Source organism: Apium graveolens, chromosome 4 (assembly GCF_009905375.1).
Source record: "Apium graveolens cultivar Ventura chromosome 4, ASM990537v1, whole genome shotgun sequence".
NCBI classification, from domain to species: Eukaryota; Viridiplantae; Streptophyta; class Magnoliopsida; order Apiales; family Apiaceae; genus Apium; species Apium graveolens.
The window spans coordinates 118,187,935-118,260,023 of NC_133650.1; the positions used below are offsets into that span (position 1 = coordinate 118,187,935).

General features: G+C 34.0%; 2 protein-coding genes across 7 annotated transcripts; both read left to right on the top strand.

Annotated features, from left to right (window-relative positions):
- Positions 1 to 15,753: 15,753 nt before the first annotated feature.
- On the top strand, positions 15,754 to 21,956 carry LOC141719259 (protein IN CHLOROPLAST ATPASE BIOGENESIS, chloroplastic-like). 2 transcript variants are annotated; one of them, XM_074521631.1, is made up of 11 exons: positions 15,757 to 15,916; positions 16,621 to 16,731; positions 18,844 to 18,918; positions 20,354 to 20,396; positions 20,473 to 20,530; positions 20,684 to 20,851; positions 20,921 to 20,983; positions 21,073 to 21,167; positions 21,257 to 21,338; positions 21,468 to 21,578; positions 21,689 to 21,956. In XM_074521631.1, exons 1-11 carry the CDS (start codon positions 15,814 to 15,816, stop codon positions 21,827 to 21,829), a joined length of 1,050 nt encoding a protein of 349 aa, XP_074377732.1. In that variant the 5' UTR covers positions 15,757 to 15,813; the 3' UTR covers positions 21,830 to 21,956. The 2 variants fall into 2 exon arrangements, with proteins under 2 accessions (XP_074377733.1, XP_074377732.1); XM_074521632.1 differs by lacking the exon at positions 21,689 to 21,956 and having other exon boundaries at positions 15,754 to 15,916; positions 21,257 to 21,351; positions 21,468 to 21,572.
- Positions 21,957 to 22,507: 551 nt separating this feature from the next.
- On the top strand, positions 22,508 to 42,801 carry LOC141719261 (OVARIAN TUMOR DOMAIN-containing deubiquitinating enzyme 7). 5 transcript variants are annotated; one of them, XR_012574060.1, is made up of 13 exons: positions 22,508 to 22,647; positions 22,743 to 22,849; positions 22,949 to 23,024; positions 38,303 to 38,452; positions 38,637 to 38,698; positions 39,033 to 39,117; positions 39,335 to 39,487; positions 39,635 to 39,755; positions 40,161 to 40,288; positions 40,399 to 40,499; positions 40,625 to 40,767; positions 41,989 to 42,231; positions 42,422 to 42,801. XR_012574060.1 is itself a non-coding variant. In XM_074521634.1 (12 exons), the coding sequence occupies exons 1-11, from the start codon at positions 22,600 to 22,602 to the stop codon at positions 40,752 to 40,754; spliced, it is 1,161 nt and encodes a 386-aa protein (XP_074377735.1). In that variant the 5' UTR covers positions 22,508 to 22,599; the 3' UTR covers positions 40,755 to 40,767; positions 41,989 to 42,801. The 5 variants fall into 5 exon arrangements, 3 of the variants coding, with proteins under 3 accessions (XP_074377735.1, XP_074377736.1, XP_074377737.1); XR_012574058.1 differs by having other exon boundaries at positions 41,989 to 42,227; XM_074521634.1 differs by having other exon boundaries at positions 41,989 to 42,801.
- The last annotated feature ends 29,288 nt before the right edge of the window (positions 42,802 to 72,089 follow it).

Below are 72,089 nucleotides of genomic sequence, written 5' to 3' on the forward strand. Positions count from 1 at the left end.
AATTGGAAAAGAACAGGTTTTTAAGCCAACCTTTGACCGCATTGGGTATATAGAAAAGACTCAAGAAAATCAGCAAGCTCAAATATCTGATTTTTAAAGAATCAAGCTGCTCAACAAGATCAACTCAATGAAATCCAAAACTCTGTAGAATTGCTTCTCTCTCTCCTATTACCTGATGATGCCAAAAAGGGGAGAAAGTGATAAAGTCCAAATGCAAAATTGATCAACCACTGAAGGGTAAGGATGATGATAATGAAGACCAGGGAAACTCTGAAAGGGGTAGAGGTCATGGTCAAGGCAAATGTTTTTTATCCAGGAAAGCGTGAACTTCTACACAGAGATCAAGTTCTGATGTTAATAGAAGAAAAAGTTCTGATAAGCAAGTTCTGACTAAGCCTGATGTTCTGATACAGGGTGAGAGTCAAGAATCACAGAAGTTTATGCAGACACTGAAGCTTAAGGGGAAGGAAACATCAGTCTACTATCAAGACCCCAAGTTACAAAAGCTGGATGAAGAAATTTCAAAAAGACTATTTCTCAAAGACAATCCAGGAATGGACTTTGAAAGTCTGAAGGAAGAAGAAGCCAGACTTAAAGCAGAAAATGTCAAGTCAAAGTCAAAAGCTCAAGTCATTGCAAAGAAACCACCTAAGCCTAAGGGTATTGTGATCAAAGAGAGGACAGAAACTGAGGCATTTAAGGCCAAGTCCAAATCATATGTGGAAGTTGATCCTAGATCCAAAGGCAAAGCAAAAGTTGATGAACCTGTAAAGATATATATGCCAATCATGGATCTGGAAGCAAAATCTGATGAAGATACTAGTCTGATTTTGAAAAAGAAGAATATTCAAACAACCTCTGACATAGCTCATGTTGTTCAAGATCAGGACTTTGTAAATTCTGATATTACAATGAAGCAAGCAACCTCTGACAGAGCTCAAGTTGGCTTGATATCAGAATATAAAGAAAAGGAAACCTCTAACATTGCTCATGTTAAACCTTCAAAAATTCTACTACCTGGGTTTATTAAAGCTCAACAATCTACTCAACCTTTGAAGACTACATCAAGTGGTTTTGAAGCAAAAGTTATTCGAGGAAAGGAAGCTAGAGACAAATCAGGATTGGGTAGTTCTAAAGAAAACAGAGTAAATAATACTACCTCTAATCCAACCTCTTTGAGTGAACCAGGAGTAGGAACAACTCCTGAAAGATTGAATCAACTGGAGTCTGTACAAATGGTCTACCATTCTGTATTGAAAGAAGATATCATGCTATATTTCATGACAGATGGGAGGGTATTCCAGATTAGAAAGAATGTTATTCGTTTGAAGTACTTTGAAGAATTGCAACATGTGTTATTTCTACTTCAAGTGAAAAATAGATCAACAGATGGTGCTGCCAGTTTCTTAAAATCTGATATTCAAAGGCAGAAGAAACTTTACTCTGTAAAGTCTAACAAACCATACTATCCTAAGTACAGAGCTCACAATGGTGATATAGTTGAGATGAAGCCTAATACCGCCAAAATCACTACATTTCTTGGTATTAAGGGTCTTGAATTCAATCTAGAGTCTGATAAAGCCTATGTCATCAGACTGGATCAGGATATAAGGAAAGCAAAAATAAATGATCTCAGGGCTGCTATCTTTCAGACGGGTGAAGATATAGTTGAACTTAAAGATGCAAAAAGGAGGATGCAGAATGAACTTGAATATGCTGAGAGAAGTCTGTTGAAGAACTATCTCATAACAACTCCTGACATTAAAGTGATCACACACTGAAGCCAAGTCAAGAACTACAGCTGATAAATTTTGATGTATATACTGGCTAAAGCTGATATCAGACTTTAAGGATGGTAAAAGCTACAAGGACTGTGAGTTGTAGTTACTTAGTCAAATTCTCATATGCATTTGTACTTAATGTTTTTGACATCATTAAATATCTATTAAACTTGTATACTATGCTAATTTACAAGTTGGGGGAGATTGTTAGATATATTTGTGGTGTCATGTCTAATAATGATTTGTGTTTAATTTTCATATCTTGAATAACAGGGCAAATCAGGACTTAACTGGAAATCAGTACTTATACTGAAGTCAGAACTTAAGATATCAGAACTTAAGTTATCAGAACTTAAGATATCAGAAGATAATATCAGGACTTAAGAAGACGTTCAGATAAGGAAGGCGGCTGATTGAAGGAAAGAAGATTATCAGGAGATAATATCAGGACTTAAGAAGACGTTCAGATAAGGAAGGCGGCTGCTTGAATGAAAGAAGATTAAGGCAAACATAAGAAGAGATATGCATGGAGAAGAATTCTATGAAAAATAGAATACTTGGAGGAAAAGATAACTAGTTGATATATTTTCGGATGCAGACTTATGTTCGATATCAATTAGAAGTTTATCTTATAACTGTGTGTCTATATAAACACAACATAGGGTTTACACTATATGTGTTATCTTAATCGAGAATATTATTCATTGTAACCCTAGCAGCTCTCATGATATTTGTTCATCACTGAGAGAGAACAGTTTCATTGTAATATTATTTTATTAATAAGATTATTCTGTGTTTCATACTTTTGTTCTTAATTCAATTTGATTGTAGTATACAATGTATTCAACCCTCTTCTACAGTGTGTGTGACCTAACAATGTTTCTCCCCCTCACTTGAGCCTTTATCCCCCTTTTTGTTATCATCAAGTTATGTGGGAGGGAGTTGAGCAGCCACCAACTGTTGGAGTAGTGCAGTCTGAGCTTCTTGATTGTTAAGTATCATGGCCATTGACTTCTCTACAGCAGATAGTCTTGAGTCCATGGCCTCAACTTTCCTATTGAGATCAGCCTCCTTCCTTAGCTTTTGAGCAATTTTAATCATGGTGGTTGCAGGGAGTCTAGCATCCATCCGTTCTATAACATCTTGCTTGACTTCAGAAATTTCTTGCTTGATTGCATCCAAACTGACTGTGTTGGATGGATTGAATTTTATGCAGCTGAAGTGCTTCAAGATGTGCTGTGAGAAGCTTCTTTGTGCTAGCATTGGAAGATGCATGAATGGCTGCTTGGGTGTCATGAATTAGCTTGAATAGTGTTGATTGGAGATGTGAGTATGAGCATTCTTTTGTTAGCATCTAGGCAGGAACATCTGCATCTCCCCTATGTCCATGCTATCTTCCTCATCATCCCCATCAGCATCCCCAAAAGAAGTTTCATCCAGTTCAAAATCACTGCCAATGTTGGAAGGCATAACAGTGATTGCATCTTTTGCTCTCTATAAAGATTGTGTTGTATGCACCAAGTTCAACAATCTTTCCGCCTCCTCATTGCCCTGTACAGCTAGAGTTTGATAAGCTATAACAGGGTGAGTAAATGTCTCAGCATCTAGGGAAATAGAATCTATGCCAGCTTGATATTCTTGCTGAAATAGCCTTTTCCTTTCTGCATCACTGACATTCATTGACTCACTTGCAATGGTTTCCATCCTTATCACTCTTGCACCTGCATTTCTCTCATGATCTCTCTTTTGTTGCCTCAAGGTCTCACCTTGACTCCCCACCCTCACACCCTCACCTTCACCATCTAAGGTGGGACTCCTCACACTCACTTTTGCCAGTCCTGAAGAAATGGACTGCATTGGTTCACTCTTTTCCTCTCCTTTTTCCTGGGAGCAAATCAGACTCTCACTCATTTCACTCCATTCCCTCAATCCTAGGAGTGATTGCACTACTACTAAGTCTTCTGCACTTGTAATAGTTGATGAAATTTGAAGCTGTGCAGAGACACTCGACAGATAAGGAATATCCGTCGGGTTAGAAGTTTGACTATCCGACGGATAACTGCTGTTAAGCTTATCTGTCGGGATACAATCACTACTCGACGGATGAACAATATCCATCGAGTGAGTAGAAATGAATGAGTTTGGAGTCGAAACTATTGTGGACTCTGTGCAAATTGATGAAAATTTTGGCACAGATGTCTCAACAGTTTCAGAAAGAAATGGCAAGTGAGCCAACAAATCATCCAGAAGATGATGCCCACTTGCTTGGATTTTTGGCTTCTCCAAGAGAGTTAAAGATGGAGAATTTGAAAGTGATGTGTTTATCATGTCAACATCCAAAGAGTGTGTGGGAGAATTTGGTGTTTCAAGTGCTTCTATTATTAAAGATTTTGGCTGTGACTCCACATTTATTGGAGCCACATCAACCTGACTTTGAGAAGGTGCAGTGACTGTGTCTTTAGCACCAGTTTGCATAGTGTGTGAACCCTGTGCATCCCCAAGGGTCTTTGATTTTTTCTTTCTAGTATAATTTTGGGGTGAGCTTGTGTCCCTTACCCTTTTGGCCTGTGCTCTTGGCTGAGAGCTATGTTCAATAGTCACATCCTTTTGGGAGGATGTAACTAGTAATGAGCTTATATCCTTATTAAGCACTACAGTTTGTTGGGAAACTGCAGTGTGGCTAGGCTAGGAAACACTCACCTCTCCAACCTTATCCTTAGGGTTTTTTTGATGTTCACCCTGTCCCTCACCTTTCTTACCCACCTTCACACTCCCCTCTTTAGGTTTGGTGGATTTTGCAACTGGCATTTTTTGAGAGTCACCAGAGGGGGCTTTCTTTGTCTTTGTTTTTGAAATTTTGGATTTGGTAGCTCGGGTAGGCAACTGTTGGGTCAATGACACAGTTTCCATAGCTACACTAGAAAGCAAAGAAGTTTGTGAGGTTGGAAGAGTAGAGAAAGTTGAAATTACCTCACTTACTTGAGGTGCCTCCATAACTGGAAAATAGAAGAGTGGCACCTCTTTGTGATGGTTTGCCCTGTTCAAATCTGCAATGATTCTTCTTTCTTGAACCCAACAATCTAATATATTGGTTGGGTTCTCAATCACAATATCCTCAGAGAGGTGGTTAGCAAGCATAATTAAAAATCTAGCATTGTAAACATTTTTACCCCTCTTATTTATCTCTCCTAACTTAAATCCCAACTCAAATATGACAAGGTCACTAAAGTTAAAAAATTATCAGTTACTAGCATGTAAAGCATGTTTAACATAGAGATATTAACTTAATCAAAATTGCTAATTTTACCAAAAAATACCTTAGTAATTACATCACATAGATAACTTCATTCCTTCCTAAGACCCAACCTCCTAATTTGACTTAATTTAGAAGTAGAGAGTGCATAGCCCATGGAATTAAGCATATTAATAAAGTCAGTGTCTGTGTGTGGAGAAGTTACAGTATTATCAGGAATTTTGAAACATGCTTTAACAATATCACTATTAACACAGAATTCCTTACCTTTAATAGTAAAAGTGATAGTCTTGTCAGTTGAGTTATATGTTGCAGTCGTCCACATTTCTTCAACAACCTCACAGTAAATGGTGGGTGATTCCAGCATGGCATAGTTGAGTTTGCAGTTCTTCACAAAATCCATCATTTTGTGGTAGTCGCCAGACTGCTGAATCCCCTTGTTCACTAAAGTCGTGAAGTTGTTCTTCTCATAGATAAATCCAGTTTGAGACATGATCTTGACGACTGGTGTCATTGTTAGAGAGTGAAAATTGCAGAGAGAGAGATGATAATTGCTTTTGAGAAAGAGAGAGTTAGAGCAGATGATTTGAGAATGATAAAAGAAAAGTAATGAAAATGAATTATGCTTTTATACTATCTCAAAAATAATTGTCAAAAATAATAAAGTAAAATAAAGTAACCAATAAGAATTGCCCATAATAGCCGTTTAAAAATAAACTGTAAAAATTCCATCAATTATTCTTCGTGTTATGCTTACAAACTGTAAGTATACTCGATGGATAATGTTCAGAGAATCAACGGCTAAGAATAAGACAATTCGACGGATGAGGATAAATCAGTTATCCGTCGAGACATAAAATATTCCAGAAAAATAATTGATTTTATTAACAAATTGTATACCGACGGATGATCAAACTCGATGGATAATGATCATCCGTCGAGATGTAAATTTTGACTTAGCCAAAATTTCATCCAAGACTGAAAAATCAATTAAATTTCTGGCTGCATTACAACTTGCAAATTTTCAGTAAAGATTCAAGAGTAATTAAGCATAACTAACTCACTTACCAACCTTGAAAAGTTGGATTCATCCAGTGGCTTGGTAAATATATTTGCAAGCTGCTTTTCACTTGGAACAAAATGTAGGTCCACAGTACCATTCATTACATGTTCCCTTATAAAGTGGTACTTGATGTCTATGTGCTTTATTCTTGAATGCTGTACTGGATTTTTAGCGATGGAAATTGCACTTGTGTTATCACAGAAAATAGGAATTCTTTCCACTTGCAGACCATAGTCTAGCAATTGGTTTTTCATCCATAAAATCTATGCACAACAACTGCCAGCAACAATATATTCAGCTTCAGCTGTAGAAGTAGAAACTGAATTTTGCTTTTTACGGAACCAGGACACATGCTTGTTTCTTAGGAATTGATAGGTTCCTGTTGTACTTTTCCTATCAATTCTACAACCTGCATAATCTGCATCCGAATAACCAGTTAGATCAAAACCAGAATCTCTAGGGTACCAAATGCCAAGTTTTGGTGTTCCCTTGAGATATCTGAAAATCCTCTTAATAGCTACTAAGTGAGATTCTTTAGGATCAGCCTGAAATCTAGCACAAAGACAAGTAGCAAATATTATGTCTGGCCTACTAGCTGTTAAGTTCAGAAGTGAGCCAACCATGCCCCTATAACTTGAAATATCCACAGACTTTTCAGTAGTTTTTAATTCAAGCTTAGTTGCAGTGGTCATGGGAGTTTTTGCAGATGTGCAATCCATTAGATCAAACTTCTTTAAAAGATCATAAATGTATTTAGTTTGACTAATGAATATTCCATCACTAACTTGCAAACCAAGAAAGTAAGTTAGTTCTCCCATCATGCTCATTTCATACTTACTTTGCATCAATTTGGCAAACTTTTTGCAAAGTTTCTCATCTGTAGAGCCAAAAATAATGTCATCTACATAAATTTGAACAAGTATACTAGAACCATTAACATTTCTAAAGAATAAAGTTTTGTCAACAGTACCTCTTGTGAAATGATTTTCTATGAGAAACTTTGATAAAGTGTCATACCAGGCTCTAGGTGTTTGCTTCAGTCCATATAGTGCTTTCAAAAGATAGTAGACATATTCTGGAAAATTTGGATCTTCAAAGCCAGGAGGCTGACTGACATAGACTTTCTCCTCCAAATCTCCATTCAGAAAGGCACTTTTGACATCCATTTGATAGACCTTGAAATTTGTATGGGCTGCATAGGCTAAGAAGATTCTGATGGCTTCAAGTCTTGCAACAGGAGCAAAGGTTTTATCAAAATCTATTCCTTCTTGTTGAGAGTATCCCTTAGCAACCAATCTAGCTTTGTTCCTGACTACTATACCATTTTCATCCATCCTGTTTCTGAATACCCATTTGGTGTCTATTGGACCCTTTCCTTTAGGCTTGGGCACTAGCATCCATACTTTGTTCCTTTCAAATTGGTCTAGCTCCTCCTGCATAGCTAAAATCTAATCAGGATCTAACAAAGCTTCTTCTACCTTCTTTGGTTCTTCCTTAGAGAGGAAGCTGCTATATAGATATTCTTCTTGAGTTTCTCTCCTTGTTTGAACTCTAGAAGATACATCACCAATGATGAGCTCAAAGGGGTGATCCTTTGTCCATTTCCTTTGTTGAGGTAGATTAGATCTAAATGAAGAGGCCTCATTGTTGTCTTGATGTGTGATTGAGTTTTGATTATTAGAAACTACCCCTGAGTTTATGGATCTTTGATTTGAGAAAGGGGAACTTTCTATAAGTGATATATTCTGACTTTCAGCTTCTTTTGATAACCCGATGGATGGTGAATTTTGAGTACCGATGGATGAAGCTGGTTGTCTCCCGACGGATAAAGCAGATTGTCTCCCGACGGATGAAGCATTTTGCAGCTCGACATATGTTGAATTATGTGCTTCATTGATAGTAGATTTTTCTGCATTATCCTTTGATACTGTTTCTTGATCACTTTTATCATCACTGTCATCACTAATCATCTCCACATTGTCAAATTTGAGGCTTTCATGGTAATCTCCATCTTGTAGTCCTTCAATCTTTTTATCATCAAACACAACATGTATTGATTCCACAACAATGTTGGTTCTCAGATTGTAGACTCTGTATGCTTTACCAACAACATATCCAACAAAAATTCCTTCATCTACTTTAGCATCAAACTTCCCATTCTGATCAGTTTGATTTCTCAAGATATAACATTTGCAGCCAAAGACATGAAGAAAATTTAGAGTTGGCTTCTTGTTCTTGAACAATTGGTAGGGAGTCATGCATTTTTCTTGATTTATCAAAGAAATATTCTGAGTATAGCATGCAGTATTTACAACTTCAGCCCAGAAATATGTTGTTAACTTTGATTCTTCAAGCATTGTCCTTGCAGCCTCAATAAGTGATCTGTTCTTTCTTTCTATAACTCCATTTTGTTGTAGAGTTCTTGTTGCTGAAAATTCATGCATAATCCCATTCTCTTCACAAAATGCTCTCATGATAGAATTCTTGAACTCAGTTCCATTGTCACTCCTGATTCTTCTAACTTTAAAATCAGGATGATTGTTGACTTGCCTTATGTGATTGATGATGATTTCACTAGCCTCATCTTTAGACTTAAGGAAATATGTCCAAGAGAACTTTGAGAAATCATCTACAATTACTAGGCAAAATCTTTTCCTTGAGATGGACAACACATTGAATGGTCCAAACAAATCCATGTGTAGCAGTTGCAAAGGTTCTTTAATTGTTGAATCAAGCTTCTTCCTGAATGATGCTTTAATTTGCTTTCCCTTTTGGCAAGCATCACACAGTCCATCCTTAGAGAACTCCACTTGAGGAATGCCTCTAACCAGTTCTTTCTTTACAAATTCATTCATGGTCTTGAAGTTTAGATGGGATAGCTTCTTGTGCCATAGCCAACTTTCATCTTGACTTGCTTTACTGAGAAGACAAGTAACATATTCTGCATTTGATGAGTTGAAGTCAGCTAAGTACACATTTTCTTTTCTCACTCCAGTGAGAACCACTTTGTTGCTCCTTTTGTTTGTCACAACATAGGCTTCTGATATGAAGGTCACTGAATTGCCTTTATCACAAAGCTGGCTGATACTCAACAAATTGTGCTTAAGACCATCCACTAAGGCAACATCCTCAATAATGACATTCTCTTTTGAAATCAAGCCATAACCCACAGTATAACCCTTGTTGTCATCTCCAAAAGTAATACTTGGGGCAGCTCTCTCCTTGAACTCTGTGAGCAGGGTAGAATCTCCAGTCATGTGTCTTGAACAACCATTATCCAAGTACCATAGATTCTTTCTGTTTCCCTGTACACATTAAAATCAAATCAAGTTGATTTTGGTACCCAAGTTTCCTTGGATCCTGCCTTGTTAGCTTTCTTCTTCTGATTCTTAGGTTTGATCTCATTTGACTTGGGGATATCAGATTCATCCTTAGTCATTTGAGTTGGACCTTTGAAACCATTCATTAAAACAGAATTATCATGCATATTTTGAGTAACAGGAAATGGCATGCTATTAGTAAACATGTTATTCTAGTACAGCATGCTAAATGGCATTTGAGGCATAATAAATGTCGCATAATAAGGATTAGGTGCAAATGACATATTAGCAAATTGTGCATTCATATTCTGTGTAGACATAGCATTCATAGGCATAGAAGGCATGACATTCATGTTGGGAAAATGAGGTGGCACATATATGGAAGTAGGCATGGCAGTTTTGCAATTAACAAACAGATGATTTACACTACCACACTTAACACAGATTTTTCTTGGAGCATACTTATCAGGTGTGTAGTTGTTATGTTTGTTAATCCCTACTTTACCATTTATATTGTTTTTTCTTTTAGCCTCTGTTTTAACCTCAATCTTTTATAGTCTGTCATTCAATTGCTTGATAGACAGATGACCAACAATCACTTTCTTCTCCCTCCTCACTTGACTAGATTCTCCTGAAATAAAGTTTTTGGAAACTGATCCATATTTTTCATTTAACTTGGCAAGTTTGGCTTTACTCACAGGTTTGCTCACAGCCGACGGATGAGGGTTTATATCACTCGACGGATAATCCTTTTGATTATCCGACGAATGGCTCTCATCATCCGTCGAGTCCACATCTGTTAGCAATCCTTCAACCAAATTGGATTCCAGTCTCTCCTTATTCTTCTTCCAGGCTGCATCACAAAAGGACTCAATACCTTGAACTTTGGTGATTTGAGCATGAACATCTCTAGATGTTTTCCATGCCTTAATCAGCTCATGTCCTTGTTCAAGCTGCTTCTTCAAAATCTCTTCTTTCTTCAAGGACTCAGTTAATTCATCCTTAGCAATCTTACACTCAATTCTCAGTTTTTCAAATTCAATAAACTGAGACTCTAGCACATTATTTCTCTCACTTAAAAACAAGTTGTTTTCTTTGATTTTAGCATTTTCCTTAGCGAGGGACTTAAGTATAACACGCAAATGATATAATTCTGTAGACATGTCATTTATTGCATCATTACACTCAGCTTTAGATAAATATGCAAGGTTAGTGGTGATTACCTGATTACTTGAAGAATTTGTCTCTGTTTCATCAGACTTGGCCATTAGGGCTAGATTGACATAGCTAACATCCTCATCCTCATCCAGACCATCTGCTGCCCAGTCATTTTCTTGTGTAATGAAAGCCCTTTCCTTTTGTTTGAGCAACTCAAAATATTTTTGTTTATAATCCACAGGCTCAAACTTCTTCTTGCTGGAATCTGACTTTCTACACTCACTGGCAAAGTGCCCTGCCAAGCCACATTTGAAACATTTGAATTTTGATTTATCCACTATGTTTCTATTTGACTTATCTGCTCCAAAGTTCTTCTTGAACTTGAGCTTGGTAAATCTTCTGGAAAAAAATGCTAGATGTTCATCAATATCATCCATATCATCTTGGCTCAAAGAATCTTCATTTTCTGCTACCAGCCCCTTGCCCTTGTTTTCACAGACATTTGAAGTAGACTCAACAACTTCTATCTTCATCTCCTTCTATTTCTCTAACTCAGCAACCAGTGCAATGGACCCTCCTTTCTTTCTCCCTTTCTCCATTCTTTCATCTTGCTCTATTTCAATCTCATAAGTCTTTAGAATGCCATACAGTCTCTCTAGTGTAAACTCCTTGTAATCTTGTGACTTGTTCAGTGCCATCACAAATAATCTGAATTGTATCCCAAACTTCCTTGGCAGTTTTGCAATTGATGATGTTGTCAAACATATCACCATCAACTCCATTGAACAGGATATTCATGGCCTTCTTGTCTTTCCTGGCTTGTTCAATATCAGGATCTGACCATTCATGCCTTGGCTTGGGAACTGATGGCTCATTTCCAGTTGCAGCTCTCATTGGTACATGAGGACCTCTCTCTATGCAATCCACATAGGCCTCATCTTGAGAAAGTAAATGGAAATGCATCTTTACCTTCCAGTGATGGTAATTATCTTTATCCAGAAAAGGAATCTTGACTCCAACATCCTTCTTGTTCATCTTGTTGTTTGTTGTGATCTTTAAACTCTTTGTTCTTCAAGAGCTTGCTCTAATACCAATTGTTAGTCCCTAACAATACAACAAGAATTACAGAATGGGGGTTGAATGGAATTCTTGAAACTTTTTCTCAATTATAAAATGTTCTAACTTAAAATATATATGTCAGTGTTTTGATTTGCAAAGTGTGGAATGACAAGTTAAATATGAATCAAAACACAAAGTAATAAAAACACAAGTCTTTAAAACTTTCTGGTGGATTAGAATGTATCCACCATATATATATATATCAAGAGAACTCTGTGAATCTTGAATAGCTCACAACTGCTTGCAAATAAGAACAACTAAACTTACAGAGAAATGCTAAGTATACAGTTTATAATTGTTTCTCTGAGAGAATACTTGCTTAGTCTTGTTATAGTTGTATTTGCTACTCTTGGTTTGTATATCACCAAGATTACACAATAATAAGACAAGATAATAAAATAAAATATATCAAGTCTAATACTATGTTGCTTCACTACTCTATTCCAGCATCTTTGAATATCTTCATAATAGCATGGAAATGGCAATGCTTCTTTGTTATCAAAAATCCAGTTGAATAGGCTTCCACATTCCTTTTGCATACACTCGACGCATGTGACTGTGTTGTCACTGACAGATGTTTGAATTGATTATCCGTCGGGTACATGATCATCCGTCGGGTTGCCTTGTTGATCATCCGTCGAGTAGCTTTGTTGATCATCCGTCGGGTAGTTATTTGGTACTTGACTTCATTTCATTTATGCAGAATTACAAGACATCATCTATGTATAATTAATCAACCTATTCTGCATATCTAATTAAAGTCAACATGACTTATATGCTACTACAGAATCTAAACAAAGGTGTTTACATAGATGTGCTACATGACTTATTGTTACATAAGCTACTCACTCGATGGATGTCAAATCATCATCCGTCGGGACTATATTCAGTCATTCGTCAGGACTATATTTGCTTATCTGTCGAGTGTTACATATTTCACTAAGTTAAATCTACTAAGGGGTTTAATGAAATCATCAAGTTCACAATATATTCACAACAATACCAATACCAATTTCAAGTAATGTATTTCTCTCAATTTAGAATTGTGGAAAAAAACTTTGTGGTGTGTGATTATCAACTAATTAACCTAATAAACAAATAAAATTATTTAACAAATGTGAGAGAAAATAATCCAAGAATTAGAATTCGTTAATGACTATCATGAATGTCCAATTTGTGTTCTTGTTTATTAAAACAATTCATTCTAATGTTTACAAAATCCTCTCCCAAGGTAAATTATAGTGTCTACAACTACTCTGAACGCCACTCCCATGGTAATACAAAGTACAATTATAGACTATGAAGAACCAAGGATTATTAGTCTCACAATTCACATATCAATCTCCCGATCTAATACTTAAATTGTGTCTATCATATCGTGTACTAGAATTACAACTCCTCTTCCGATTCGTTATAACTCATAAAGATTCAATTAGAAGTTAGTTACTTCTCTAATTTTATAAAGGGTTCAATAACAGATTAACAATCACAAGAAAATCATTATACAACTAAACAATGGAACATGCCAAAGAATACTACCAAACTCTTGTATAAATAAATTAGCTACTCATGATATAATAAATCAAACATGTATTAATACCATAAACCATGAATTAAGAATTTAAGTACAAAGAATATAACTTAAAAAGTTCCTTTAAAATTCGGACGGATCGCTTCGCTCTTTTTCTCAATCTCGCTCTCTAGCTGCCTCACTCCCTTCTTTCTCAAGAATACAATTATCTCTATTCTAATCTACAATATTATGTTATATTTTTCTGTATACAATATTTTAAAGAGAAAAAGGGAAGTCGGATAAACCTGATATAAGAAGTTTGTTAGATCAAGTCCAATGCAAGATGCAAAATAGTTATAGCTATTGCTATAATTTGGCACCAAAAAGTATCTTTTATATTAAAATAAAACTTCAACTCCAATGCTAGATGCATCTTGAAACCAAATATTTCCTAATTCACCTAAATTTTGTAACCTTCACCTAAGTTTCAACATTCATCTCATTTGTAGTAGTTTGATGATGTGGCTAGATGTATAAATGCATCCTTGGTTTTAAATTTAGAACCAAGGATGCATATAAACATATTTGCATCCAAGCATAAAACTCATTTGGAGTTGAAATTTTTAACATTTGGTTTGAAATTATAGAAATGGCATCACTTATAGTATTGCATTAGACTTACTCTTAGGTAAGGTGAAACGAGGATGGGATGCATGTGTCATTTGTATAAATGACAACTTGTATTCACATGCGATCCACTATCTAAAGTACATGTTTAGTTATATAATGAGTCATTGGGCTCTTTATTCTTCTGAATTACATGTGCTCTTACCTCTTGTAAGTTGTAAGAGCAATTCCAAGAATTTAGCTATTTGAAATCTTAAAATACAATATAAGGAATATGAGGAAAAAATTTACTGCAACATTATCGTAGTGATTCCTTAAATCACTAAAATTCACTAACATTTTCTTCCAATTCCTTATCTTTAACTAATCTCTCTTATTTTCTATTTTTTTATAATATATATTTGAAAGAAGCATTTTCTCTTTATTTTTTATTTTTTCACTTTTTGTAATAATAATATTTTTTTAATGATAAAACATTATATAAGTAATGGATATAAAGAATGTTGTTGGAGATAGTAGTTATTAATTACTAGGATCCAATATGTAATATTAAACTTAAGTAATGAAAATGGTTGGCTGAGTTGGTTAAAGAGGGGATATCTATCCTATTGGTCACAGGTTTGATCCGTACGGGAGGAGAATTTATGATTATGCCTCCTGAATCAGAGCATGTCGCTTAATTGCGGTTTACCTTCGTCTCGCTTAATTGCGGTTTTAGTTTACTTTAGTTCACGTGGTTTGTAGGCTATTGCGTGAGCTCAAGTGAAAGGGTTGGCTCAGTTGGTTAAAGAGGGGATAACTATCTTATTGGTAACAGGTTCGAATCCCCATAAGAGGAGAATTTATGATTATGGCTCATGAGTCAGAGCATATCGCTTAATTGCAGTTTACCTTAGTTCACGTGATTTGCAGGCTATTGCGTGAGCTCACTCGAAGTGTAGCGGTTGCGGGTTAACTACGATAAAAAAAATTATTAGAAATCCTCTATAAATTATAGATAATATGCAATAAAATTGAAAGGAGAAGTGACGAGATAGTGGTTAACACATTAATTCGATTTACATTAGATGTCAATGTATAAGAAGCCGTTTAGGCTGATATAAGGGTGGTACTAAATACAGTAAATTTTTGCTCCATGCAGTAATCTGAATTTACTTAAACATCCTTTTATGTATTAAATGTGATTGAACTTATTTAATACACTCGTTCAACTTACACGGATTACATTATATATAGGTATTAAGCCTCTTTATCATGATTTTATTTCTTTGACTAATTCACTTTAAAATGATAAACAAGGGTTTTTTTTAGGAAACTATAAACATGTTATCTATTGTATTTCTACATTACAATAAACAATTATATTACATATATATTCTTTATTTTTAAATTTTAATTGAAAATTTTATATAAAAAATAATTTAGTTGCTAAATCAAGTCAATCGATTATATATATTTTAAAAAAATCGAGTCAAACAAATATAAAATAGATAAATCAAACAATTTGTTAAAATCGATATATATGGTATATATATTTACCCACTTGATCATATCTAATTTGAGTTATCCACCATAAATACAATTTCATCATTTATCCATTTCGTCACATCTAGTGTGAGTTATGTCCTTATAGGCCATAAGATATAAAGGAAACAAATATAAAATGATTTAAAAAAAAGGGAGATGTACTACAAGTCTACAACATTAAAATTCCTGAAAGCTTTTTACTAGGTAAAAAACGTAAGGGGTAAAACTGTATTTGCATATTACTGCACGGAGTAAAAAATTACTGCATTTAGCAATAATGGATATAAGTGCAGTAGTTATATGAGGTTAATATTTGGGCCTTGCGGATAAATATTAAGGCCCATCCTGCATACGGGTCCCCCCTTAAATTCCAATTCAATATTTTTGAATTTATTCAGGATTATAACAAACACAAGCACACTTGTGGGGGCAGTAGTGTGATAGGAAAGGATATGAAAATCGGCGGTGGAGCTGTGTTTGGTGTTCCCCGCGCCGCCGTTTGTCCCGGAAGCCGGCGGTTTATTTTCCGTTGTCACTCTTCTTCATCTGTCGCTCGTAAGTGCCTATTTTATAATTAATTTAATGTTCCCAAACACCATTTCATCATTCGAAATGAATCTCATGTTCCCCAATATCACCTTAATTATTTTAATTAGGAATTTATCACAGGTACACATTATTTTGAGCTAGTTTTAGTAGATTAAATTACGTGAGTTGATTGATTACTTGATTGTAAATGAATGTTGTAAAGGTGAAATTGTCAACTGCTTTTAGAAATTGAGCAAGTTTCAGTAATCGTATTCAAGTCACTGATTTATAACTACTTGCTTCGTAAATCCGTTTGGATGAAAGGAATGGAATAAGGTTCCATAAATCCGTTAGTAGGAAGGAGGAATGAGAGTATCAGTTACAAAATTTATAAGATTGAGCTCTAGTTTATATCTTTATGAGTGGAATAGGGAAGTTTTGGAATAGAATTTATAAACATATTTTCAAAAAAATTCAAATTTATGCTTTCCCCTTTCATTCCTTTCCGACCAAACAAAGGGTTATAAGTTATGAACGGACGGCTACAACTATATCAATGTTAAATTAGCATGTTCTTCTAATGCATTCATTGTTTTTTCTATCTTTTCTACTTGGCAAACACTTTGTACATGCTTTCTCTTTTAAATCATATGGATGTGTTTGTGTGTTGTTGGGTTTATTACTAGTGGATTTTCTTTTGTCTTTTAATTGTGTTCTCCTAATTTCTTAAGTACCAAGTGAAGACGCCAAGGTTGCAGACCACTTGTCATTTATTAAAGACGTAGCTGCGGCAAGGCCTCCGGAGAACCTGCAACATCTTTTGAGAATGCTACAGGTTAAAGGTAAATTGCTTACTACATTCTGGATCATTTGCATTGTTTGATAAAATCTTTGATTTAGAATGAAAATCAAGCTGAACTAACTACCAAGTCTTCTTCTTTAATTATTCCCCATGTGGCTGTATGTCTATGTTCATTTCTCACTGCTCAAAAGAGCATCTCCAACAGTCTCGTAGTTCACTCTTAAAAAAAATGTAAATTACTAGGGCTCGTAGTTCACTCTTAAAAATAATGTAAATTATTTGGCTCTTAAAGCATGTCCAATAGTCTCGTAATTGGCTCCTGAATATAATATAAATAATGTGACTCCTAGCAAGTTATTACAATGATTTTCATGTCAACTCCAACAATACTCTATATTTTTCCTTCTTAGTTATATTATATTCTTATTCGAATTTCACTATAACAAAAATTTGAAATGAAACACGTGCAAGTGAGTATTTAATTAAATTAAAAATTGTGACTCTTAAAATAGAGGAGAGAGAAAAGCGAGCTGTTGATTTTTAAGAGCCACTATTGGAGCTCCATTTTTTCTTATGCTCTTTATTTTGATTTAAGAGCTTGTATAGGGAGTCTCTTAAAGATGCTCTTTAGCAACTCCAAAACCCTTCATGCACCTTCTCTATAAATAATATAATAAAATTGCCTCTTAAATATTTAGGAGATAAAATTTAATATTTTCTCCAACAATCCTCCTTAATCTCACTCCCTATTCATTTTATAATAGTTTACTATATATAATAATTACTAAAGTCATCAAAGTTGAATGCATGGGGAAAAAAGAAATAATATAATAATGACTTAGGAGGGATGGTTTCCTCCTCAACAATGAGGAGGCATTTGAAGTTTCTAACTTAATAGAGAGTCACACGGAGCCTCTTGAAGACCAATTTTAGCTTTATTTCTTCAAAATTTGACTTAGGAGTCAATTTAATGATAGTGTTGGAGTTGCTCTTAGTTAGTTATTTCTTTGTTTAACGTGCCAACTCTAACAATGATCTCAGTAGTAGCTCTTTATTAATATTTATTCATATTTCAGTTCCACTATAACAAAGATTTAAATTCAAACATTTGCAAGTTAGGGAAGAATTGAGGGGAATGAATACAATATTGATAAAATAAGTTTAAGAGTAATATAGAGGCTCTTAAAAAGAGGGAGGGGGTTCTTTAGATTATAAAGAGTCTCTTGGAGCTCTATTTTGTCAGCACTTTTTAATTTTTCACTTAAGAGCTCTTATAAAGAGCCTCTTGGAGATGCTCTAATTTATAAGGATTTTGTTGGTCGAAGATTATAGACTTGATTCAAGTCTTGTTTTCTGTTTTTCACCCTTACTACCCCCCAGCTATACATATTAAACAACCGCGTACCTACTGGTCTTTTACTTTTTATATTTTTTCCCTGGCAGCGTTTTTCTATGGATCTGCGCGATTGTAAAATTCGTAAGAAAAGAATTCAGAGACAATCATTCACATATTTAGATGCCGGAGTTGGTCGTATTTAAATCAGGAAATTTTACGAAATTAGTGTTAAAATATTTACATATTTTCTTTACTTTTTGAAATTTGTTTTATAATCAGTATATTTAATCACATGGACATGACTTGAACACCTGTAATATTTTGCATGAAGGGTTCAGCACTCTAAACTGTGTCATTACTTTTTAAGCACTCGGATTTCCATTTGATTTCAAGCAACTAGATCCCTGTCTATATGCTACAAGCCATGCTATGCCTAATACTTTCAACCCATTACTCGGTAGTGGAATCCATGTAACACTATATGTCAGCGCACATTATTCTTGGCTATCGTGTAAGTCTCGGTATGTCTGCTTTCATGTTGCATAGATATTGGAGGGCTTTAACTACATTGATTTTCAATTTGGCTCATGCAAAATACTCCATCTTTCATGCTTTCCACTTGCATTTATCTTACAGGAGTCTTTTGGTTCCTGTACTGCTTCTTGTATGCTTCTGTTTTGTGCGAAGCATCAACTCATAATTTGTTGATCGTAATTTATTTCTTGTCAGTGCACGAAGTTTGCTTGTATGGCCCATCAATAGCTTGTGTAAATTCACATTATTTTTCGTTCCATATTAATTATGATCTTTTAACAGGCGAGCCGATAATTTCTCCTGCAGCCAAGCAAGGATTGATGCCTCTTACAATTCCTCTATCCAGAAATACCTCAGGTTTTTATAGTGTTCTAATTTTAATATTAAGTTCTTCATTATTATTATTATTATTACTAATGCAAAATGGAGCTGCATCTGAGCGCAGTTCTTGTTAGCACTGAGCTTGAAATGTCGTTATTTCGTACATATAATAATAATGATAAATAAAAAACACTTATTTGATTTGTCTGAGAGAAGTTAGGAGTCAAAATAATAACAAAGGAGTTCATAGATGTTAAAATTGTCTTCTTTCTCCACCTCTAGCACCCTTTCTTGATGCATTACCTCCAAATCATCATTTCACCATTTACTTCATTCCAGATCCTTCTATTTTCGTGTACATGCATATTTTGTGTATAGGAGTGTGCAAATTGTGTGTTTAAACAAAATCTGAATAAAAAGCGAACCAAAATAACTGAACCAAAGTGAAATTTAACAGAAATAGCATCCAAATAACCAATATGTTTATGATTTTCTCTTCGGTTATAGAACCAAAAAATTCCAGTTCAGTATTTGGTTGATTGTTTACATGAATTTAATTTGGTTATTTATGTCAGTAGAGCTGAAAACCCGAGAACTAGTTGTATTGTTATTATTGACAAAATGTTTCGTACTATTTACCTACCTAAGTCTTGTTATCTTACTTGATCTTACTCTTCCATATATTTGGCCCTTCGAGTGGATTTCACAATTCGTACCACAACTGTTAACATCACACCGTACGTTCTTCATCTGCTAGGTTATGTCTTATGATCTAGTATAAGTCGAAGAGGTCCCATCCCTATCTCATTTTCTCTCTTTATTTCCAGAACCTGCTCTATCACTCTTGCCATTTTCATTTTTGCCACATCCTTATACCCCTGGTCCTTCCTCCAATGGCCGTCTCAGCCACATCCCACATTCACCACTCTTACAGGAATACGATTTGCTACAATTTCCAATATCCAATATATATTTTTTTATTCATCTACCAAATCTGTCCAAATTCAATGACAGTGTCCCACTTCTTGTAGGTGACACAACAATATTTTTTATTGTGGTTTCCGATAGTGACCAAACTATTAGGTTAGTCCGGTAGGAAAGCTGAAATTAATTCGGCTCAGTATTTGGTAGCCGCAGTTCGGTTAGTTAGAACCGGTTACACACCCCTAGTCGTGCATGCTCATAACTTTATAAGTTTCATTAATATATTTATTATAACTATAATTGTATATATAAGCTCAAGTGTTTGTGTTTTAGGAGATATGAATTTTGAAGGTTAGGCTGTTCGGATTTTGAAAAAGGTGGTAAAGAATAGAACCAAATATTTGGAACTGGTCTTTTTTCCTGTAGCAAACAACCTCATTCTAAGGGTAGTGCATGTAACAAGATGTGAAAATCTATAAAGGGAATTACCATCATTGTTAATTTTGCTTTTACGTTTATCTTAAATCATGATTTAATTGCTTTATAGGATTTGTGACTGCACTGCTGCGATGGCCAACAGCTCCATCAGGGTAAAATAATGTATATTCAGTGATCATTATCTTCTGAAAGGTTATCTTTTTCTTGATCTATCTTCTCCACCCTCAGATTGGAGATGCCAGTCGTTGAAGTTCGTAAGCACGGTGTATGGCTCTTGGCCAAGAATGTAAGTCATAATTCATTTGTTGTGTATGATTATTGAGATGTGTTGTCTTACCTGATACGGATTTTTGTCAACATGTAGTCTGAATTTCTTCCAAATATATGTTTCGTACAAAAACTAGTCTTGCAGACTTGGTCTTTTATATTTCATCTGCAGGTTGACCAATATATTCACAGAATTCTTGTTGAAGAAGATGCCAACATTTCTGAGGGAAGCAACAGTGAATTGTTTGAAGCTTCTGCTGATGCTGGGATTAAACTTTACAAGAAAGGAGACCTGGCGAGATCTCAATATTCAAGTTTAGATGTTTATCTTTTGCGGAAGGTACCAGAAATAAATTTGCTTAATTCCTATATTCAGCAGGCTTAAGGAACCAGTTTCAGTATGTTCCAGGTAGGATTGTTCCCTGATTTACTGGAGCGCAAAGTGATGAAGGATTTTGAGAAAGGGGACCTTGTAAGAATAAGCTAACCTCGCTATGATGTTTGTAAGAAACAGTTATTTTATATCTTGGAGTCCATAAAATTTACTCATACTGGTGGAAGGTATCTGCCATGGTGACCGGAGAATTTTATACAAAGAAGGAGCACTTCCCAGGATTTGGAAGACCTTATGTTTTCAATGCTGAAATTTTGCTGAAGTGTGTAAATGCAGTTTCTCAAATATTCGATCATAGTATATACTTAAACATATTTATCACTGTTCACAAGGGATTTTTTTACTGGATAGGGTTGGACGTAACATGGAAGCTAAAGATGCTGCTAGGGGAGCTCTGAAGTCACCATGGTGGACTTTGGGTTGTACATATCAGGTTCGAGCTTGTGGTCTGTGCCTCCGTTTGTTCTGGTCTCCTGTATTTTCACATTTAAATTGTTATTACTGTTGTCTTTTCCACTCCACTTCATGCTTGTCTTATTTGATGGGATTTAATTATATTCAGGAAGTTGCTAATATAGCTCAATGGGACGATGAGCAAATTGAGTTTATTAAAGAGAAAGTGTCAGAGGAGGGAAAGCGAGATGATCTACAGAAGGGAAAGGAACCTGCTCAGGTTTTGACAAATTTAAAAAGCTATGGCTACTTTTTATGCTTTCTACTCGCCACTATTTTCATTTTTTTAAATATGGCATATCTTCATATAATATTTTTTTCTTTTCATAGATTGCTTTGGATGAAGCTGCTTTCTTATTGGATTTAGCTTCTATTGATGGGTCTTGGGATGAAATATCGGAGCGCATTGCTGAGTGTTACAAAGAGGGTGGGTTACAAGACATGGCAAACTTTGTTCTGTACAGAGATTAAGTATTAACTATGTAGATTTTGTGGACTTGCTTTCAATTGAGAAATCCGTTATATGAAATTTATCAAACAATTATTCTGTTGAACTTTTTTTAATGTTAACTAGCAATAAATTTATGTTGATGCAGTATATGATCTCTGTTCAACCTTACGCTAAAACTGATTTGCGAATTTTTTTATTTTGCAATCGCACGAAACTCAAAATAGAACGATGCAAAAAATTGCAAATAGAAACTGACATCATTATGACTATTAAAAAATCTAAGTTATTGAATATTTTGATTTAATCTCTGATCAAAGGCATTTCATTTGGAACGTTAAAACTATTCTTTATAGTACAATTTCTGATTCCTATCCTCTTTTGCCTGAGTATTAGTATAATTTATGTTTTATACAAAATAAAATAAATAAATAAATATTTTATTTTATTATTAAAGTTTTATAATTAGCGGATTGAAATATCGGTTCAGATTGAATACATTAATTTTGAAAAAAGTAATTTTTTCAAATTGAAAAATTGACATTGTTTCTAATAAAAATACAAAATGTTAATTTAAACAATTATTCAAAACAATTTATTCAATCTGCGATAATTAGGATTTTTTAGGGCTTAATAAATATTTTATTTTATTAAAAATATAAAAGGATGGGCCGAAAGCAGCAAACTTGATAACAAAGTATCTATTATCTAATTGGTGGGGGTGGGACGATAACCAATACAGTGTTTAAAACCCTCGAACGCAGATTACATTAACACAAACAAAACAATAATTATGGTGAAAACAAAGCATCGCAAGTCCAAAACTACTAAACAATCTCATGTAAGTCTCTCCAATCTATATATCTTGCTGTGTCTCTTTCTCTACTTTCTTATAATTTTCTATATTTGATATCATCGATGTTGAATTAAATTTAGATTAAAAAGCATGGAAAGCAAGCTGATATATCTGAATTTCGTGCTCAACTCGACGCGTTGGGTTTAAAAATTATACATATGACTGCAGATGGTAATTGCTTTTTCAGGTTTGTAATTGTATATGTTCTTCTTTTTCGTATGAAAATGGTGATTTTTTAAATCTTTAGTAAAGTATGATATGATGTGATGATTTTGTTTTATGTTAGAGCTTTGGCTGATCAGTTAGAAGGCAACGAGGACGAGCATATGAAGTACCGGAAAATGGTGGTAGATTTTATTCGTGTATGTTTACGATCCTTTATCGACTTAACAAATAATATTTTGCTAGAATTGTTAATTTGGAAGTGTTGGAGAGTGTAATCTCGGACTTGTTTGTGCTTTTAAATTTATGTTTTATTATGTTAAATGCTGATAATATTTATATTTTGTTATTGCTTAAAACAATCGATTGAATAAGTGTATGTACAAAGTTTAATTAAAAATTCATCTCTAATAAAGTTAATAGGAAAGGGGGAACGGATGTATTCACTCCCCCTCTAAGAAAAGGGTTTGAGGAGGGTAGGATGTACAGAATCTTAACTCGACTTGTTGTCTCTTATAATACCAATATATTTGGTTAGCCTTAACTTTACTTCGAGGAGTATTAATGTCAATTCCGTAACACAACACAAACATAATGTAAATTTATAGTAGTGCCATGTGAAAGGTGGGAAATAGTAAATTGTCATGCTGTGAATTGCATTGAAATATTACAAATAATGAGTTTCAACAGCTCTAATACAACAAAATTAATGACAAGCATGCAAAAAAATATTAAACAGATTGCAAAAGTATGCCTTTAAACAAGCAACATTAGTCAAGGTGAAAGACGAGGCGACATGATCCTAATACATTGAGAGGTGAGGTGTCACTTTGTTGAAAATTTAGGGTTATAAATTACTGACTTGTATATAAGGATTCATGTGCAGAAAGTAAAGAAAAGGTAAACATAAAAATTTACTGAAAAGTAGTTATTTCCGAGTAATTCGACTCATTTACATCCAGATCGTGAATGTTTAAAATTTGTATTATGCAAGGAGACATTGCTTTTGATAATTCGATTTGAAGGGTGATCTAAAATTGGTCTTTTTCTGACATCATGTCCATAGTTAGCGGTTCCGTATGAAGGTCACGATCGATATCGTCACTAGCATCACTAAGATTATCCGGAAACTTGTTCAGAAATACCGTGATGAAAGGAACATGGGAGTTTGTTTGCTAGGTATTTGACCAAATAGGATCGTTGCAGCATCTTAATGTTGAGAATAGGAAAAAATAGAATTTATGCACCTTTTCCATAATATAAAGTGAGGGAGCACTTTTAAGATAGTAAGATATTTCGGGGTAGAGGACTTAAAGAAAGAGGTGAGGTACTCTTCTGAGAACTTTACATAAAATAAAAATTGGTGATTTGCGGGCGACGATTTGCTATAGGGATCGAGAGTTTGAACTTCTTTCCTCTCTTGCCGGTCGAAGGGAGACAAACCGGTTATAGTAAGACCCGTAAAAATATTTATGGGTTCGGGGAAAGATTTCCCTGAACCAGGTCGAATGCTTTATGAAATGGGTTTAGTAACAGAAAATATAGTCGGAAGGGCGATTTCAATTGCATTGTCCCAATCCTCTATGTAAATATCCCAATGTCGGTTCACAGTCAATAACATCTTCACATCTAAAGTAACAATGAGTCGAAGAACACCATGCATTAATGGGTGCTAAGGGTCCATATTTGCTATTATAAAGTAATTTCATGTAGCTGGTACAATCAAAGGTTTTTTCCTGATTCATTCTTCTATTAATTGCTGAAAAAGCGCTGCCGAAGCACCATACGCGGGCTTTAAATAGTGCCAGTGATTCTCCAGAACCGGTCTGGATTACCACCGCCTCACGAAACTGGTCGAGATAGATGACAACACTCTTTTCTTCTCTTCCTTAGCGGGAGGGAAATCATTACTTACGGCCTCACCTCCCATCCACCTTCTGGTCCATTCATTTCCAATAGGGAGGACCCATAGCTAGAGCTAGGCCCCCGCCTATCTATCTGAGGCCGGGTGACCTCACTCACAAGCACACATTGATCAATCAAAGAGAATTCAAACAACTAAAAGAAAGATCGATTCTTTGGGATCCTTCCTTTCTTTAAACAGAACGAACAGAGATAGAAGCAGACTAATTCCCGATAAGCTTTTCTGGATATTTCTCAATGTCCCGGCTATTCACGGAACGTGCTACCCTTTCCTTGTAAACTTTATTATTTAAATCCAACGCTTTTGGAGTCGGACTCGGTGTTAAAAAGAACTGAACTGCCCTACTTAACTTCAACAAGGAAGGATCAGACCCCAGTTGTTTGTTTTATTTAAGACCAAGAGCATTCTATCTTTTGAAGATCATATTCCAAACTGTGTCAAACAATTCCCCGCACTTCTCTTTAAAAAATATAGCAAAACTAGAAACAAATATGTTTGAGAAAAACACCCTAACTTTCTTATAATGGTACCAAAGGTTCTTATAATGGTACCAAAGGAGTGGCGGAGGAGGTGGACTGGTGGAGGATAAGGAGTGTTCTCATTTTCTTGTTGCCCTCTTGTTTGGCAACTAACTAGCCGAGCAACACGGGCTCTTTACACGAAAAGAATGAGGATCCATTGAAAACTTACACGAAGGTGCGTTTGATCTTGCTGTCCTGTGTCAAAACTACAGGATCAATAACAGTCAATCTTTATTCTGGGTGGCATTCTCTACAGACTCAAGTCTTCTATCGTTCGTATACTGTATATAGGTCAGTGTTCTAAAACTTGGAACTCTGTTCGCCTCGGTGAAGGGACGGAGTAATGAGTACTCAGAGTACTCGGGGAGTACTCGGAAAAAGTACTTGGTTAAAAACTCGGATGTAATTAAATATTAATTTTTAATTTTATTATGTATATTATGTTTTGTTCATGATATATAATTAATTTTGTATGCAACTTACTAGTTTCGAATGCAATCAGTTAAATAATAGATAGATTCTAAACGAGAAGAATCATCACAGATACAAATACATGAAAATGTTGCAGCAGATAGCAGCCTAATATAGTTAAGAAATCAAGACAGAATTCTTGAGAAGCCAAAAAAAAGATTATTACAAATTAGGCTAAGTAGAGCAGTAATGAACTAAGATTTAAGAGCTTTAAGACTAATTGCAAGCACCACAATTACAATATTTAAACTCCAAAGCAAGCTCATAAAATTCTGTTCTTAGTCCAAAAACTCTTACAAAACAGTTAGCAAGCACTGCAATCATCTAAAATTTCACCATATCTCGTGATCAGATTTATCAAATATGATGTCGTTGTCCACTTCTTCCTCAGACACAAACTCATCCTCGTCAAGCTCTCTTACAACACTTTTAGAACCGACACGGGGTAGTCCAACAAATTCACCTTCATTGTAATCCACATCCACACCGGTGCTTGAATCTTGTGAAACTTCTTCTTCGTCGTCACGACCTTCTGCTATCCACCCTCGTGCCATAATTGTGTCACTAACTAGCAAAACATCACGCTTATCCTTCATCTTGTTCTTTTTGTTTGCTTGCTTTGCATTGAATTGGACATAAACAAGATTATGCAATCTCTCCACATCTAATCTATTTCGTTTCTTGGTATGAATCTATAATATAAATCAACAGTTAGTCAAACAAAACAAATCAAAAAAGGAATATGTTAGGTCACACACACTGTAGAAGGGGGTTGAATACAGTGTTTACTACAATCAAATCGAATATAAAAACTCAAGTAACAAAACACAGATTTTATTCAACACAATAAACTCTGTTACAAAGAACTGTTCTCTCTCGGTGATGAACAAATTATCACGAGAGCTGCTAGGGTTACAATAAATAATAAACTCGATTATGATAACACATATTCTGTGTTTATATAGACACACAGTTACAAGATAATTGTATAATTGATATCGAATATAATTCTGCTGCCTAATATATATCAATCAGTTATCTTTACTTCCAAGCATTCTATTCCTTATAGAATTCTTCTCCATGTATATCTCTTCTTATGTTTGTCTTGATCTTCTTTCCTTTCAATCAGCCGCCTTCCTTATCTAAAAGTCTCCTTAAGTCCTGATATTATCTCCTGATAAATATCTCCTGATAACTTAAGTTCTGATAACTTAAGTTCTGATATCTTAAGTCCTGACTTCAGTATAAGTACTGATTTCCAGTTAAGTACTGATTTGCCTTGTTAAGTAAGATCTGAAAACTAAATATAAATCATATTAGACATGACATCACAAATATATCTAACAGAAATAAAAGAACATCCAAGTGAATTACCCCCTTTAAAAGTGCTCTAGTTTCTTTCACATCCAGGAGAACTAGAAGTTAAACTTACTATTTTTAGTGTCATTTTCTGCAGATTCGGTGTTTAATTTGTCCACTTCCTTGCAGATGGAAGATTATCTCTAGAACTGGATGTTCCCCCTTGATCCATGCTGTCTCCATCAACATTTTCTGATGCTCCCCCTGAAATTATGCTCTCTGAGTTGGATCCTTCAGAATTTGAGTTTCTAGAATTATCAGAATTTGACCCATCAGAACTTGATGAATCAGAATTTGAGTATCCAGAATTATCAGAACTTGCCCTATCAGAACTTGACGAATCAGAACTTGAAGAGCTTGTTCTAGGTTCTGATGCTTCTTGAGATGTGGTTGGATCTTCAATATGCTCCGCTTCCACATGTGCATTTTCCTTTGGCATAGTTACCACAGTTTCAATAACATCAGAGTTTGCAGTATCAGGATTTAGACTGTCAGGATTTATAGAATCAGAATTTAAAACTTCATTCTCAAATCTCAGCTGATCATGATCATTGAAATCTTCAAGTCCTGTAATCTTCTTATCATCAAAGGAGACATTGATAGATTTCATGACAACCCTTGTTCTTAAATTGTAGACTCTGAAAGCTTTTGTGGAAAGTGGATATCCAACAAAAATTCCTTCATCAACTTTTAGATCAAATTTGGATAGCTGTTCAGGATGAGTCTTAAGAACAAAACACTTGCATCCAAATACATGAAAATACTTCAGATTTGGCTTCTTTTTTTTCCTCATCTCATATGGTGTCTTTCCATGCTTGTTGATAAGTGTTGCATTCTGAGTAAAACAAGCAGTCTGCACAGTTTCAGCCCAAAAATAAGTTGGTAACTTTGCTTCATCAAACATAGTTCGTGCAGCTTCAATAAGAGTTCTATTCTTTCTTTCAACAACTCCATTTTGCTGTGGAGTTCCAGGAGCAGAAAATTCCTGCTTGATTCCATGGTCTTTGCAGAACTCTTCCATAATCAAATTCTTGAACTCAGCGCCATTATCACTTCTTATGATTTTCACAGAGTCTTTAACCAATTTATCCAGTTGTTTGACATGATCAATCAAGATAGATGCAGTTTCACTTTTTGTGTGCAAGAAATACACCCATGTGTATCTGGTGAACTCATCCACTATGACCATAGCATATTTCTTCTTTACAATAGACATGACATTCACTGGACCAAATAGATCAACATGTAGTAGGTGATAAGGCTCAAGAATTGAAGATTCAGTCTTGCTTTTGAATGAAGATTTTCTTTGTTTTGCCTTTTGACAGGAATCACAAAGGCCATCAGGAGCAAATACTGATTTTGGCAGTCCTTTCACAAGATCTTTCTTGACTAGTTTATTTATATTGTTGAAATTTAAATGAGAGAGTTTCTTGTGCCAATCCCAGCTTTCTTCAATTGATGCTCTACTTAACAGACAGATTGCAGAACCATCAGAACTTGTTGAAAGCTTAGCTTCATAAATGTTACCATGCCTGTATCCTTTCAGAACAACTTTGCCAGTAGATTTGCTTATAACTTCACAGTGTTCTTCAAAGAAATCGACATGATAACCTCTGTCACAGATTTGACTAACACTCAGCAAATTGTGTTTAAGTCCTGAGACTAGAGCTACTTTTTCAATGATGACATTCCCAAGATTGATATTGCCATATCCCAGAGTTTTTCCTATATTGCCATCTCCATAAGAAACACCTGGGCCGGCTTTCTCCGCAAAGTCTGATAGCAGGGCTTTATTTCCAGTCATATATCCTGAACATCCACTGTCCAGAACTAGGATATTTTTTCTGTTGCCCTGCAATCACAAAGACCACTAATGATTAGTTTTAAGGACCCAGACTTGCTTAGATCCTTTGGCCTTATTAAGTTTGTTAACATTTGTAGCGGATTTAGCATCAGAGTTTATGTTAATAATTTTCTTATCAGAATTTGCAACATACTTTATATCAGAACTTACATTAGAAGGAATAATGCTAACTTTCTTTAAAGAAGGTTTTATTTGATAATAATCATAGTACAAACTATGATATTCCTTACAAGTATAAATGAAATGCCATAAACTACCACAATGAAAACAAGGATTTTGTGGCCTATATCTAACAGACTGACTCTTAACTCTTGATTTTGAAGGTAAGGAGTTTATGTTCTTATTCTTCTTTGGGAAAAGAAGCCAGATGGTTAGAATTTCCACAGTTATAACATTTCTTTCTAGGAGCATTAGGAACAGGCTTATAATCATTGCTTTTATTCACACTACTTTTCCATTCCTATTTTTCTTAGGTAGCTTTACCTTCTTTACATATTTTAAAATCTTTCAGCTTATGCTTAAGCCGCTTCTTTGTCATTAAGCCTATGTTAACTTCAGTTGGCTTATCCTGTTTTGGTTTGTCAGAAGTTAATTTCTCTTTAACTTCTGATTTATCAATATCAGACTTTACAGCTACAAACTTAACAGGATTTACCTTTGGCTTTTGTTTAACAACTATAGCCTCAATTTCTACAGTTCCTTTATTATTCTTATCATCTCCATAACCTAAGCTCTCTTTCCAGTTTCCACTACTTAACAAATTCTGAGTTATTCTGCCAGAGTTAGTCCAAGTCCTGATAATCTCTCTTTCCTTTTCTAACTCAGTTTTTAGAGATTCATTCATTTTAAGCACTTCATCTCTAACATAGAAAGCATCATCTCTATATTTCGAAGTTTGATGGAAAGTAACTAACTCTTTTTCTAAATAATCATTCCTCTTTTTATAAGCAAGATTTTCAGAAGTTAATCTTTCACATGTTAAAGTTTGATCTTTATAACTAATGAACAGGTTTTAAGATATCTTCTCAACTCAGTAATATCATCAGTATGAAAAGCATAAGATGTTTGAGGTACCTTTAACTCAGCAGCTTCAGAACTGTTATCAACATTTGCCATCAAGGCATAGTTCACCTCACTTTCAGAATCTGAAGTGTTTGTCCAGCTTTTCTTCTTTGTGACAAGAGTCTTGCCTTTGTCACTTTTTCCTTTTTTGCAATCAGGAGATATGTGGCTTTTCTCACCACAGTTGTAGCATTTGACATTTGAGTAATCTCCTCTGTCAGACTTTTCTCCTTTGCCTTCAGATTTTCTGAAACCTTTCTTATCAGAACTTGCAACTTTCCTGGAAAACTTCTTTCCCCTTCTGAATTTTCTGTATGCAATCTTTGTGATTCATTTCACCATAAGAGCACACAGCTTCATCATCTCTTCATCAGGGTCCATCTCAGATAGACTTTCAGTTTCTGAATCCTCATCACTATCAAGACTTGATGACTCAGTATCAGACTTTGTGATGAGAGCCTTTACTTTGCCTTTCTTTGAGACAACCACTTTAGGGGATTCCTCCTCAGCCTTAAGAGCAACTGTTCTTGATTTTCTCCCATGCCTCTTGCTTCTTTTATCCATCTCAGAGCATACCATAAATTTCATCAAGAATAGTTTCATCAAGAGCATAGTTGTCTCTTATAGTTGTGGCCTTCAAATCCCAACTTTCAGGAAGAGTTAAAAGGAATTTCAGATTAGTATCTACAAAATCATATTCCTTATCCACCAGTGACATATTATTTAAGAGTTTGACAAATCTATCATATAAACCAGTTAATGACTCATCAGGTTTTGAGTCAAAGTGCTCATACTCTTGTGTGAGTATAGTCCTCCTGTTTTTCTTAATTGAATCAGTTCCCTGGCATCTTGTCTCCAAGGCATCCCATATCTCCTTTGCAGTCTTGCAGTTAATTACCCTGTTTGACATTACATTATCAATGGCACTGTGCATCAAATGTCTTACCTTTGCATCCTTTGCAATAGATGAGATATCTTCAGCTGTGTATTCACTTTTCTTCTTTGGTACAGTCTGTGCTGGCTGATCTGCAACTATAACAGAGAGCTTGGTTGACTTGTGTGGTCCTTCATTAATTCTGTCAAGTTATTCTGGATCTGTAGCTTCCAGAAACATAGACATCCTCACCTTCCATATGGGATACTCAGAAGGTTTCAGTATGGGAACCCTAATAGTCTCATATCGATTATGGATTTGAGTCTTTGGAGTTTCTTCAGTTTTGGTGGGCTTGGTTGGAGTTTGTACTTCTTCAGACATGATTGTTTTTGGATCTTTACTGTATGTATGTTAACAGATTGCTCTGATACCACTTGTTAGGTCACACACACTGTATAAGGGGGTTGAATACAGTGTTTACTACAATCAAATCGAATATAAAAACTCAAGTAACAAAACACAGATTTTATTCAACACAATAAACTCTGTTACAAAGAACTGTTCTCTCTCGGTGATTGAACAAATTATCACGAGAGCTGTTAGGGTTATAATAAATAATAAACCCGATTATGATAACACATATAGTGTAAACCCTATGCTGTGTTTATATAGACACATAGTTACAAGATAATCTTCTAATTGATATCGAATATAATTCTGCTTCCTAATATATATCAATCAATTATCTTTTCTTCCAAGTATTCTATTGCTTATAGAATTCTTCTCCATGCATATCTCTTCTTATGTTTGTCGTGATCTTCTTTCCTTTCAATCAGCCGCCTTCCTTATATAAAAGTCTCCTTAAGTCCTGATATTATCTCCTGATAAATATCTCCTGATAACTTAAGTTCTGATAACTTAAGTTCTGATATCTTAAGTCCTGACTTCAGTATAAGTACTGATTTCCTGTTAAGTACTGATTTCCTGTTAAATACTGATTTGTCTTGTTAAGTAAGATCTGAAAACTAAACACAAATCATATTAGACATGACATCACAAATATATCTAACAGAATATATAAAAGAACATCCAAGTGAATTACCCCCTTTAAAAGTGCTCTAGTTTCTTTCACATCCAGGAGAACTAGAAGTTAAACTAACTATTTTTAGTGCCATTTTCTGCAGATTCGGTGTTTCTGCTCCATAATTTGACCACCATCCAACTAATAAAAATAAATTTAAAACTCCTTAAAATTGTTAACTTGAATAAACGGAAAAGAAATGCAGTTGTATGGTAAATAAATACTAAGGGCTTAAATAAAATACCTTTATTAAAATTATCTTCATTCCTCGTTCTTCCCATGATAGCCAATTTTTTTCCAAACATGCCTTCCATATTTTTGTACTTTAGCAGCTCTACATTTCCAACCAGATCTTGCAAATCATAATTATCCGGAAAGAATGCTTCAATACAAGTTATCACTGCTGCCATACACTTAGCATCTCTTCCTATAACTTCTTTATCTTTGTAATAAAAATAAGGATTGAGCAAATATGCAGTTAAATGTAATGGACAGTCCAAGCGGCCTTTAATTTTAGAAAAAATTCCAAGATAGGTTCATAGGTTTCTTTAGCATTCTTGCAAACTTTAATGATTTCATTTTTTGCTTCTTTAATATCTCCACACACAAAAGCCATTGATGGGCGCCAATCTCCATCAACTAGTCTAAATACTTTTACCAAAGGTTTAAATAATTCCACACACATTGTAATGTTCATCCAAAAAGCTTGAGACACAATGGTTTGATCTGCTTTAATACCTTTTGATTTTGTAGGCCATTTGCATTCTCCCCGTTCTTTTGATAAAAACATGTATTTTAGTTTTTCTTCTTTCTCCAGGATGCTTTGCAGGGTGAGAAACGAGCTTGCAAACCTTTTTACCCCGGGTCTAACAATATTTCTTTTCCTTGAAAATTTTCTCATCAAAGCCAGCATCGTGTGATGTGCATAAATGAAAATAGTCAATGTCTTTGCCTTTTCAATTATATGCTGAATTCTTGGAATTTTACATGTTAGCAAAAAGATTTAAAAAAATTCAGTTGCTAGCTAGAGAAAATTACATGACTGAGAAATAAAAAGTAAAAACAAAGGACATTGAAAGTTACCAATTCCTTCTAGAATCAAGTTTAACGTGTGAGTAACACAAGATGTCCAGAAAATAATCGGTCTTTTTACCTTCAACAATTTTGTTGCAGCCATGTTATTAGTAGCATTATCAGTCACTACTTGGATAGTATTTTAACATCCAATTTCACCAATATATTATTCAACATACTCAAATATATATTTCCTAGTATGTGCTTCTTGTGAACTTTCAATTGAAGATATGAAATATGTGCCAGCTTTTACAATTGACACAAAGAATCCTGATGCTCCTTCTATTTCTATCAGACCACGCATCAGTCACTAGTGAGCATCCATTAGCTTTCCGATCCTCCTCTTGTTCTTTCATTGAATTTTTTATTTTTTCAACTTCTTGCTTAAGCAGAGGCTTTCTCAATTGATATTGACTTGGTGGTACATATCCTAGACCAAACTGTCCCACTGCCTCCCAAAACCTTTGAAACCCATCATTGTTTATGGCATTGAATGGTATTCCAGACTCATAGACCCAGCGAGCCAAGTATGCATGAATCTCATTAGTCCTATTCTTAAAAAGAGCATCATTTAGATTCTGTTTTCTACTCTTTTAATGTAACTCAACAATTGATTACATTGGATCAATTGATCTACTAAATTGATCCATAGGTCCAAGTGTACGTGGTATTTTGCGGAACCTTTAATTTCAACTAGATCATCTTCATTATCATAAATATCAACCTCGTCTCTCACCTCCTGAATATGCACTTTTTTTCCTCCTTTGGCTTTTTTAATTCATCTAATGCATTTTTACACCTTTCTTTATCTAAAGGATTAGAACGAGGACAAGCTTTCAAATTTCCTTTTATTCCAGCAATATGATATTTAAGACGATTGATACCTCCATTAAGTTCCTTACCACATAATTTATATCCGACTTGTCGGAGATTATTAGCATTAATCAACTCAGCATATTCCCATCCAACATCACTAATTCTTAAAATTATCTGTTGATTCTGTATTTGGTGAAGGTTCCATTCCTAGTTCGTACACAAACACTAGACACTATAATCTCCCAAGAAAAGCATACAACAAAAGCAAGCAAAACCAAACATATGGCTTAAATTCGACCAACAAACATTTGGGGGTTCAAACAAATTAGTATACTCTTATCTTATGTCAAACAAATTATAACTATAAGAACATCACAAATTGGTCAAAAAGACAAAGAAGATAGAACATCACAAATTAGTTTCGACTTGCAAGTTATGAGCTAAAGTTGCTTAGACTCGGGTATGAAGTGTCGGACACGACACGTATCCGAGTGTCAGACTCGGCACCTCCGAAAATATAGGACATGGGGACACTGTCCGAATTTTAGACACGGGTACGGGGACACGACATAATTTAAATTATTTAAAAATAGTTTTATATTATAAAATAAATAATAAATGTTATTTACTTAATTTATATTATTATTATTACTATTTGGTAAAATTCATAATAATTTTAAAGTAAGAGGCGCTTTAAAATGGACAGACAGTAATGTTTGGTACTGTAAGTCAACATGTAAAGTATAAACATTAATATTAATAGTAATAAAAAATGTTGTGGAAGACAGCTGGCTTCAGCTTTGTTATCTAAAAAATGAATCTAGACATAGAGCTGTCCACATCCATACAACCATCTATCATTTACTATTTACTTTATACGTACAGATGCTATTTACATACACGGTCGTCTACTTTTCTTCATTTTCTTTCCATCTTCTTTCGTCTTCAATTCTTCATCTCTTCCAGGCCTTCTTTCTGCAACATAATCTTCCTCTTTTTATGTGATATCATTAGAAGAAAAGATCTGAAATATCACTTATAATCTTTGCAACGACGAGGATGACATGTCGGATTTTTGAATGCCGGGTCTGACACGTATTCCGGGTCGTGTCCCGTGTCGGGTCGGATCGACACGGGTACGGCGACCGGAAGTGACGAGTCGGAGTAACTAAGGTTATGAGAAAAGCATACCTGAAAGTATGAAAATTTAATGTTTAGATTAAAATTTGAGAGCTGAGAGAGATGAATCGCCCTAACTGATATTCACGGTGGTTTTGAGGGGGAGAGTTACCACTTACCCGTATAATTATTGGTTACCTTATTGCGCTTTTAGTTCGGGCCCAAATTGATTTTTTTTGCTTCCGAGTTTGTGCCGAGTACTCGGTTTCAACCCGAGTTTGACCCTATTCATATGTAAAATCGGAGAAGTGACCTAGGATAGTGAAACCAGTGCGGGTACAGTGCCGACTCCGAGTACTCGGCCGAGTTTTTGGAGTTTTAGAACACTGATATAGGTTTATCACTCGCTTTCAGGAATATAACTACTTCGCCCAATATTACTTTCGAGAAACCATTCTTCAAATAGCTCCGACAATGATAGCTCTAAACATTCTTCCTTTAGCCGAGCCACTACTTGCGTGTGTGTAATTCATGGCAGTTTTTTTTATTACGGAGCTGTTCTCTTTCTTGGAATTTATTATAGTATAGAGCAGTAAGTTAGTGTTGCTCTAAGGAAGTGGTAGTAGTCGAAAGCCCCAAAACTAGCACTATCTTATAGCAGACAACTAACGCAAGCCTAAAAAACGAATTTCATAAGTAAATGCATGTTTGCATCACAACTACTAGATTAGACTAGTAGTTGAGTGCTCCTTGTTCGGATTTTGACCGGGTCCGAGCTTTCTAAGCTCGTTGCTGTCGGGGAACTCTGCAAGGGTCTTACCACCTTCTTGATTGACTATATTTGAGTCTTGGAGTACTTTGGGATTATATTCCGCGCTGAGGATTTTGGGGGCTGGGGGTGAATATTGCGGACCAGCGGAGCTGGTGGTCGACAATTGTTCGGACTTGCTAATGATTGTCGCGTCACGACATCTCTTCTCTTACGCAATTAATGACTCTGACAGTAAGTTAGTCGGAATAAGAGGTTTCGGCGTATCGGGGCTGTTAGGCTACTTTCTTTATTCTCTTTATTCTCTTATGAGATCGAAAGTTTTTTAGTAATTAATTCATCCGCACCAGTGTTATCGAAAGAACTAAGCGTGCCGAAGCGCAAACATTTCGCGAAGCCTAGGTGCGAAGCGCACGCTTCTTTGAAGCGAGGCGCACATTTAACAAAAAATTCTAAAATATATTATTTAGGGTATCCACTTCTTGCTTTAATAATGGCACTCGCACCTCCTGATAAGTTGTTGGCTTCATTCCTGAACCATATTGTCGATAGCCTCTATTGAAATATCGGAACTATCGTAGTTCACTGTATTGTATGGAATACCCGCGTCACCTTCTGCCAGAATATTAGAAGGTATTTTCTGATCCTCTGTGGCCTGCTTTTTGTCTTCCATGTACTCTTCAATTAATCTCCTTGCATCTGATGGAGCACGTGGACAGCCTCTTGCATTTATTCGACGTCCAATTATATGTTCTTTGGCTCTGAATACTCCTCCGCTGTTTTTTACCCACAAAATTGCAGAAACTTATAGCTATAGTCTAAATTAAGGTTTTCTTTTCTTTTTTAAAGCAGCTGCAATCTGTAATTATTTTGGGCTTTAAGGTTTTATTATTATTTTGGGTTATATGTGTTGAGCCTTAACTGCTCCAGTAAAAAACCCTTTTTTGTCAAAGCTTTAATGAAGCGCGCTAAAATAGCGCTTCACGCTTTCAAGGTGTAAGTGCGCGCTTGTTTAAAGTCGCCGAGCTTCACACATTTGTAGGCACTTGACCTGCGTTTCTGTGACTGATCTGCACACCGGTTATTCCATATCACCATTCAAGGAAGAAGGAAGGTTTATTCAATAGTTTTCGGTTACGTCATTTTAGGATTCCATTTCCTAGTACCATGTCCAAAATGAACTCTGGCCTTCATTATTTCTTCCACATCGATGTTCCATTTCTCCCCACATGACAAAAAAAAGAGACGAGGGTATCCTAAAATAAATAATTGTTCCGTTGGAACCTTAGTGCAATTTATATCATACTTGCTCGAGCAAGTCATTTCTTGCGCTCGCTCTAGCAGCAAGGATAGTGAACGAAAGAAGAATTGTGTCAAATAAGTAAATTAATCCGGTTGAGGCATCTTTATTTCGAACAAAGTATTCCCTCCAGACAGAAAGCCAGACAGAAAGAGAGTCCTTCTTGCTGCTAGAGCGAGCGCAAGAGTCCTTCTTGCATGAGTAATTAAGAAGTCCGGAGAACTTTTATTGGGTTTTGACCATTGGAAAGCATGGGAGAAGGATGTACAAACGTTGGGTTTTCCAACGAAACAGATTATTTTTTTCTTCGTTTAAAATAACTCTATTGTTAATTTGTCAGTAATGGAAACTAATATAAAACGTTAGATATTTAATCTGTAAAAAATAAATATACAAAGTAGAATTAAGTAGAAGAAAATATGATTAGATATCAAAGAAGAAAGAAAGAAGATTAATAGTACAAAAAAGGGGATAATAAGATAGGACAGAGCAGGGAGTGTCTTGTCTCTTGGATCGTAGCTTTATAAATTTACTCTTTCTTATTGTGATTTCTGAATTTTTATATGTTTTTTCCTTTAATTTCTTTCAGAAGGTTGATATCAATCATTTGCCCACCATGGCCTAATCTAGGGTAAGTGCCAAAGGATCCCTCTCCTCGTTGCCTGCCTCACCTCTTGTTTAAATAAGCTTTTAATATCACCGAAACCACCGACCCCAGAACTCCTTGTTGATGAAAATTCTCAACCGTACACGAAATTTTTGGTAGGAAATTCTATTAAAGATCATGTTCTCGACGAGGTTTGAGGCATTCAGGTCTAGCCTTGTATGCTCATGCGGTCATGCCATGACCCACTTCCTCCACGGCACCTTGTTACCCCTCGACCGTGTACTTGCGACCCTCCTCAAAACATTTGTATCCTACTTATGTGACCAAATCACGGCTATTTTTCCCTTAATGTAACTGTGCTGCAATATTTGTTTTTTGAGGGCTTTCACATAAATGCCTGTATATCAGTATTTTTAGATCAAGAAAACTGCTGCAAGCACCACTTTATTGTAGTAATGTACGATTGCACAAACTGCAGCACAAGTGCATACTAATGTTATTGAATGTTAAGTATTTAAGAATACTCAACTGCTTGCATTTGTGCAGTTAAAAAACCTGTTTCCGTTATTTCCTTTTGTACTATCCGCTTTCTACTTAATAATTTGAGAAGTGAACATTGGAGTTTTTCTTAAAACAGAATAACCAAGAAACATATGAGCCTTTTATGGAGGATCAAGTGCCATTTGATGAATATTGCCAATCCATGGAAAATGATGGCACCTGGGCTGGACATATGGAGTTACAAGCTGCTTCTCTTGTTACTCATAGTAACATATGTATACACCAAGTATATCACTTTTCCCCATCTTTATGTTTTGTTCCCTAGTTCAGTAATCTGCTACAATTACTTACACTTAATTAAAATTTTCTCATATCCATTTGAAATCAAAAATCTTGTAGCATTATTATGTGAATAACCTATTAATGTTTATTGTTTTGTGCTTATAATTTTCTCTCCTTTATTTGTGCAGAAAATGTCACCTCGTTGGTACATACAGAATTTTGATAACCGTGATGCTCAGATGATCCATTTGTAAGCATATACTACAATTTTTTATAGCGTTGGTAGTTAAATATGTCATTACAATTAAACGAACTGATGTGATATATTTAATGTATAGTCTTTAATGCATTATAATGTGTTATGAACAGATAGCTAGTTAATATATTTAAAGTTATGGCCTAGTTCAAAGTAGATATTGTGTCCTTGTGTTTGCATTTGAGTTTTATAAGATTTAAGCTCCACACTTGCTTATTAGAAAAATAGATATGTATGCACAACATATTGTATTAATCTATCTTAATTGTATTGCATTATCATTACTAACTTCGTATGTATGAACATAATATGCTAATTAGTTGTGCAGGTCATATCATGATGAGGAGCACTATAACAGTGTCCGAGTAAAGGAAGACACATGTGCTGGAGCTGCCAGGCCTGTGATAATCAAGGTTTTATATCTGTCACTATTCTATGATTTTGTATATTGCCTACTTATTTCTAGGCATCCTCTATTCTGTCTGTGAGGTCAAGGGTTCAGAACTTATATCACCAATTCGTTAAACTTAATTTTGTTAAATTTTTAACAAGTAGCTGTAGGTTCTGATCTTGTCCAAGTTTTAATTGGTGATTGGTAATAAAATCCAAAATATTTTCAATCTGTTCAAGGCCGATGCTGACATTTCGACGATATCTCATCAAGCTAAAGTCTCTGTCACCAACAAGTCTAAAGGAATAGCTGATAAAAATATTATCCCGGCAGAATCGATCAAAATGGTCATGGCCGGAAGTGGTTGTGAAAATTCCAAAAAAGCTGAACATGTAAGAATCTGATGAAGATGCAAATTTTATTCTCACAACAGTTCTTTAGGTCTGGGTTTTACTAGTTACAAGAGAGCTGATTTCCGTTACATCTGTGAAATTAGCTAGGTTGCATATTATTGTTAGGTAATTAAGATACGGTTTCAGGTTTTGCTGCAGGTGAATGGTGACATTGATGCTGCGATAGAGTTTCTTATAGCAGAACAAGGATCAGAAGACATCTTGGTTGAAAATAAGATTGTCAGTTTCCCAGCAGTTAATTCACATGGTAATGTCTTCTGTCTTGTTCATTTCTTCCTTCTTTATCCTTATTAAGGTATTTCCAAGCTGTGTCTTCTTGTTTTATCTTCACCCTTACCTATGAAAAAGGAGTGAGAGATATGTACATTTGTATGCGTATTGATGGTTGATCAATTTTAAGAATTTTGGTAAAATCTCATTTGGTTCTCATTTGATTGGTCATTCTTCTCATGTTCTATTCTATTCTATTAGTTCAGCAAGAAGTAACATTCGTTATCAATTTTTTCTTTATATTTGTTTAGAAGGCGATGGTATGCTTTTAGTGGTTTGAAAATAATTCGCTTTCTTTGCGACAAGATTCTGAAGTTGCACTCTGCTTGTTGGTCTTTCATTTTTTTTGTCTTATTTTTTTTATATTTTTTTAAATATGCAGGTGAGAATCAAAATAGCAGCTCTGAGCAGCTCATGGAAGCCTATGATAGTGAAACTAGAAAAGAGAGCCAGTCGTGTCGTACCACAGGAAGAAATCGTGTCGATAACAGCCCGGAAAATGCTAAAAAGGTCTTATACCATTCTTAAACCTAGTTGCAGAGGAGAATTTCTGTTTACATTTCTTAACTTTTGTAGTTTAATTAATACATAATATTTTGGTCATCTTTTTTGCTGTGTAGATGATCCCCTCAAGAAACAAGGCTTGTCCCTGCGGTTCTAAGAAGAAATACAAGTCTTGTTGTGGAGTAGTTGCAGGGAGATCCTCTCCTAGATTTGCAAAGTATGTTCTGAATTTTTTTTACTGTATATTAATCATGGTTAGGATAGATGTTATTTAATTGATAATTTGGCAATATTTATGATACTTTATGCATTTTGATTATGATGGTCGCTATGTTATGTCAGCAAGCAGACAGTTGACTGTAGCAAGGGCCGAAAAGATAAAAAACAAGGTAATAGAATTGGTACAGCAAGCAGCGTGAATTCACGTGTCTATGAAGGAGGGCCGCCAGATGTTGGTGCACTTTGCATTTGAGCATCATCTTGAGGTATCTTGAATCGACAACTATAAATCATTCCAATTTTATTTTTTAAAAGGCTTTTTATCTAACCTTAATGAAGCGTTTACTATAAACATCAAGGAAATATTACTTCATAAATTTATGTTATTATTTTTTAATATAAAATAACTGTAATTGAATAGCTAGATAATGTTGTTCTACTTGGAATTTCCCAAAGTGTCCTGTTTGGGGTATTTTAACAAAAGTAACTTACAACTTAAAGTGAATAAGTATCGTGTAAGTGGTAAGTAAATTATTATTTACAGGCTATTTACAATATTTGGGTAATTTTACTTATAAGTTGATGATGCGTTTGGTAAATTATAACATTAATTTTTTTTGAAAAAGAGTTAAAATTTTAGACAATAATTTCAATAAAAAATAAGAGTACAAACAAAAGATATTTTTTTAAAAGAGGGCAAAAAACGTTGTTTTGGTGTGAGGATTTGATTGCTACACCATGGGGGAAAATAAGAAATGGGATGTAATAGGAAGAAAGTACGGTAATGATAACATCCGGCTTATCACGTTTCAGGATTACATAAGGACGTTTCCTATTTTTTGCCAAACCTTCAAGAAAAAATGTGATTGGGCTTCCGGCCAATTTAATTGCTTTCTCTGACCCGCCAAACAGACACTATGTTAGTACATTTCTTTTAAAATGTATGTACACTTTCAGGTCATTCTGCGGGGTTCTCACAAGCTTAAAACATCTGTAATCTTTGCTGAGTTGCATGAGAAGATTGAAAGCTTTAATATATTTCTTGAGTTTCTTGCTCATTCTCCCCAGTTCTCTAACCTCCAATATTTTTTAATGACAAGTATAAGATTTGTTGGTTTTTCCCATGAGACTCGAAATGTGCATATGAATCTCTTTCTCTACACAAAATAATTATTCTTTTGCAAGAATTTTTTCTAATTCATTTTTCTAAACTTGCACTTAAAATTTGCCGCAGCCAAAACCTATCAGATGTCTGACAACCCTCTTTCGATATTGGTAAATATTATTGGCTGTTTAGCAGCGGAAATTGTTTTGTATAGCTCGTAAGAATATTCTTATCAGATTACTAAAGATGATATTATTAATAATTAAATAGAAAACAGGTTCAAAAAAGTAGTAAGTCGGCGAGATGATATAAGCTCGCCCTTGATAAAAAAATTATGGTCTAGCATTGACTTGCATCTTGATTAATTTGTTTCCATTTGCAGGCCTATAATGTATGGGATGTTATGATAGATGCATGCCACTGGCATGCAGGCATGCAAACCAGTGGACAACAGTTAGTTTTCAGGATGATTCAATGTCTATTGGCCACTAATTACCTGGAAAGGAAGACTTATTATGATATATGTGAGAGGGATTATGACACTGGTACTGGTTATAAAAATAAATTGCCACTTATTGCAGGAGATTCATTAAGATTCCAGATTCGGCATATCATCAGCATGTTAGTATGTGATCAGCAGAATCATTTTCCTACTTTTGGGATTTCTCAAATTATGTTATGGAACTTGAGGAGTAGAGATACTTCTGGTCTTTGTTGATGCACAACTTCTTGGGATTAATATGTTGATTTTTCTGTAGCTGAAATATTTTCTCTGCATTCTACCACTTTGACACTGGTTTTCGACTTCTCCCCAGGTGGTCTGCTCGTCGTGTGTCAGTGTCTGTAGTTACAATTTTTTTCTTGGTACTTATACACATGCTATTAAAGACGACAGTCATCTTCATCAGGAGTTTGTTTTAACAGACTGACTGCGAATTATTTGTGGCTGAAACAACAATGACACGAGATTTATCAATACTCTGTTCATGATATTGTTGAGGATGCTGATTTTCCCACAGTATGAGGAACTTCATGAAGAAGGATGGTCAATGTACACTGATTTTATATTGATTTGTTCAATTCATAGGAGAATGTTGTATACTAGTGAATTGTTACAAGTACTTTATTTAAGAAGTGTTTGCATTGAGCCTGCTAGTGACATTCCCCTTTTATTTGCCTCATTAGTGTTCAGAAATCTTCTTCGCCGCAAATAATTTGTATCTTATTTGTAGATCTGTTCCCAGTAGGACCTATAATAAGTAATTGCGAATTGTTTCAAGTATTTTATTTATCAAGTGTGTGCATTGAGCCTGCTAGTGCCTTCTTCGATAGTGTTCGAAGTTTTCTGCAGATAATTTGTTTTTTTATTTGCAGATCTATTCCCAGTGGCACTTGTAACGAGCCTTGGCTATATTGAATATGTGCATAAATATCATTTAGTCTATATGTGTAGGAATTATACAAGTGCTTTTTTTTTTCAAAATATTTGACAGGTGAACATTGATGTGCTATATTGTTGGCTGAGCTTTGTTGACAGTATGCTCTTGTTGTGGGGCACTTTGGAGCCTATATATGGTAGTTTGCTCTCAGGCTATCTGAAACATTGTTTAAATATGATAAAAGTGGCAAATTAAACCAACTGCAATGTCTTCTCTAGATGTTTGTCCAATTACAGTAGAAATAGTTCTCAATCTAATGGAAAGACTGTATATTTAGGAAGAGTTCATTTTACTGTTCTAATGATTGAGGTCCCTCATACCCAATGTAGCAAAGAAGTTATTCTCTTTCCCATTCTTTTTTACCCATGGTTCCGTAACACATTTCCACATGCACTGCAAATAAAATGTGAATGGCATCAAACTCTTTGGGTGTAATACATGGACTTTTTAGAGTATGATTGCATTATCTTCGTACCCGCCATAAATTGTATTAAGTTATTTAACTTTGATTTTTCAAAATACTAGCAGCACCGATGTGTGCGGAGTGGGCGATTTGTTGAATGCCCCTACGTTTTGCCCGTTTTGGGACGGGAAATTACTCTATGGGGTAGGATTGGTGAGAGGTTGGATTTCAATTCAACTAGGTTGTGTTTGGTTTGGGTGAATGGAATGGAATGGAAGTAATTAAAGGAAATAAATGGGAGTTGGAGGGAAAATTTAAAAAAAATAATTAGATGTTTAAAATTGTTATGATAAGAATGGTGAAGAAAATGAGGTTGGTAAGGGATGGAGTATTTCATCTCAAATTGGGGGTGTTTAATTATAATGTAGATGGTTATGAATGGAATGGATAAAAGAATGAAAATTTAAAAAAATCTAATCATTTTCTACTAAAAATGTCGTTCCATTCCATTTAATCCAACCAAACACAATTCTAGAGTTGAGGATATAATTCAAACTATTTGACATGCCAATACGAAAGAAACCTACTACTGTAAGAAGAAAAAAGATGAGGACGTGAAGTGGGAAGAATAAGAATCTCATATATTAATGTGCCTGGTTTGATTTAGGCAAAAGAACACGGTACATTGATTGATCTGATTGATTGATAAAAAATTACTTACAGTATTCTTGCACCTCAATAGGGTAAAAAAAGCAAAAGAGGACAGACCTTGGTATCTAACTTTTTCTTTTTAGAGAGCTTCAACATTACATTGTGGCATCCATTTTTGGCCACTTGATTAACTTCCTGGGAGGTGTATCTAGGGTCATAATTTAATCAAAATGAAGTATGAGAACTATGAAAACTCAACTAATAAATCATTAAAATAACATGAACAAATCATCAACATTTAAAATTACTGTGTTAAAGTTTGTGATTTGTGTCTGTTAGATTTGAAATTTTGTTTTAATTGTCATGTTTCTCACTTTAATTAATTCTTAGTTGAGAGCTTGCTTAAATATATAGGATGGTAGCTAGATAGATGATTTATACTTATCACACATTGCTTGTAATCCTATCTCCAAGCTTTGTTAATGAAGTAATGTGAAGTAGGCAGAGTGTGTGTGTGTATGTGTGAAAGAGACAACAGGGTTGATATTCATTGTTTCTAAATGATGCAACAGCTGCTTATTGGGTACATGAATTTGAAAAAAGTTTAGTATCCATAACTGGTGAAGAATAATAAGTTGCTTCGTGGGCTAACATTTCCCTAATAAAGCAAAAAATGCATGGATTTCATCCCAAGATTTAACGTCGTCGTATTTAAATTCTTATCTTACGAGTTCACTCGGGACTTGAGCCTACGTTGCCCTGGTTTCCGTGTTTAGCCACTGGATACTTGCGTTTGGCCTCTCAGTGTAACAAATTTTGGTTGCAGTGTCCTGTGTAAATTAACAGCTCATGAGCTTGGTAGATGAAAAGAAAAGATGTTTCAATTCAATCTGGAACTGGCCAAGAAGAATAAGTTGCGTCAGGGGCTAACCTTGACCTAATACAGCAAAACTGTATGAAATTCACGCAAAGGGATAATAATAGTAATGCATCAGGAACTACGTCCAAAAACAGCTAACCTTATTTCACCTCCCTTATCATGTACAAAAATTAGGTGGTTGTCTCTTTATTTTTGGAAAAAGCTTTACCAAAACCACTAATTATTGAAAGATTCATTCCCTGTAATCATAAAATATAACCGTATATTTCCTAATAGAGAGTAAGTCGTCTTTCCCATCTGAGTACGTACTTATATCACTGAAATGACAAGACTTTGCATATCAGTTTAGTGCCCTCCTCTGACATGTTGTTTTCCAGTTTCATCCTCTGTGTGCATTTATTCAAGTCTTTTACAGCTATATGGGTTAATTAGGGATTTTTGTCCGCGACACGCATTTTAAATAAATTTAAATTTTTTAAAATATATTAAATAATATAAAGAGGAATGTTTACTTAACTTTTCAGTTGAATACTAACACAACATTACTCTTTTTACGAAAAAAATTTACGCGAATATACTTTTTCACATATGTTAGAAAAATAAATTTAAGACACTAAGACAACATAATAAATATAAATTTATGTATATATGTTTTTTACTCAATGTAAACATATTTATAAAAAATAATGAAAAATATATTTATATACGAAAAAGTTCCTTTATACTGTCGACCCGATTATAAATGTAATAATTTATTTTTTAAATCTAATGTATATATTTATATGATTATAATTAACTTAAAAAAATTGGTTAAATTTTATACTGTCATAACTTTTTGTAACACCCAATCTCATTTTTGAATATACAATAATTGAAATAATACATACATCTTATGACATTTAATTATCATATCAAATATGAATCGAGGGAGCCAATCTTAAGAAGCCAACATTCAACGCGAATGCTGGATGCGACGATGACAGAATTTTTGGGCTTACAGACTTGGCTGGATTCTTCAAATACTTTGTTGATTGCAATGTGGACCTGAGACTTTGTTCCTTGAAAGAATTTGACAGGATAAGACTTAAGCATCTATTTTAAATCAACTTCATGTCCTAGTTTGTGCAAATGAAACTTAACCAATTAATGTGAAACTTTAGTATTCGAAGACACCAATTTATTTATCAAATTGATACATTCAAGACTTACTACTTACAAATACCTCTATGCTAAATAAATTATACTGTATATATATGCAATGCACTCTTCAGACTAGAAAGCACGTGTATAACAGAATCATACTCAATCATTAATGGACCCAGATAGTCCTGTGACTAGCAAAATTTATTTCAAGGCATATTAAGTCACTTAGGAACATACCGCTTCCAGGAGTTTCCTTCAAAGCAGACGAATATAACTTCTTATTTCCTACTTCTACTTCAGATAATTATATAAAGTGCTCAAATTGTGTTTTCATGTTAAAAATTTCTTTCTCAATGCCAAGACCAATGGCATCAGGCAGCATGTCGACAATGTCTTCCAAGTCATCTTCATTATATACAAAAAAAATCATCGTCCTCATGTTGCTGGCTGAGCCAGTAGTTATAGAAATATGTCGAGGTTTTCATCAATTGCCACCATTCTGATGAGAAGTCCTTCACTTGACGAATAGCAGCTGAAATAAAGAGTGGGCCATTAAACTTTAATTTATTTTAAAAATATAAATTATACAATTTCATTTATATATTTTGTTATAAATTTATAATTAATTCAATTTAGATAGGTGTCAATATTTTGTTTATGTTTCATTTTGTATCATTCACCTTTTCAGTCAATAAATATTGTTCACACGGTTTTTTCAGTTTATAAATATTGTTTAAGTTTTTTCAGTTAATCAATATTTTTTCACATATATGTTTTTTACTTATATTGATTAAACATATGAAATCAAAATCAATTTTTGTCAATTACTCCTCTAACTGTATTTCTGTATATAAATCTCAAATATAAAAAATTAGTTCAATATTATTCGGCGTCGCCTTACGGCGACCCCTCGCAGTTTAAAATTTGAGAAATTCAAAAAATGTAAATACTCAATATAAGTTATTTTAAAACCATTGAATTGAAAATTGTAATGTTACATTTCTATATATATATATATATATATATTGCTTAAACATATGAATTTAAAATTAATTTCTGTCAATTACTCTCTAACTGTATTTCTATATATATAACTTAAATATAAAAAAAATTAGTTCTATATTACTCGGCATCGCCTTACGGCGACACCTCGTAGTTTAAAATTTCAAAAATTAAAAAAATAAAAGTACTCAATATAAGTTATTTTAAAACAGTTGAATTGAAAAGTACACTGTTACATTTCTACATATATTGCTTACACATGTGAATTTGAAATCATTTTTTGTCATTTACTCTCTAACTGTATTTCTATATATATCACTTAAATGTAAGAAAATAGTGCAATATTACTCGGCGTCACCTTACGGCGACATCTCGCAGTTTAAAATTTTGAAAATTAGAAGATATAAATACTAATATAAGTTATTTTAATACTGTTGAATTGAAAATCATAATATTTTACCTGAATACATATACAAAACATATAAATTAGTGCGTTAAAACAAAAGTCATTATTCTGCTAAAAGAAATTTTTTATTCAAAAGTATTTTAATATTACTGTGACGCCTCGTAGTTTAAACATTATACAATTAAAATATTTCTTTTATCAACACAGATCCATATCAATGCTCTATAATTTGCAAAATGATTCTCCAGTTTTCTAAAAGATTTGCTGGAAGCCTCTTGAACTGTAGATGTCATGGAAATCACAAATTGATTCCAAATAGCTAATAACACGATTGCAAGCATATGTGTGTTCTGCAAATGTTTTTAAAAAAAGTTAGCGAAAAACATAGATATGAAACAATATACTATACGTATTCACATGCTGATTCTATTCCTGATGCTGAATTTTCCACAATATTCTATGTGAATTGTAATCATGGAGAATATAATTGAGAGTTAAGATTGTAATCAAATCCTGATTCTAATCCTGATACTGACAATCCCTGATTCATATCCTGATCCTGATTCATATCCTGTTGCATAAGAAATCAGGATTTCTCAGATGTTAATATGCAGAGTATGCTCCAATAGATGTGAGAAATGGTACGAATGTAACTGATATAATTAAATCACACCTTACATTCCAACATAATAAGATTGTGCCTGACTGTCTCCCCACGGTCATTACTTAATATCCACATTCTTGTCGCTCGAACCTTCAATGTCCAAGCTACTTGAATAACATCCAGAGTGGACAAATGCTGATGGTCGTCCATATCTGAATGCAAGAAAAGGAGAAACTTAATAAATTATTATGGAACTTCAATATATATTTGAGGAAATAAAAAATGTGTACCTCTATTACCTTCTTTTGATGTTTGAGTATAGGTTGAGAGCCCAAACATTTGAATATATAGTACAGTTAAACGAAATTGAATATCGTAGAGTTGCATAATCTTTTTAACTTTTAAACAGATATACACTATTTTCATTGATTAATTGACTGAGAGTTTGTGTAGCCATAATATTCTCTGTGAATTGTAGTCATGGAGAATCTAATTGAAAGTTAAGATTATAATCACATCTTGATTCTAATCCTGATGCTAACAAACCATGATTCATATCCTGATACTGATTTATATCCTGATGAAGGAGAAATCCAGGAACATATCCTGATCTTGATTCATATCCTGTTGCAGAAGAAATCAGGATTTCTCATCATCGGGTATAAAATTAGGATGTTAATATGCAGAGTATGCGCCAATAGATGTGAACAATGGTTCGAATGTAACTGATATAATTAAATCACGCCTCACACTCCAACATAATAAGATTGTGCCTGAATGCCTCCCCACGGTTATTCCTTGATATCCACATTCTTGTCGCTCGAACCTTCAATGTCCAAGCTACTTGAGTAGCATCCAAAGCGGAAAAATGCTGATGTTCGTTTATATCTGAATGCAAGAAGAGGAGAAACTTAATAAATTAATATGGAACTTCAATGTATATTTGAGAAAATCAAGAATGTGTATCTCTATTATGTTCTTCTGATGTTTGAGTATAGGTTGAGAGCCCAAATATGTGAATATATAGTACAGTTAAACGAAGTTGATTATGGTAGGGTTGCATAATATTTTCAACTTTTTAACAGATATGCACTATATTTATTGATTAATTGACTGAGAGTTTGTGTATCCACAATATTCTCCGTGAATTGTAATCACATAGAATATAATTGAGAGTTTAGAAAACTTGCTTCATGAATATTGTGTCTAACACAGTAAGAAATGGAACATTATAACCGGTAACGCGTAACTTGCATTTGAGGGTGATGAAAGTGATATAGGTATAAAATATGCACATCGATGGCATAATCACCCGGATAGAAAGCATATTCATCAGTTTCCCTTAAAAAAATTAAATTCTGAAAAATTTATAAGATATGTTGTATTTAAACTTGCCACTAATAATGTCAAAATAAAAAAAATAGAAGAATAAGTAATAAAAAAATAATGTAGGATGTGTATTAGTGATACCACATTTTTTCACTCCCCTATGCTTGAGCAACGTGTGATGATTACCAAATTATTTAGATAACCAAATTTCTTGTGGTGAGTCAAAATCCCCTTCAACATGCTTAAAACTGATATCATGTTTAAGATTTTCACATTCATCTAAGATTACCCGTGCATGAAGTATCATACACAAAATTATATTGACGAAATTGCAACAATAACCAAATATCTACATAAACAGATGTAGTATATGCATTTGTTTTAGATATTAACCTTATAACCTACTTTAGTTAGACTATAAAGGGAGATGAGGGCTCTAAAAAAATATGACGTTATCAAATGCTAATCAGGTTTGAAAATGACACAGATGACATAGAAGTACTATAAGGATGGTTGAAATACCCATCAACACAAATTTTGATTCTCAAACATGACTTCTTTTCTTGATCCAAACTATTGAAGATGTAAATTTGTACCTTTTCTCTTGACTGATCCAATAACTCCTTAAATAATTTCCCCTGAAATGATTCAACAATTATGCTATAAAAAACTATATTTCAACCTAAATCTTTCATTCATAGACACCGGGATAGAGTTAATAATATAAGGTAACCTTCATCAAATATGTAAGCAACAACTATGGATATGGATGTAAACAAACCATGTGGACACATATATATTAGTAGAAAAATTTACACAAAAAGAGCGTAGCCTAAATAATAAAGTTGATATTATTATTTAGAAATATCATATGGACAAACCTTATAATGTGAGAGATAAGAGGATAGCCACCTTAAATTGACGCCACCAATTTTAAACATTATAAAATTATTTCTTCAAAAAAAAAGATAATAAAATTAAAATATTTGTTTTCTCGACACAGTTTGATGTAAAAAAATTTAAAATTACATAAATTACCTGAATTATCAAAAGATAAATATATAATATAGACAAATGAAAATTATATACTTATATTCAAAAAAGCTGAATTTTTATACACAATTTAGTTCAATATTACTCGGCGTCGCCTTACGGCAAAACCTCGCACTTTAAACTTTGAAAATAAATGTAAATACTCTACAGAAATTATTTTAAAACATGTTAATTGACAATCACTATATTATATTTGATGTATACAATTTGCAAAAGTAAAACATTAGTGCATTTAAATTATTTTTCAACGAAAACGTTTTATTAAAAATTCATTTTAATATTACTGATAGCCACCTTAAACCGACACTTCCAATTTTAAACATTATCAAATCAATTCTTCAAACAAAAAGATAATAAAATTAAAATATTTCTTTTCTCGACACAGTTTGATGTAAAAAAATTTATAATTACAAAATTACATTAATTGTCAAAAGGTAAATATATACTATAGAAAAATGAAAATTGTATAGTTGTATTCAAAATAGCTGAATTTTGATATACAATTTAGTTCAATATCCCCCGGCGTCGCCTTACGGCGACACCTCACACTTTAAACTTTGAAAAAATAATATAAATACTCTACATAAATTATTTTAAAATATGTTAATTGAAAACTATTATATTATATTTGATGTATGCAATTTGCAAAAGTATACATTAGTGTATTAAATTTATTTTGCAACGATTTTTATTTTATTAAAAGTTCATTTTAATATTACTGATAGCCAACTTAAACTAAAACCTCCAATTTTAAACATTATAAAATTAATTCTTCGAAAAAAAAGATAATAAAATTAAAATATTTCTTTTCTCGATATAGTTTGATGTAAAAAGTTTTAAAATTACATAAATTATATTAATTGTCAAAAAGTAAATATATACTATAGACAAATGAAAATTATATAGTTATATTCAAAATAAGTGAATTTTGGTATATAATTTAGTTCAATATTACTCAGCGTCGCACACCTAGCACTTTAAACTTTAGAAATAAATGTAAATACTCTACAAAAGTTATATTAGAATATGTTAATTGACAACCAATATGTTATATTTGATGTATACAATTTGTATACAATTTACAAAAGTAAAATATTAGTGCATTAAAATTATTTGGAACAAAAACTTTTTATTAATTTTTTTAATATAATTGATAGCCACCTTAAACTAACTCTTCCAATTTTAAACATTAAAAAATTAATTCTTCAAAAAAAATATAATAAAATTAAAATATTTCTTTTTTCGACACAGTTTGATGTAAAAAATTTAAAATTACAAAAATTACATTAATTGTCAAAAGGTATACATATATTATAGACAAATGAAAATTATATAGTTATATTCAAAAATAGCTGAATTTGGTATACAATTTAGTTCAATATCACTCGGCGTAGCCTTGACACCTCCCACTTTAAATTTTGAAAAAATAAATATAAATACTCTACATAACTTATTTTATAATATGTTAATTGACAACTATTATGTTATATTTGATGTATACAATTTGCAAAAGTATATATTAGTGCATTAAAATTATTTTGCAGCGTAAACTTTTTATTAAAATTCATTTCAATATTACTAATAGCCACCTTAAACTCACCCCTCCAATTTTAAACATTATATAATTAATTATTCAAAAAAATTATAATAAAATCAAAATATTTATTTTCTCGACACTGTTTGATATAAAAAAATTTAAAATTATATAAATTACATTAATTGTCAAAAGGTAAATATATACTATAGACAAATGAAAATTATATAGGTATATTCAAAATAGCTGAATTTTGATATACATTTCAGTTCAATATTACTCGGGTCACCTTAACGACACCTCACACTTTAAACTTTGAAAAAAAATATAAATACTCTACATAAGTTATTTCAAAATATATTAATTGAAAGCCGCTATGTTATATTTGATGTATACAATTTATAAAAGTAAACATTAATGCATTAAAATTATTTTTCTAACGGATTTTTTTATTAAAAATTCATTTTAATATTGTTGATATCCACCTTACATTGACACCTCCTATTTTAAGCATTATAAAATTAATTTTTGGAAAAAAATATTATAAAATTAAAATATTTCTTTTCTCGACATAGTTTGCTGTAAAAAAATTTAAAATTACATAAAATATAACAATAATTTTGAAATGCAGATAAATATAATTCTTCGAAAATGTAAACTGTGTATGCATATATTTTGAAATGCATAAAAATATCACATAAATATCAAAATATCTCCCTTTTAAATTTTTGGAGATTTTCATTAATTCATTCAATATTTGAGATTTTAATATCAAAAGATAATTGACCTTAAAAAGAATTATTATATAAGGTTACATAATTTATCCAAAATTTTCATAGTTTAATATTGCACTTTTATCTTCATAATAATTTTTTAACATAATTTGAATGAACTTAATAATTTTATTAGTTAATTACAATAAAAAGTATGCATATAAACTAAATTTATTATTTATATACTATGATACTTTTTAATATGATTTTTTCAATAAAATTTAAAATGAATAAACTTGTACTAAATTTATTATTTATATACTACCCAATTTATGTAACTATAAAACGTACATTTTTTTATAAAGTTAATTGATATATTAAAATAGAACACAGCAAGTCCTCATAGTTCAAGACATTAATATAATTGTTAAATATAGCATGCATTCTTACATAATCTTGGACCAAATACAGTGGGACCAAATATACTAAAAAAGAACCCACTGACTATTTACTTTACTATTACAATCTTACATTAATTAACTTGGACATAATTTAGAAAATTGAAGTTCACTAAGCAACATGCTATAAATTAGCAAAAATCAGCGATGCTAACACTGAAATATGACATTACAGTTAAACTTCAATTCATTCCTCTAGAATTAGCTTCCTCCATCATTTCCAATTGCATCATCACTTCTTTGCATGATACATGATACAAGGTGCAATATCAATGCAATTTAATAGTATTAACTGCAACAGTTCAAACATAAAAAATTATTGAATTAATTATGTTATTTTTTAGGCATTGGTAGATTATAGGAAACATTGCAAGAGGGATTAAGTTTGTTGTACATCATGTTCAAACATCAAAAAGCTTGCATACAATCACATAAATAGATTAAGCTATATGTTTTTCATCACGATTAGTGGATGCATGAGATTATTACATAATCTTTGATCAAGAAGTGCAAATTACTGCAAAAGTAAGATACGGTTTCAAGACCAAACTGCTAAGGCGTCAACAAAATGTTAAGGCAAAAATAGAAGTGAATTGATAAAATAACAGAAGGCATGCACATAAATTATTATGCAGCCAGTCACCATGTCCGCATGATACAATCTTATTAATTTAACAATCCATATTTACATTATTTACATGCACTTGCATTATGTACTTCGAGTGGAATATCTGGATACTTTGGTTATTAGCCATGAAACTAATTTATTAACAATTATTATCGTAAAACAGTTCAAGTACAATAGTAGAAATTTCCTAGCTGATGGTATTGAATTTTTAATAAACAGAGTTGAAAGTATCTTACCTGATGAAAACTCTTCCAAGAGCTCTGTAGCATGGCCTCAAAGGAAGTGAAGCATCAGGAGCAGTGGTTTCTTTCACATTAAAAAATTTGATGTTAGACAGAATCATCTTATATTAGTATATAACATTGGTACACACCATTAGTGTACAAACTGTATGTTAAAACAAAATAATGTGCGGATTATAAAGCTAACAGATACACTGATTCACGATATTATAACCACTCTTGCATGATTAATCAACACATCATCCCAAGCTGCACAAATAAAAAATAAACATATAAAATCAATACGTTCAGAAGTATAACTTTGAATTTTCTGTAAGACTAAAAGTACAGAGCAAGTTATTTTGAAATTAAAATATATTGTAAGATTGAAAATTATAGATCACGTGATGATATAATGTCCGGTTAAATTTTGTTGAGAAGCTTACAGGATTGTGGTAAAAACCTGTAATAAAATTTATAAATGTACCAAAGCATTTAACATGCAATAAATTTCAACAAAATTAAAAGCCTCAAATTTATTTCATCAAACCTGATTTGAGCATTTAGTCAAACACGTAACATGTGAAATCTCAAGACTCAAATAAAAAGCCTCAAAATAAAAGATTCAAGAACTTTAGTAAACAGATAATAAAAACAAACTCATCTTATCCAAAAATCATACAAATGATAGTAAACAGTAATCTTACTATTAAAACGTCACAGATAACTCTAGTCTTGACATGAAACCTCTTTTGTTATCCTTTCTCATTTATTCTGTAGAGTGAAACATACAAAGAAAGTCAATTTTTTTTAAAACATAACAAACAAATAATTGATTTATAGATAAATATGTACAAACATGTATTAATAAATTGCAGGAAGAGGAAGAAATATAAAAACAAAAAAATAAATAAAGAAAAATTACATGTTTGAAATTTGAAATCAAACAATTGGCGTACAAACAGTTAGTCTACAAACCCGTATGTAAAATTAAAATTTAGTAATTCTTGGAGTTGTTAATCACACACATTCATCAATCTGCAAAACTCAATCCAGAAATTTAAAAAAGCATATAATTGGTATAATAAAAACACATACCTCCGTTCACAATTTTGTAAACACTGTTGCACAATTTATCAACATATCAATCTCTTGTGCAAACCAAAACAAATCTAACTTAAGAATATCTATATAAATATTTAAAATCAATACATTTAGACAATAATTAGATCAGAGAAAAGAGAGATTATGGAGACGAAGAAAAAGAAAACCTTAAACTATAACAATAAGCAAAGTTGTTCTATGCATTTTATCAAACACGCAATGATATTTATATTAATTATAGAGCAATTTTACAAATATCTCATATGCATCTAAAGAAAGTTACCTCAAAATCAATAGGAATTACAATATTAACACAATCTCTTATATGCATCAATTTAAAGACATAGCTGCAGTTATTAACCTTCGATTTTGCTGAGAACTTTCACAACTTCTGCAAGATACACGTTTTCGGCTACAAATCTGAAAAATTCACCATTTTAAAACTTGTTAGTTCAAAATATTTAAAATCATATACAACAAAACTAAGTTATACCAAAGTAATAACAATAAATTAAAAGAAAAGAGAATGAACAAATCAAGAAGTAACAAAAAAATCAAAGAAAATTGGGTACATAAAAATGGGAGAGAGAAAACTTAATTTAAGATAACACTCCTTATATAGGAAAAAAGGGTCTCACGTAGCCTCAGCTACCGAGAAGTGCAACTTTGCAACATTGTTCTTTAGAAAACTACGAATACAAATCAACTTTACTAACCGTGTAAAGAGAGAATACGAATTTCACCTTCTTTATCATGCTTCTTTTTTCCTTTATCGTGATGCTTGACATGGTATCTCCATTGTGATAGCATAATTAGAAAATAAACTGTAAATCAAGATATAATTTCAAAATTATAAGTATCAACGACGGATGTGAACAAAAACATGAGGACAAACATATATTAGCATAAAATTTAGACAAAAAATATACAATTTGTATAATAAAAATACATACCTCCGTTCACGATTTAAAATAATTAAATTCACAAAACTTATTGCACAAAATACGTATCTACTCTAAAACACATACAAACACTTAAAACAAAAACAAAGAGTTGAAATTCTCTAAGAATTTTAATCAAACAGTTGGTCTACGAACCTTTTGTAAGATTAAAAGTGAGAATTCTTATGATTGCTTTTTATCTCGCATTTATCATCCTGTAAAACATGAAAATCAAATGAAACCCGATGAGAATTTGCATGTAACCTGCAAAAAAGAGAGAGAGATGAATGAGATTCTGAGATTTCAAAGTTGTGTGAAGAAAACTAATTGATTATACGTGTGTTTGAATTTGTGTATGTGTATATATCAATCTAATCTAATTCAACTGAATGCACAAATCAAGTAAGATATAAATTAGTGATAGTTTCTATAAATAAGTAATTTGAGATTCAAAATTCAAAAATATTACAAATAAAGGAGTATTGGTTAATAAATAATGAGTGATATGAGAAAATTATGGAAATATCTTAATTTGAATTTGAATTTAAAAAAATATCCTTATGAGAAAATCATGCATGATTTGATCTTTTTTAAATTATTTTCCATAGATATATGAATTTTGAAATTCAAAAATTAGTAAATAGTAATTAAAATGAGTCAATTGAACCTAATTGGATAGTCCAAGGATATAGCAAAATATATAGTATTTGGGTCATGGATAAATTTATTTACCCATGGGTAAAATAAGGAGTAGTCATTAAGATATATAGATTAAGTATATTTCCTCCCGTCTCATCTAATTCCATAGTTCGAGGACAAGCCTTGAAACGCATTCTAAAATTCTTACAAGTGTAGTTGACTAATTTTTTTAAAAATATTTTGTTTTCTTCTAAATAAAGATATAATATTAAAATTATATATATATATAAAAGAAGTTATAGGAGTGTTATGGGAGTAATTTCTGTGTGAGTCCGTAGGGGGGTTTTAAGAGTGCAACCATTTAAGAGGCTAATTGTTGTCCAACTTCCATTTCAAGTTTTTGCTTTGTACATTCTACTATAAACATTGATATGATTATTTTTCACGGACTAGCTATATACCAAACCAGTGGCTGCAAGTTTTCGAAGCAGTGAGAAATACCAAATCATGTACAAAATTAGACTAGTATATGCATGGTTAATTTATTTGAATTCATGATTTCGGAATGAATAATTACATAAGTATTGTTATTCCTAGAGGACTAACAATGAGATTTACAGAAGGGGGGGTTGAATGTAAATCTCAAAACTTTTTCAAGTTTTGAGAAGTTTATTAAAGCAGTGTGTTCTAGATGAACAAGTGTATGAATTGCTTTGAGCTAATGCAGACAGATATATATTCAAACACAAAATGTAAAGAACACAACAAACTTTAAAAACTTTTCTGGTGGATTTGTTGTTCCACCAGAGATGGTATATTAGAAAATCTGTGTTCAACAATGTTGATCACAGCTGCATCCTAGTACAAACTAGATGAATTTTCTCTCAAGATATTTCTTAACAGCTCTGGAAAATCTCTCTCTAATTACTAGCTTCTTCTTGGTTTATATATTACCAAGTGTACAAGTGAAAAACAATATAAAATTACAATAGTAAAATAAGTTCTTCACTTGCTTCTTTTCCTGTTCACTCAAGTACTTTGTTGACTATTGCAACTTTGTACTAAAGAAGAACGGCTGCTTTTTCTGTTGATCCTGAAATTCGGCTACCACATCTCAGGTTTTCTCTGTCAACCCACGTGCCTCTGTTTGTAGGTACAACTACCACTTATCAACGGCTAATTAGCAGAACATCCGTTGAAGCTTTCATCCGTTGATGACTTCATCCGTTGAAGGATGTTATCCGTTGAAGCTTTCATCCGTTGATGCTCTCATCCGTTGAAGGATGTTATCCGTTGAAGCTTTAGAGACATCCGTTGAAGCTTAGCTTCTCATCCGTTGAAGGTCTTTAAGTCATCCGTTGATACCACTTCATTTATACAAAATTACAAGGCATGAAATATTTACAATTGGCCTTCCTATCTGCATATCATCTAGTAGTCAACATGACTCATAGTTTCTCTCAACTTCTAAGAATTACATTTTAAATACAGAGACTGAAATATGCTACAATACTAGACTTATTTCTAAGTAAAGCTACACCATCAACGGATAGCCAAAGTGGTCTTATCCGTTGAGGCTACAGACACTAAATTTCTACTTAAGTGTTTTGTTAAACATATCATCAAACTAATGCACATATATTCCTAACAATCTCCCCCTATTTATGTCTATAAGAACTGTAGGCATAAATTCAGGGTTAACTTGATGATAACAAAACACTTAACAAATATTTGAATTGAAACTAAGTAGAAATATAAAAAGTGCTGCAAAAGTGTATGTACTAGGAGGTAATTGAAGATTTACAGTATTTCCAAGGGTGCTCCTCTAGCCTGAGCAAATCATCATTTTCTTCTTTGTTCCCTGGTTTTCTTTCCTAGCCCTTTGTCATTTTCCTCAATTTGGAGTTGGAGTTGTCTGAAGAATTCAGCTTCATCTTCATCACTGATATCCAACTTAGATTGCATTTCCTTGAGAGTTTCATTGCTGGCAATCTTGAGTTGGTCTTCAAGTCTGAAAAATCTTCTGACTCCTTTGTCATCTCTAAATTCCATCAACCAATGAGGTGATTTGTGAATTTTAGTTCCCCTTTCTTGTATGAGTAAGGTTCTGGGCAAAGCATTTGGTTCCCTCCAAGTCTTCCTTATGTTGGCAATCTTGTTGAGAATTTCAGTCTTGGCTGTTCTGGTAAAGCCAGAATCCTTTTTGATGGCTGAAAAGACTCTGATCAAGGTAGAGTAGCCTTCATTTAGAATCCTGTAGAGAGGCCATGTTCTTTCCCCAGCTCCCTTATATCTGAAAACCAATCTCTCTGGTAGCTGTCTGTAGGCAGCTATTCCCCTTACTTCCTCCAGCTCATCCAGATAGAGATTAATGTCTGAAGCTTCTTTTATGTCACAGATGTGAACATAATCATCTTTAGAAATGGGTGGCTTAGGGTTAGGTTTTTGTTTTTGAGTGAATTTCTTAGAGGTTAGGGGAGGTGTAGATTTAGATTTTCTTTTCTGTTTCTTTGGTAGTGGTAGAGTGGTTAAAAAGGTAGGCAATGTGATGTTGTCCCAATCAATAGGTTCCTCTTTTGGAATGATTGGTTCACCATGGATATTTATAGAGGGATCAGCAACAAAAGTTTCAGGTATGGAAGGTAGTGGTTTAGATATAGATTTGGTATCTTCAGGGTTATCTTCACTCCTTCTGTGTGCCTTGGCCTTTCTTCTGTTTCCCTTCTGCCATTCCTCTCTTTCCTCCATATTTTCACCAAATATGCTCCCAAGAACCTCATCTATGTTAGCAATCTTTTCTTCACCCCTGACTTCAATTCCTTTCATTTCTTCAACTTGGCTTGACTTTAGCTGTTTTTCAAGCTTTGCTTGTGCTCTTTTGTCAGCCTTGAGTTTTACAGCTTCTTTCTTCAACCTTCTGGTTTCTTCCCTTTTAGCCTTTAGAAATTTGGGATGTCCTTGCATCACACAGATACTCTTTCCCTCTCTATAGATAAAGGCCATGTTCATTCTCTCACCCTTGTCCTTGGTCTCCTTCTTCTTTATGATGCTTGCACTTAGAACTTTGTCTCCATCAGGTTTTGGAAGAGGAAAGTCTACTTCCTTTATCTGAGCAAAGTCTAGGGGATTCTTTGTGGAGTCCATACTGGATCTAGTGTTAGGCTTTAGAACCATAGGTTTTAAATTCTTGAAAGAAGTCTCTCCAACCTTATTTCTCCCTACTGGCTTGAGCTCCATGTTGATTGGTTCAATCTTTGTGCTAAATTTCACAGATGTTGATTTGTCTTGTGTAGAACCAAACACCAATTGCAACCTTTCATCAATTCTCCTCCATTGTTCTTTCATTTGTATTTCAGCTGCTGCTAGCTGAATCAAATCAATTCCATCAGGTTTTCCCTTGATTTGAATGATTGGAGAGGTAGTGATGGCAGGAACTAGCACTTTAGATATCTGAATCTTTGTAGAGGGCTCTCCTTCCCCTTCCCTTTTATTCTCCCCCTTTTTGTTATCAGCAAGGAGAGGGGTCAAGCCTTGTGCTTTTGCCAGCTGCATTAGGAGATTGGTTTGAGATTGTTGGTTGAGAAGAAGGGTGGCCACAGAGTCTTCAATTCCTTGAACTCTGTCTTCCAACTTGGCCAGCCTTTGTTCAGTAACTGATTCCTTTTTCAATCTCGAAACCAAGTCCTGCAAAGTACCATAGGGCATGACTGAATCCAATTTTTCTGAAGTGAAGGATTTCAAGTCAGCAATATCTTTCCTGAGATCATCTAGACTCATATTTTGCTTTACTTTCTGCAACTTCATGAGATGCAGTGAGTCCAGGTGAGCTTGGAGGATAGCCTTGATATTTGCATTTGAAGTGTTCTGAATGGCCTGTTGAATAGTGATGATTTGTTTGACCAAGTGGACATTGAATTCACCTGTTCTATGCTCCTTAGTCAGGGCCCATTCAGGTAGATTAGGAATGGAACTAGGGTCTTCATCTCCCCCTATGTTCATGCTTCCATCAGAAGAAATAGAGTCATCATCATCAGAATTTACTCCAAATTCCTCAGATGGCTCACCAGCTGTAGAAGGCATTCTGTTAATAGCAGCTTTATCCCTTTGAAGAGATTCTGTTGTGTGCACTAGATGTAGTGTCCTTTCTGCCTCCTCATTGCCCTGAGCAGCCAACATTTGATAGGCTGTCACAGGATGAGTAAAAGTGTCAGCATCCAAGGAAATGTTATCAATTACAGCTTTGTAATGTTGCTGAAATTGTCTTTCCTTTTCAGCATCATCCACAATCATTGACTCATGAGCAATGGCTGGTTTCACCCTTGTATCAACTGTACCTGCTTTTCTCTCTTTTTCTCTATGTTCTTGCATCAGGGGCTCCCCCTGGCTCACACATCTCACTCCCTCACCTTCACCTTCTAAGGTGGTACTCCACTCACTGACTTTTGCCATGCTGGAAGAAATAGCATGCATTTTTGTGCTCTCAATCTCTCCTTTTGCCTGGGAGCAACCCAGCCTCTCACTCAAATTTTCACTCCCTGCCCTCAATCCTAAAAGTGATTGCACAGTATTCATGTCTTCTACACTTGGAATCATTTCAGTTATTTGTGTAGAGACTATCAACGGATGTGGAATATCCGTTGAAGTTGAAACTGTTGTTATCAACGGATAACTGCTGTTAAGCTTATCCATTGAAGAGCAACCACTTGTCAACGGATGAGTGATATCCGTTGAAGAAGGAAAAGAAGATGAAATTGAAAGTGATATAACTGTTGAATCTGTATAGATTGATTTGATATGTGTTGATACAGATCCTTCAATTATATCTGAAAGAATTTGCGGGTGATCCAACAAATCATCTAAAAGATGATGATCACCTGTATTTGAGTGGGGCTCCTCCCTGAGTTGTAAAGAGGGAGAATCAGGAATTGATGGGAATAACATATCCACATCCAGAGATGGTGAAGAAGTATTTGGTGATTGATGTGTAGTTATTGTGAGAGAATGGGGCTGTGACTCCACATTTATTGGAGTCACATCAAACTGAGTTTGAGAAGGCACAGAGACAGATGGATGTATCTGTGCAGTGTGTGCACCCTGTGTAGAAGATTGGGTTCTAGCCTTCTTTCTTCTAATAAAAGCTTTTGTAGGTGAGTGTTTGGCTTTAGTGTCCCTCCCTCTTTTGTTCTGTGTTCCTGGTTGGGAACTCTTTTCAATAGTAACATCCTTTTGGGAGGATGCTACTAGGGATGTGCTAGAAACATTTTCAACCACCACAACTTTTTGAGAAACTGGGGCTTGGCTAGCTTGGGAAGCACTCAACTCTCCTTCCTTATCCTGGGGGTTTCTTTGATGTTCACCCCTCCCCTCACCACTCACACCCTGATCACTTCCCTCAGGGTTAATGGTTGTTGTTACAACTGTTGTCTTTTGAGAAACAACAGAGGTGGTTTTCTTCGTCTTGGATTTTGAAAGTTTAGATTTGGTGACCTTGGTAGAAATCTGTTGGGGCATTGACACAGATTTCATGGCCACACTAGAAGATAAAGAAATAGAGGGGTTGGAAGAAGTAGGAGTTGTAGAAGCAATTACCTCACCTACCTGGGGTGCATTCATGATTGGTAAATATACCAATTGCACACTGCTGTTGAGATCCATTCTCAATAAGTCTGCAAGAACTCTTTTCTCTTGTGCCCAGCACTTGAGTTTATTATTCTCATTGATAATGACTAAACCTTCAGCAACATGGTTAGCCAATAACATAAAGAATCTAGCATAATAGATGTTATTAGGTCTATTAGCTTTGTTACCTAATCTAGTACCTAATTCTAGCATCACATAGTTGCTAAAGTTAAAGTACCTATCAGAAACAAGCATATAGAACATATTAACAAGAGATGAAGTTATGGCATCAAAATTACTAATTTTCCCAGAGAAAACCTTTATGAAGGCATCCCCAAGAAAACTCCATTCTTTCCTAAGGCCTTTTCGTCTAATACCCCCTAAATTAGCAGAGTTAAGAGAGTAACCTATGGAATCTAACATGCTGGATACATCACTATCAGTGTGTGGTGTCATGGCATTGTTCTCAGGTAATTTAAAACATGCTTGTAAGTCATCACAGTTAATACAGTGATTTTTACCTTTGAGAGTGAAGGAGATAGTCATATCCATGGAGTTGAACTCAGCAGTTGTCCAAATCTCCTCAACTACTTCACAGAAAATCGTTGGGGCTTCCAGCATTGCATAGCTAAGTTTACAGTTTTTGATGAAGTCCATCATTTTGTGATAATCTGAGTGGGCTTCATTCTTTTCTACCAGAGCTATGAAATTGTTCTTCTCGTAGATGAACCCAGATTGAGACATAATCTTCACGACTGGTGCCATTGTTGTGAGTAGAAATTGCAGAGAATAACTTGAAGGTTTTGCAGAGAGAAAATGGTAAATGCTTGAAATTCTAAGAAAGCGTAAAGTAATAATGAACAATCAGAAGGGCTTATATGCTTTCAAAGAAAAAGAAATAAATAAAGGATTAATCAGTAAATAGGTGTTAGTGAATTTCAGCCGTTTAAGAATAAACTGTAAGTATTCTAATAACTACCTTTAAAACCAATACATACAGATGTATGTATTGTATCAACGGTTAAGAAAATAGAATCAACGGCTGTGAAACACCTCAAACGTCTGATGTGACATTTCAACGGATAATGTAAATTGTCATCCGTTGAAAGGTACTTCAGCTTTATCCGTTGACGGATAAAAGTTCCAGAGATATACTTGTCTTTCAACGGATAATGAATATCCGTTGATAGAGCAATTTTGACTTTCAACGGATAGGGAACATCCGTTGATGGAATAAACTTTGTTAAAAGTCAAATTTGTTCCAGCAACTAATATATTTCAGGCTTCACATCAAATTGCAAAGAAGACATGAATTTTAAGAGTAATTAAGCATACCTAGCTCACTTACCAATCTTGTGAATGTTGATTCATCAAGTGGCTTGGTAAATATGTCAGCAATTTGTTGTTCACTTGGAACAAAATGTAGTTCCACTGTACCATTCATGACATGCTCCCTGATGAAGTGGTACTTAATATCAATGTGCTTGGTCCTTGAGTGCTGCACAGGATTCTCTGTTATGGCTATGGCACTTGTGTTGTCACAAAAGATAGGTATTCTATCAACATGAAGTCCATAATCAAGGAGTTGATTCCTCATCCATAACATTTGAGAACAGCAACTTCCAGCAGCAATGTATTCAGCCTCAGCTGTAGAAGTAGAGACTGAATTTTGCTTTTTGCTAAACCATGATACAAGCTTGTTTCCCAGGAATTGGCAGGAGCCTGTTGTACTTTTCCTGTCTATTTTGCAACCTGCATAGTCTGCATCTGAATAACCAATTAGATCAAAGCCAGATTCTCTAGGATACCAAATTCCTAAATTTGGTGTACCCTTGAGATATCTGAAAATTCTCTTGATAGCAATTAAGTGAGACTCCCTAGGATCAGCTTGAAATCTAGCACACAGACATGTAGCAAACATTATATCTGGTCTGCTAGCAGTTAAATATAAAAGTGAACCAACCATGCCTCTATAACTTGTAATGTCCACAGACCTTTCAGTCTTATTTAATTCAAGTTTGGTGGCAGTGGCCATGGGAGTTTTTGCAGATGAACATTCCATTAAGTCAAACTTCTTTAAAAGATCATGAATATATTTAGTTTGACTAATGAAAATTCCATTACTAACTTGTTTAATTTGTAAACCAAGAAAATAGGTTAGTTCTCCCATTAGGCTCATTTCATAATTACTTTGCATTAGCTTAGCAAACTTTTTACAAAGTTTATTATCTTTAGAACCAAATATTATGTCATCTACATAAATTTGAACAAGTATACTAGAGCCATTAACATTTCTAAAGAAGAGAGTTTTATCAACAGTACCTCTAGTGAAGTGATTCTCCAAAAGAAATTTTGATAATGTTTCATACCAGGCTCTAGGTGCTTGCTTCAGTCCATAGAGTGCTTTCAACAGATAATACACATAGTCTGGAAAATTTGGATCTTCAAATCCTGGAGGTTGACTTACATAGACTTCTTCCTCTAATTTCCCATTTAGAAATGCACTCTTGACATCCATTTGATAGACTTTGAAATTGGCATGGGCTGCATAGGCTAGAAAGATTCTGATAGCTTCAAGTCTTGCAACAGGAGCATATGTCTCATCAAAATCTATTCCCTCTTGCTGAGAATAGCCTTTAGCAACCAATCTGGCTTTATTCCTTATGATAATGCCATTTTCATCCATCTTATTCCTGAATACCCATTTTGTATCAATAGGACTCTTGTTCTTTGGTTTGGGTACCAGCTTCCAAACTTGGTTTCTCTCAAATTGGTTTAGCTCTTCCTGCATAGCTAATATCCAATCTGGATCCAATAAGGCTTCTTCCACTTTCTTAGGTTCCTCCTGAGATAGAAAACTACTATACAGACATTCATCTTGAGTAGCTCTTCTTGTTTGCACTTTAGATGATGCATCACCAATGATCAGTTCAAAGGGATGATTCTTGGTCCATTTCCTTTGAGGTGGAAGATGAGCTCTAGATGAGGTGATCTCAGTATTGTCATGATGTGAGATAGAGTTTTGATTAGTTGAAACTCCCCCTGAGTTGTTGGTCCTTTGCAGGGAACTTGGAGTTCCATCAATTAATGATGTAAATTGATTATCAGTTGATGAGCTATGATCAACGGATGCTTCATTAAGTACTTCAACGGATGATGCACAATGTCTTTCAACGGATGCTGAATTTTGTGCATTATCCAGGAGCAAATTTTGTATTCCTTTTGAAGTGTCGTCTCCATCAATCTCTTCTTCACTATCATCACAATATATTTCAATATTGTCAAATTTGAGTCTCTCATAATGTTCCTCATCTGTTAGTCCATCAATCTTTTTATCATCAAACACAACATGCACAGATTCCATAACAATGTTGGTTCTTAGATTGTAGACCCTATAAGATTTTCCAGCTGAATAACCAACAAATATTCCTTCATCAGCCTTTGCATCAAACTTCCCTTTATGGTCAGATTGATTCCTCAGTATAAAACATTTACATCCAAAGACATGAAGAAAGTTTAGAGTTGGTTTTCTTTTCTTGAACAACTGATAAGGAGTCATGCCTTTAGCTTGATTGATCAAAGAAATATTTTGAGTGAAACAGGCACAATTAACAGCTTCAGCCCAAAAATATGTTGGTAACTTTGATTCTTCAAGCATTGTTCTGGCAGCCTCAATTAAAGATCTGTTCTTTCTTTCAACTACCCCATTTTGCTGAGGTGTTCTTGGAGCTGAGAACTCATGCATGATTCCATTTTCTTCACAGAACAGCCTTAATGTCAAATTCTTGAACTCAGTTCCATTGTCACTCCTGATGTTTCTTACCTTCAAGTCAGGATGATTATTGACTTGCCTGATGTGATTGATAATGATTTCACTTGCTTCATCCTTTGATCCAAGAAAATAGACCCATGAGAACTTTGAGAAATCATCTACAATCACTAAGCAATATCTTTTTCTTGCTATTGACAATACATTGACTGGTCCAAACAAATCCATATGTAGCAGCTGTAATGGTTCATCAATTGTTGTTTCAAGCTTCTTCTGAAATGATGCTTTCCTTTGTTTGCCTTTCTGACAAGCATCACACAGACCATCCCTTGAGAATTCAACAAGAGGAATTCCTCTTACTAAGTCCTTTTTGACTAGATCATTCATTGTCTTGAAATTCAAATGGGATAGCTTCTTGTGCCATAGCCAACTCTCAACTGAACTTGCTTTGCTGAAGAGACAAGTAATAGATTCTGCATCTGTAGAGTTGAAGTCAGCTAAGTACACATTTCCTTTTCTAACTCCAGTTAGAACCACTTTGTTGTCTTTCTTACTAGTGACAACACAGGCTTCAGAATTGAAGGAAACTGTATTCCCTCTATCACATAGTTGACTGATACTCAGTAAGTTGTGCTTGAGACCATCAACTAATGCAACTTCTTCAATGATGACATTCCTTGTTGAAATCAAGCCATATCCCATAGTAAACCCTTTGCTGTCATCTCCAAAGGTTATGCTGGGGCCAGCTCTCTCTTTAAACTCTGTGAGCAGGGAGAAATCTCCAGTCATGTGTCTTGAACAGCCACTGTCCAAGTACCATAGATTTCTTCTATTTTCCTGCACACCACAAAATCAATCAATTTGATTTTGGTACCCAAGTTTCCTTGGGTCCATTCTTGTTAGCCTTTCTCCTAGACTTCATTCCTCCTGCATCTTTAGACTTAGGTGAGTTTGAGTCAACCTTGGTCTTAGATGTGGTTGGTTGAGGTGTAGGGTTAGTCACAACATTATCCAGCACATTTATAGAATTATTAGGCATGGATTGTGCATACATGTTATTCCACATTGGCATATTGTATGGCAATTGAGGCATACTGAATGCAGCAAGATAAGGATTGTTAAAATATGGCATGTTTGCAAAATGTGCATAAGGATTTTGTTGAGACATAACAGGCATAGCATGTAGAGGTGATACAGACATGTTAGGCATGGAAGAGGGTACAGTTATGGGAGATTTCTTAATAGATTTACAATTAGCAGATAGATGATTAACACTACTACAATGCACACAGCTTTTTCTAGGAGCATACTTATCAGGTGTGTAATTGTTATGTTTGTTAACTCCTACCTTCCCATTTCTGTTGGATTTCCTTTTGGATTCCTTTTTATCCTCAACCATCTTGAGCCTATTGTTTAACTGTTCTAAGGTCATGTGCCCTACATTCACCTTTCTGACATCTTTGGATGTGCTTGCTTCTTCTTTGACAAAGTTCTTTGAAGTTGAACCAAACTTTTTGTTGAGTTTCTTTAGATTTTCTCTTTTAGAAACATCTGCCTGTTTTAATTGAGGAACCTTCAACGGATGTTCCTTTTCTTCCTTCAACGGATAACTTTCATCATCCGTTGATTCCACATCCGTTGACAGTCCATCAATTAATTCCAGTTTCTTTTTATTTTTATCCCAGGCAGTTTCACAGAATGATTCAATTCCTTGGACTTTGGCAATTTGAGCACTTACATCCCTAGATGTTTTCCAGGCTTTAATCACCTCTTGCTCTTTCTCTAATTGATTGGAAAGTATTTCTACTTTCTTAACAGATTCAGCTAGTTCATTCTCAACAGATATACAATGCAATTTGGTTTTCTCTAGGTCAATCAACTTATTTTCTAACACAGTATTTCTATTACTTAAAAACAGATTGTTCTCTTTGATCCTACTATTTTCTTTAGCAAGAGATTTAAGAGACACACGCAAATGATACAATTCAGTAGACATGTCATTGAAAGCATCATTGCACTCTTCTTTAGTAAGCTGTGTTAAATCAGTAGTGATTACCTGATTGCTTGATGAACTAACTTCGTTTTCTTCAGAATCAGCCATGAGAGCAAGGTTGACATAATCCACATCTTCATCCTCTTCATCTCCATCAGCTGCCCAGTCCTTTTCTTGAGTAATGAAAGCCCTTTCCTTCTGTTTGAGCAGATCAAAATATTTCTTTTTGTAATCTACTTGTTCAAATTTCTTCTTTTCAGAGGTTGGCTTTCTGCACTCACTTGCAAAGTGTCCACTTATACCACAATTAAAACACTTGAACTTGGATTTGTCCACCATGTTCTTATAGGGTTTAGTGGCTCTAGTGTTTTTCCTGAACTTCATCTTTGCAAATCTCCTGGACAGAAATGCAAGATGCTCATCAATACCATCAGAGTCATCTTGACTGGAGTTGTCTTCATTTTCAGCAACTTGCTCTTTACCCTTGTCTGATTCTGGATTTCTTACACCATCTTTGGAGCTTGATGTAGATCTCACAGTTTCTTTTCTGCATGCTTTCTCATTTTCAGCTACCAATGCAAATGAACCTCCTTTCTTTCTCCCCCTCTCCAATACCTCATCCTGTTCCAACTCTAGTTCATAAGTCTTCAAGATTCCATATAATCTTTCAAGAGTAAAGTCCTTATAATCCTGAGAGTTTCTTAAGGAAACAGTCATGGGTTTCCATTCCTTTGGTAAGGATCTCAAAAATTTAAGATTTGAATCCTTCACCTGGTACACTCTACCATACAGCTTCAGTCCATTCAACAGCTTTTGGAATCTATTAAATGTGTCATTTAAAGATTCATTCTCTTCAAAATGAAAGTACTCATACTGTTGAATGAGAAGCTGCATTTTGTTCTCTTTTACTTGTTCTGTACCTTCACACAGCAGCTGAACTGTGTCCCAAACCTCTTTGGCAGTTGAACAATTTATCACATTATCAAACATATCCTTGTCAAGACCATTAAACAAAATGTTCATAGCCTTCTTATCCTTGTGGACTTCTTCTGTGTCTTCCATTGTCCATTCTGCTCTAGGTTTTGGAATGGATTGACCAACAGCAATTGTGGCCGTAGCAACTGTGGCTACTTTGTGGGGAATGTGAGGACCATTCTCAATGCAGTTTACATAACCTTCATCTTGGGAGAGTAGATGAAGGTGCATTTTCACCTTCCAGTGGTGATAACTGTCTTTGTCAAGAACTGGGATCTTTACTCCAATATCCTTCTTACTCATCTTTGTTAGATTCCAAGATCTTTAAACTCTTTGTGTGTCAAGAGCTTGCTCTGATACCAATTGTTATTCCTAGAGGACTAACAATGAGATTTACAGAAGGGGGGGTTGAATGTAAATCTCAAAACTTTTTCAAGTTTTGAGAAGTTTATTAAAGCAGTGTGTTCTAGATGAACAAGTGTATGAATTGCTTTGAGCTAATGCAGACAGATATATATTCAAACACAAAATGTAAAGAACACAACAAACTTTAAAAACTTTTCTGGTGGATTTGTTGTTCCACCAGAGATGGTATATTAGAAAATCTGTGTTCAACAATGTTGATCACAGCTGCATCCTAGTACAAACTAGATGAATTTTCTCTCAAGATATTTCTTAACAGCTCTGGAAAATCTCTCTCTAATTACTAGCTTCTTCTTGGTTTATATATTACCAAGTGTACAAGTGAAAAACAATATAAAATTACAATAGTAAAATAAGTTCTTCACTTGCTTCTTTTCCTGTTCACTCAAGTACTTTGTTGACTATTGCAACTTTGTACTAAAGAAGAACGGCTGCTTTTTCTGTTGATCCTGAAATTCGGCTACCACATCTCAGGTTTTCTCTGTCAACCCACGTGCCTCTGTTTGTAGGTACAACTACCACTTATCAACGACTAATTAGCAGAACATCCGTTGAAGCTTTCATCCGTTGATGACTTCATCCGTTGAAGGATGTTATCCGTTGAAGCTTTCATCCGTTGATGCTCTCATCCGTTGAAGGATGTTATCCGTTGAAGCTTTAGAGACATCCGTTGAAGCTTAGCTTCTCATCCGTTGAAGGTCTTTAAGTCATCCGTTGATACCACTTCATTTATACAAAATTACAAGGCATGAAATATTTACAATTGGCCTTCCTATCTGCATATCATCTAGTAGTCAACATGACTCATAGTTTCTCTCAACTTCTAAGAATTACATTTTAAATACAGAGACTGAAATATGCTACAATACTAGACTTATTTCTAAGTAAAGCTACACCATCAACGGATAGCCAAAGTGGTCTTATCCGTTGAGGCTACAGACACTAAATTTCTACTTAAGTGTTTTGTTAAACATATCATCAAACTAATGCACATATATTCCTAACAAGTATTAAATTGATACCCATTATATTTCCGAAATGTCACTTATCATGATTTAATCAGGCACAACTCAATTAATAATAGTGTATCACTATATTAACATAAATTTCTCTAATCCCATTACGAAAAAATGACATATTTATCTCATTTTCTCGCCTTCGTTACCAAAATACCAATTTTTTGTTAAGTGGCCAAAAATACCTTTCTATTACACTTATCCGGAATGCGTATTAACATATTAGACACCATGTGTATGACCCTCCTAATTATTATTACACTCATGTTGTTACTTTACTTCAACCTGAAATAGATAAAAAAATGCCCAACTGTCACTATTTGGGAGATAATGACTTCAAATTTCACTTCTAAAAAAAAATGGTCCCAAATGTCAATTCAAAACAGAGGATCGGGTTTCATTTTTTTATAAATAAAAAATGGAAATGGGTCTCTATTAGGTCCCAATATGTTTGTAGAAGGGGGGGGGGTTGAATACAAACTATACCGTTTAATCGAATAAAATGCGGAATAACAAAGTGAAACAAAATTCAAGTTAAATAAAACTATTATTAAACTTGAAAGGTGTTACAACAACGGTATCGTTTACAAGGGATTATTCTCAAATAAATTATTTCAAATCTAGAATAAATTCGACATGAACTTTTTCTATTTTTGAAATAAAAAGGATCAAATGCTAAAAGCAATTTGAGATTAAGTTCTAGGGATTTTGATCCGCTAGATAGTTACACAAGAACAAAAAAAGGATTTCTAGTGGTTTAGATTTAACAATGAATACTAGAAATTAATGATCTGAGAAATTACAATAAGTTCTCTGCTGCTTTCTTGGTTCTGTGTTCTTCTGTATATTTGATATTCAATGCTCAGTCTGTTGAAAACCAGCCGCTGCTCTTTTATATTAAATCAATCCTTGATTTAACTGGCAAGACAATCCTGTTAGCTCAGCAAGACAATCCTTTTAACTGGTAGAACTTTCGGTAGGACAATCTATTGAGCTGGTAGAACTTTCGGTAGGACAATCTATTAAACTGGTAGAACTTTCGGTAGGACAATCTAAAAGGCTTGGAAAGACTTTCAGTATGACAATCCAATTGTCATACCAGTTCAAATATTTGTCTTGCTGATTTAATTTTGAATATTAATCCAAAATTATTTCTGAAAAATGCATAATATTAATTCAGAATTAATTAACCAATTAATTCAATTAATCAATAAATTGATCTTTGCAGATTTAATTTATTTTCTTAATTTAAATTATATGACTTAATTAATTAATAGAGAATTAATACTAATCTTGAACAACAACCACTTTTCTGACAATCTGCTGAAAATCACTGAAACTTATGAATCCATTTCACCACTTCAATGTTGACACTCGATGTACTGTCTGGTTCATGAATGACTAACATATGTGATGTTTCTTCATGTCTTGATTTTCTTCAGATTAAATTCCTGTAATTAATTGATACCCTGACGAGATCTCTGTCACTTGATTAACTCCACAATCTTGATTTATATCACCGAGGCTTGATCAATTTCTT

Bases quoted from the DNA above. Each gene is read 5' to 3' on its own strand.
- LOC141719259 (XM_074521631.1), top strand. From the start codon at position 15,814: ATGAAAATCGGCGGTGGAGCTGTGTTTGGTGTTCCCCGCGCCGCCGTT. The intron at 15,917-16,620 runs GTAAGTGCCTAT...TAATTTCTTAAG, and splicing joins CTCTTCTTCATCTGTCGCTC to TACCAAGTGAAGACGCCAAG. The intron at 16,732-18,843 runs GTAAATTGCTTA...ATCTTTTAACAG, and splicing joins GAGAATGCTACAGGTTAAAG to GCGAGCCGATAATTTCTCCT.
- LOC141719261 (XM_074521634.1), top strand. From the start codon at position 22,600: ATGGTGAAAACAAAGCATCGCAAGTCCAAAACTACTAAACAATCTCAT. The intron at 39,488-39,634 runs GTAAGAATCTGA...ATACGGTTTCAG, and splicing joins ATTCCAAAAAAGCTGAACAT to GTTTTGCTGCAGGTGAATGG. The intron at 40,289-40,398 runs GTCTTATACCAT...TTTGCTGTGTAG, and splicing joins GCCCGGAAAATGCTAAAAAG to ATGATCCCCTCAAGAAACAA.